Source organism: Macrobrachium rosenbergii, chromosome 51 (genome assembly GCF_040412425.1).
Source record: "Macrobrachium rosenbergii isolate ZJJX-2024 chromosome 51, ASM4041242v1, whole genome shotgun sequence".
Taxonomy (NCBI): Eukaryota; Metazoa; Arthropoda; class Malacostraca; order Decapoda; family Palaemonidae; genus Macrobrachium; species Macrobrachium rosenbergii.
This window is the reverse complement of record NC_089791.1, coordinates 73,084,587-73,149,586: the sequence shown is the minus strand read 5'-3', so window position 1 is coordinate 73,149,586 and position 65,000 is coordinate 73,084,587. Positions and strand designations below refer to the sequence as shown.

Genomic DNA, 65,000 nt, shown 5'->3' with positions numbered 1-65,000 from the left:
GGTGGAATCTTAAATAGAAAAATATTTTGGCTGAAGGCCATATTTCAACAAGGAACTGTTGCAGATAAACACTTAGGTTTACTTTAAATGGAATATATTACAATTAAACACGTCAATCAGAAGAATGGGGAATGATAAGCAGGTAAAGTAATGTTCTGCCACGTGGTTACATATTTCAGCAATTGTTCAAATATTGAAGAATCTATGAGGAATCCTCTTGAAAGTGACACTGAATAATTAATTGTAATGGGAATACCACTGCAAGAAGCACAAGACAAGCAGTTGTTTCCACAGCTAGCAACACCATCTGCAATTAGAAAATGCAAGCAGTTACACACAGAAATTATAACAACATCGGGCTGAATCAAGGTTGCACCTATGATGCCAAGATAACTTGATCCTGGTGCTAGATGCTTACGATAAAACTTCACACTGAACAAACTAAGTCAGGACTTTGTGAGAAATTGTACTTCAGGAAAGAAAATGAAAATCAGTCAAAGATTAAAGTTACATGACTGTTGAAATGCAGTAACCTCAAATCAGGGACGTTACCTTAAAGCGTAGCGATGGAGAGCATCGTTGAAAATGCACCAGGAATGGAGGGATGAGTTTACTGGTAATGCAGGGCAATGTGTGTTGGATCTGCTGCTGATAGGGTTCTGAGACAGAGGCCAGCTGAGCCTGGTTTTTATGCCCTTGCAGGATTATTTTCTTGCTCTTCTCAGAGGGTGCTGGGATCACCAGCATCTGGCCTTATGGGTCAAGATGGTGACTCAGTCTCGTGTCACGATGATCCATTTTCTGTGTCAGGACCTTCCAAATCCTGGTGACCTCTGGCAACCCCATGTTCATTTGTTTCTATGGGGAACTCAACTTTTCTGGCAGGTTTCAGCAGGCTTCCGTTTCTATTCGCCTTTAGCTGAAAAGAGGTATTTCAAGCAGTCACCAGCTCTTAGGAAAGATAAAAAGATGTACCAAAAGGGGGAGCAAGGAGAGAAATTTATGTAGGGGCCGAGTTTCTCACGCCCTTCCTTGGTTAGTTATTAGTATGAAAAATACTACATTTACTTTATAAGACAGTTTTGAAGTAGGGTTTGCTTATAAAGTGGTTTCCCCACATTACAGCTCCCCACAAAGTTGACAATTGCACCTTGAATTGGGTGGAAATGTCAACAACTAAGTGAACTCAGCTGAGCAATCTGAAAACTCTCTATGCTTCCCTTTTGTGGTAATATTACGTTTCAGAAAAATCATTAATTCTGAAAGGAAATCAAACACAAAATACATCTCACTGATTTTTAAATTTGACAATACATGGTTACATTACGCTGCAAGTTAAATTCATATACCTCTTGTTATTGCATTGAATTAAGAATTCTATAAACTAATATTTCATAAGTCTAGGTAACAACATGGAGAATAATGATAGCATTAATATGGCGTTAATCCTAAGGTTAGTCATGTAAGACTACTTTGACAGTTGGGTTGGGTTGCCTTGAGGAGGCATTACAACTAATATTCATGGGCTTATGCTAGGTGATGCCACAATACTTGTAGGTGGCAGCACAGTGCCAGACATGGCACTAATAATATGGGGGTCTTGTGGCACGAAGCTAAGCACAGTGAAAGACAGTCAAGTATGTAAAGTACATGGGCATTGCAAGTCACGGACTCGGGATTTAAATTACAAGGAAAATAAATGACAGATGCAAGAGTAAGTAAAATTTATTATTAATATAGCAGAATTATATTTCTTAGCCTATGAAAGATGGTTAGATTCATTCCTTAATCCCCAAAGGACATTAAAAGGCAGTCAGAGGGCACAACCCCTCTGGCAGGAGCATCTGCCAATGGCAATGGTAATGGCACTGTGCCAGGAGTGGCACTCATGCTGTTGAGGCCTGATGGCTCTGTTATTCAATTTAAAATGTACCATGCCTATGTAGGCATGAAAAAGGAAGTCAATGGACTTACGGCATTCAAAGAATCTGGCAATTCCACTCTCCATTGGCAGAGTGGGAAAAAGTAAAATGGGGAGCCGTTTAAAGGGCCTTTACAAAAGGATTTATGAATGGGCAAGACTGCCAAGAAAATATTAACTTAGAAGATTGGAAAGAAAAAGAGAAATGATCAAAGTGGTGGAAGGACATTACAAGAAGGAGTTAAATCACAAAGTTATAAAAAGAATAAACAGGGGAAGGAATCCGGCATCCTCCTCTGGACAGAGGTGCCAAGGTTCTTCGTAAGATAAAGGTTAGGCACTATGCCAGAGAGCACTAGTGCGAGGAGAGCTCAATGGCTCTCTTTTGGGGTACCTGGAGTCTCTGTTCCCATGACCTTTCTTCTGTGGTCTTCCTTGGTAGGGGAATCAGTGGAACCGAGTCCAAGGAAGACACAGAAGTGCCACCTGTTCCGGCTTCTTTGACATCCGAAGTAGGGCATTCATTACAAGCTCAACTACTAGTCTTCGCAGTTCCTTGAGTTCATTGGCCATTTGAGACATGGCAGAATCCTTACCCATGGTCGTGTCTGCAGGGACTGGGAAAAAGAGGCTTGCAAGTCACCATGACCAGCTCAGGCACGGGTTGCAAGGCTACACCTTTGGGTGAGCTTCCGCTGTGGTTAGAAGAGTCCGGAGGGGACCTAAGTAAACTGTGGACTGGCAATTGCGCCAGCACTGGTAGCGGTGCCAAGCCGGAGGGCGAGAGAAGACCTGGACTGGGATCCCCCAGAGGAAGATCTATGGCATGCTCTGGCACTGGCACTAAGGTAGGCCCAGGCACAGGAATTAAATTGTGAATTTCTTCGACGTCTGCAATGGGCGGATCATGCATGACACTGTCAAGGACACTCAGGTAGCACTGGCAGAGATTTTGCGTCAAGTTTGGGATCTCCAGATTAATTGATTGATTGTCTTTTAAAACTGATGTGACAACATCTAGGCCACTGATGCCGTAATAAATTTAAATAGAAAACTAGAAATAAATAGGTTTAAAAAGAATTTTATATAAGAATATCTAAAAAAATATGCATATAATCATATTATCAATACTTACATATACTTCATATGTATAATTTAAATTTTGTTGAGGAGGCCCCCCTCCCACGTAAAGATATATAACTGCCCTATATCACAATCCTCACCGAGGATTATTATTATTATTATTATTATTATTATTATTATTATTATTATTATTATTATTATTATTATTATTATTATTATTGTTATTATCATTATTATTATTATTATTATTATTATTATTATTATTATTATTATTATTATTAAAACATTTTAACCAGACCACTGAGTTGACTATCAGCTCTCATGGGGTTGGCCTAAAGGATTTGGATGAAATGACAGGTTTAGGCTAGAAGCCTAGCACTGGGACCAAATAGATCATTCAGTATGGTGATGAATGAATGAAAATGAAATAAAAAAACTACACAAAGGCACACGCTCTCATACTGGAACACAATCATACAAGAAATACATTTATACTCATGTTTCCATATATACTCACTAAAAAGGAATATGAAAATTTAAAATACATAAAGTGAAAATTTAAAAATAGTTGATTTAAAATTCATTAGACGACTAAGGGTTTTCGTATTTCTGTTATTTACTTTTATATTTTATCAATTAAATCACAGCTTCTCATGAACATTAAAATGGGTAATGCTGAAAATGTTGAAGATTCCGACAAAATTTCTTTTATTGATCTATTTCCAAAATTTGATAATCGCTGCACGTTATGTTTTGGACATTCACACAGTACATGCTAAACTGTTATCAACACATTGCAATCTGGGCATTTGGGAGGAGGGCCACATGGACTGTTCATTAAGTGTCCATGTGTCAAACGAGTATGAACTACTCAAAGACACGTCAGAATTACTTGTGTGCATCTCTCTCTCTGATATGATGAACTCCATTTTCCAACACTGGATTTTATCTGTTTTAATTTATTATTTTCAGGTTCTTCATTCCATACATTTTGCCATTTACTTACAGTGACTGTTTTTATATATCTTATATAGTTACTAATAGGGATGTTTACAATTGCTCTTGTCATGTGGACTGCTTCTTTAGCTGCTTTATCAGCCTCTTCATTTCCTTTAATCCCAACATGGGCAGGGATCCAACATATTTCATTATTTTTTCCATTATTATACAATTTATGGGGTGAAGATTTAATTTGTTGTACAATATTATTTTTTTTATATTATAGCTTTGAATGGCATCTATAGCATTTCTGGAGTCGCTATGAATAACAAAATTATTAAATGAGGCTTCTTTAATTATTTTTATGACTGATGCTATTGCACATAACTCAGCTGTAAATACCGAGGCATTATCTGGTAGAGAGAACTGACACGTTTTGTTTGGGGATACTTCAGCATATCTCACTCCGAATTGTGACTTAGATCCATCGGTGTATATAGCGTAATGTGGATCTTTTCTGATTATATGTTCTACAGTATGTTGTCTATGGTGTTCTAGGGTATATTAATAACTTTTTTATATATATTTCAAGGGTGTACAAATTCTTATTTTATTCACTGTCCAAGGTAAATGGATATTTATATTTAGCGACTCAATCTTCTAGCTCAATCCAAATAATTTTTTGGTTTAGAGAATCATTTGTCTGAATTCTCAGAGCACTCTTCATTGTTACCAGCTCTCTATGGAGAGAGAGAGAGAGAGAGAGAGAGAGAGAGAGAGTTCAGAACTTGTAAAGATGAGAGAGAGATGATTAAAAAACATATGTTAAAGATGGCTTTGGAAATGAACTGGGTCTAACGTTTTCAGTGTTGTGTCTGATGCCGAGCCATATATTTCACTTCCATAATCAATGATAGACAGCACTGTTGCTTTATACAGTAAGGGTATGTCTATCAGCTCCCAAGTAGTGTTCAATAGTTTTTTAATTAGGTTTAATGCTCTTTTACATTTTGATTTCTTATGTTATGTGGGCTTTCCAGTTCAAGTATTAAATACTAATCCCAAAAATTTTGCTCTTTGGCCAATTGGTATGGAATGATTTCTGATTTTTAAACCTATTTCTTCACATTTTTTCCACTTTTCATTTTTATAGAACATTACTGCTTGAGTCTTTTGCCTAGAAAATTTAAAGCCTACAGATGAGGCCCATTCAACTATTTTTATTATAGTTTTATTAATGATTCGTTCTGCATGTTTTACGCGAGATGCTGAATAATATATGGCAAAATTATCCATATAAAACTTACTTTTAATTCCGACAGTTAGATTATTATTGCTAAAGTAAACAGTGTGCCACTAAGGGCACTTCCTTGTGGAATACCATTTTCAAGTGGAAATGTGCTTGACAGTACATCATCAGTTCTCACTTGAAAAGTACGATTTGCCAGACAGTTTTGGATAAACCTGGGTAAATGTCCACAGATGCTGTGTTTGTGTAACGTTTTTAATACTGCGTATGTCCATGTAGTATCATATAGCTTTTCAATGTCAAAAAAGACGGCTATAGTAATTTGTTTTCGTTCAAATCCTCTTCATATGTGGTCTTCCAAGTTAGACAAAGAATCCAGTGTAGATCTGTTACATTGTAACCCGAAATGAGTGGGAGTGTAAATTTTATTTTCTCGAATGTGCCATGTTAGTTGAGCATTTACCATTTTCTCTAGTAATTACAGAAATTGGTCTGTAATTGTTTACATTACTGGGATCTTTTCCAGGTTTGAGGATAGGAATAATTATAGCTTTACGCCATTCAACAGGAAATAAATTTCGAAGCCATAAGTGGTTATAAAACTCTAATAAGTATGGCTTTGCCAAAGGTGCTAAATGGCAGATCATTTCAAAACAAATATTTTCACCTCCAGGAGCAGAGTTATTGCTGTTCAACAGAGCAAATTCCAACTCTTCCATATTAAATTTTCTGTTACAATATATATCTTCTATTGTTTCAAAATTTATTTTTATTAATTCTATACTGTTGTTCTTTGTGCGGAAATGCTCATCAAAATTTTTCTCACTACTTACTTTTGCTAAATTTTCTCCTATTACATTACTTATTTCTTTTGGATCAAGTATCCTGTTCCCATCTTTTAATATGACATATCTAGGTGGTTTAACATGAGTACCATTTATTTTCCTGAATTTTTCCCAAATTTTTTGTATGGGAGTACTATTTGAGAGATCTGATACATATTTCTTACATGAAAAATGATTCTTCCTTGAATTCCTTCTCTTTTAAGTTTTGCAGATATTTTGTTATACAGAGGTTTCAATGTATCAATTTCTACTAATAATATTGTCAGTTTGCGTAAATTTTCTTCTAATATCAGTAATGTTTTATTTATTTTACTGAATTTTCTATTCATATTATCTAATCGTCTTCCAATTTGGTGTTTTATTTTTATTAATTCTGTTAGTTTTTCAGACCACCATGGGACTTTGTGTCTTGTTGGATAAGATTTTGATTTTGGTATTGCTTTATCAGCAGCATTTTTAAAGAAATCAAAAGAAATTTATTAGTTTCATTATGGTTTCTTAAATATTCAAATGGTGGGATATTCCCAGTGTGGAATTCAAATTGCTCTCAATCTGCTTCCTAAATGTTATATTGAGGGACATGCTTGGAGGGATTATTTTGTAATAATGAAACTAATATTGGGAAATTATCACTTGCATGCAAGTTGTCAACTGTATTCCAATTCAATCTGTCTATGATGTTTGTTGTACAGAGAGTTAAGTCGATTGAGGAAAATGTTCCATGTGTTTTAGAAAAATATGTACTGATTTCATTATCATTTATACAGCACATGCCGTTTGAACCTCTGAATTCTTCTACTTTACTTCCTGCTCCATTTGAATCTGTACAATTACAGTCCCACATCGGGTTGTGAGCATTAAAATCACCTACTATTAATGTAGGTTCCTTGGCATTATTAAGTAGTTCTTTAAGTTTGTCAATGTTGTAATTTTTATTAGGTTGGCCATATAAATTATAAATTACACAATTATAATTTTTATTTAAATTTTAATACCTGATACTTGCAAGGCAGTAATGTTTACAGGTACTTTTTTGTAAAATGCTTTGCTATGTACATATATGGCTGTACCTAGATTTCGTTCTTCCTTTCATGATGTTGATGCTAAGGTATATTTACCTATTGTTGACAGTTTTGTTGACATGTTGTAAACAATATCATTCATTCATATTCTTGTAATAACCGTTGTACTTCTTGGTATAATCTAGTCTGCAGACCATTTACGTTCCATTGTATTATAGCTATTTTGTTATAGCTATTATCAATTTGGATTTTTTTGTAATAATTTACTCACGACATTCATTTGTTTTTCTTTATAATATACGAAGTGCACAATGCACATGCAACCTTTTTCATGGTTACTCAAATCCTTGGTTTTTTTTTTTTTTCTATATTTCGTAAAATTTGTTATAATGTTTGTTAAACCATCTTTTGTTATGTTTTTGTTGTTATTGCATAATTCAATAAAACAATTATTACATCCACATGTATTACCATGTATATTTCTTTTTGAATTTGTTCTTGTACCAATTACTGGAGATGGGGTAATCTCCTCTTCCTTGACACAGTCATTGTTATCTATGGTATGGCTCTCTTTCACTTCTTCAGAGTTTTCGACATCTGCCTTCATAGGTTTTACTATATTTTAGGACATAAAGGTATATTCTTATCTTGTTTTTGTTTTTGTTCCTTCTTGATCTTCTTTATCTTTGGTTTAACCGATGTTTCTCTCCAAAGGCCTTTTTTCATCTTTAATTTCCAGTCCATCATGACCCTCATCTGTAACTTCTGTAGTAGCATCCTCCTGTGTTCTTATTTGCATTAATATTTCAGATGAATTGGATAAAATATTATCCACCTCATTCGTACCTGTTTCTTTATTCTTTACCAAATTATTTTTTATTTCTAAATTATTAATTTCTTCTTGAGATTTACTCCTCTGTGCTCTGTCACTTCTATCTGTTTGCGTTATTGCTTCATTATTTGCTCTTGTTATTGAAGAATATGTATGTTTCTTAGACGGATCTTGAATTCCTTTTACTTTTAATTCCAACTTAGCCTTTTTTATATAGACATCCCTCTTCTTTCTGGTAGTATCTTCAATTCCGTATTGTATATATAATACATGCATTCCTTGGATCTTGTAAGATGAGTCTGCTCACAGTTTACACACTTAGGTTCAATGCACTTCCACTGTGTGGTATGTTCAGTAGATCCACAATAAGCGCATACTGGTTCATTACGACAATTTTTCTTTGTGTGCCCATACTTACTGCAATTTTGACACTGCAGTGGCTTTGGGACATAGGTCTTAACTCTCTATTTTGACCTAAAATTCATATTTTTTGAGGTAGATCTTCACCCTCAAGTTTTATTTTTGCTATTTTTAATATTTGTATATTGCTAATTTTACTTGGTACAACATATACCTCACAATCTTGGACCTAGGGGTATCTTTTTTTGAGAGAGTCTGATAGCATTTTCTTATCAACTGGCTCGTTGTTATTTTCAGGAAGTACAATGGTACCCTGAATGCTGTTCATAGTATCACGTTTTTTTTTTCACTTTTATGTTAATATTGTCTATACTTTTCAAAGACAACTAGTCTTTGGACTGACTTTTTGTTGTGGCTTCTATAAACCAAGTTTTCTCCTTTATTTGTCTGAACGACATACCTGTCATTGGATATCTATTTTAATAAATAACTCTCTAGTTTTAGAGCTGGAATATTTTGGTCTGCTTCCATGGTTAGAAACCTTGACCAACTTTCACTCCCAAAGAGGGAGTCGAAGTGAGTCAAGGTTGGGTCATGTCGGTATTTACTCTTTCTTGCCCTCCCCCCACTGAAACCCTCCATCCCTTGGAGGAGGGGATAGAGGGAGGAGGGAGGACTCTCGTAACCAACCTAATTGCCGCCTCAGTCGCAGGGAGTTTTATAAGTTATTAAAGATTTAATACCACCCTGATTTTAATTATTTGGATTATCCAGAGAATTGTCCATTTCCATGCTAGAAGATTTGCTCTGTACTGGAACAGTAGCTGTCAACTGTGCCAGAACAATACCATCAAAGTGCCCAGGGTTACTTGAATCCTTAGACTGACTAATCATCAAGATTGGAGAGAAAAAATGCTGAAAACCTGAAAAAGACATCATCAGCCTTTCAGGGAATTTATTCTTCTACCAATGGCACAAGTGAGAACCAACTCCCAAATGTCCGCCCCCTACATTACCCCACAATGTAAGCCAAACCCGCATGCTAGGACCAAAAGTATTACAAGGATACAATCGTCTGCACTCTAATCATGGTATGGGCAAACCGGATAGAATGCCGAGAGTCCTGTCCCCAGAACCAGACCCCCTCGAATCCATGGTCCAGCCATAAAAAACAGTACCGCATTTGAGATATCAATCTGATATCTCTCAGGTCCGAACAATATCGGGTAGTTGATGGTCCTACCACAGTTCCCACTATTTAGCTTTGGATATAAACACAGTCGCAGATATGATATCTTTACCTTTTATCAGGTCCAATAAATTTTACAAAAAGTGGAAAATTCCACAAAATTAATCCAAATAATATATAACAATGTATGAGACTCTTGGACTCATACCCGGGAACAAATTCTTGGGGTTCAAGAGCCCCCTCACCACGTCAAGGTGGTCCCACATCGAGGGGGTCCCCGAGGATTGACCTTCTTTGTCACACCCCCAGGACAGGAACCTATGTTATAAATTCCCAAAGCTGGGGCATTCAACTAGCAAATGTCTTCCAGTCAAGGGCACAATACAGTCATAAGGGAGATTCAGGGAGCGTCTTGCCACTGGCACTGGGGCAGGGTCTAGCACTGGAATGAGAGTTCTGTTAAAGGCTCGTAACTTGAGATGGCAGGAGCTTGGCAATGCTCAGGGTGTGCAAGTGGCACTGGCAGTGGTTTTAAGGCAAAGTCAGGATCTCTGGGGCAGGGCCTGGCACTGGTATGAGATCTGTTAAGAGTCCATCACTCGAGTGGATGGAGCTTGGCACTGCTCAAAGGCACGCAAGTAGCACTGGCAGCAGGTTTAAGGCAGGTCCTTAGGGCTCTTGTTGTTTGATTTAGTTTTGGAGGGGTTAGTTAATTAATTAATAAGATAGTTTAACCAGACCACTGAGCTGACTATCAGCTCTCATAGGGCTGGCCCAAAGGATTAGGAAGAAATATCAGGTCTAGGCCATAAGCCTAGAACTGTGACCAAATAGGTCATTCGCATGATGATGAATAAATGAAAATGAGGTTTAATTTTTCAAAAATTTTATTTTATTCTTTTCAATCTTTAATTTTTTTTGGTATGTATGTTTCCATACATACCAAAAAAATTAAAGATTAAAAAGAACAAAATAAAATTTCAGAAAAATAAAAAATTAAAATTCAGAATAAATTGCATATATTTTTTTTTATTTCATTAAACGCCCTACGGGCTTCTGTATTTCCATTATTTACTTGGTTTTATATTTTGTCTATTAAGTTACACTTCATGAATGTTAAAATTGGGATGACTGAAAATGTATAAGATTCCGACAAAATTTCCCCATTGATTTATTTCCAAAGGTTGATACTCGCTGTTGATTATATTTTGGACAGTCACACAACACATGTTTGACTGTTATCAACACTTTTGCATTCTGGGCATTCGGGAGGAGGGCCATGCGGACTATTCATCAAGTGTCCATGTGTCAAACGAGTGTGGCCTATTTGCAGACGCGTCAGAATTACTTGTGTGTGTGTCTCTCTCTTTGACATGATGAGCTCCATTTTCCAACACTGGATTTTATGTTTTAATTTATTATTTATAGGTTCCTCGTTCCATATATTTTGCCATTTATTTACAATGATTGTTTTTATATCTCTTATGTAATCACTAATTGGGATTTTTACATTTGCTTTTGCCATGTGGACTGCTTCTTTAGCTGCTTTATCAGCTTCTTCATTTCCTTTAATCCCTACATGGGCAGGGATCCAATATATTTCAATATTTTTTCCATTATTATACAATTTGTGGAGTTCATATATAATTTCCTGTACAATATTATTTTTTGGGTAGTAACCTTGAACGGCTTCTATAGCGCTTCTTGAGTCGATAAAAATAACAAAATTATTGAATGATATTTGCTTTATAATTTTGATGGCTACTGCGATTGCACACAACTCTGCTGTGAAGACTGAGGCATTATTAGGCAAAGATAACTGATATGACTTGTTTTGGGATATGGCTGCATATCCTACTCCATGTTGTGATTTAGACCCATCTGTATAAATCGCATAATGTGAACTTTTTTGTCTTATATGATCTATGGTTTTTTGTCTATGGTGTTCTGGGGTATATGAAGAACTTTTTGATAAATATTTCAACTGTGTGCAAGTCCTTACTTTATTCATGGTCCAATGGGGTGGTAACTTCACTGTTGAAGGTACTTGTATATCTATGTTCAGTGACTCAAACAATCTATTAGCTCTAATTGGGAAAGGAGGTGGATGATTGTTTATAAATATATCCTTTAGATCAAATAGATTTTTGGTTGGTGAATCACTTGTCTTGATTCTTAATGCACTTTTCATTGTTATGAACTCTCTATGGAGGAACAGTGGCAGTTCGCTACATTCGACTTGTACTGAGGAGACTGGTGAGGATCTAAATGCTCCTGTGCATATTCTTAGTCCTTCATTGTGAATTGGATCTAATATTTTCAGTGCTGCTTCTGACGCTGAACCATATAATTCACTTCCGTAGTCAATGATTGATAACGCTGTTGCCTTATACAGTATGGTAAGAGTATGTCAGCTCCCCAATTTGTGTTTGATAGTTTTTTTAATTAGACTTAGTGCCCTTTAGCATTTTGATTTTATGTAAGTTATATGGGCTTTTCAATTCAGGTGTGCATCAAATATTAATCCTAAAAATTTGGCAGTTTGGCTAATTGGTATATTATGGTTTCTGATTTTCAATTCTATTTCTTCACCTTTTTCCAATTTTTATTTTTATAAAATATGAGAGCTTGAATTTTTTCTACGGAAAACGTAAAACCTACAGATGACGTCCATTCATCTATTTTTATTATGGTTTTATTGATCATTTGTTCTGCATGCTTTATGCATGACGCTGTATAATATATGGCAAAATCATCCATATACAGGTTACTTTTAATTCCGACCGGCAGCATGTTACTGATATCAATAATTGCTAATGTAAACAGAGTACCACTAAGGACACTCCGCTGTGGAACTTCATTTTCAAGTGGAAATGTCTTGGAATAAACATTATCTATTCTCACCTGGAAAGTACGATCAGTCATAAAGTTTTTAATAAACTTAAGAAGATGGCCATGTATGTTATTATTATGTAATGATTTTAAATACTGCATTCCTCCATGTAGGGCCGTATGCCTTTTGGATGTAATTTGCTTTCTATCAAATTCTCTACGTATGTGGTCTTCCAAATTAGATAGAGAATCGCATGTTGATCGATTACATTGTGAGCTAAACTGGGAAGGAGTTAAAATTTTATTTTCACTTATGTGCCATGTAAGTCGAGCATTTACCATTTTCTCCAACAACTTGCATAGACAACTTGTTAAAGAGATTGGTCTATAATTGTTCACATTACTAGGATCTCTTCCAGGTTTCGGTATAGGAATTATTATGGTATTTCGCCATTCATCTGGAAACAAGTTTCTGAGCCATAAATGATTGTAAAGTTTTAATAAGTATGATTTTGCCAAAGGTGCTAGGTGGCAAATCATTTCAAAGCAAATGTCATCACCTCCAGAAGCAGATTTATTGCTGTTCAAGAGAGCATATTCCAGTTTTTCCATATTGAATTTCTTATTATAATATATATCTTCCTTTGTTTCAAAATTAAGTATTATAGATTCTGCTTTTTTCTTTATTTTTTTTAAATGTTTGTCCAAATTTTGGTCACTACTTATTTTGGCAAAACTTTCCCCAAGTATGTTACTAATTTCGAAGGGATCTAAAATTTTTTGCCATTATCTAATATAGCTTGTCTGGGTGGTCTAATGTTTGTTCCATTTATTTTTCGGAATTTTTCCCATACTTTTTGAATGGATGTTTCGCTTGTTATTTCTGATACATAGGACCTCCAAGATATTATTTTACCTTTTATGACTTCCTTTCTGAATTTAGTTGATATTTTATTATATAAAGGTTTTAATGCATCTGTTTCTAATAGTTGTGTACAATTGTCATTTTTATATATTTTCTTCCAAGAATGGTTTTGATTTATCTATTTTATTGAATCTTCTGTTTAGAGTATCTAACCTTCTTGCTAGAGGGCGTTTTTCTCGTACTAATTCAGATAGATCATCTGACCACCAGGGAACTTTATGTTTTTTTATTATGGGGTTTTCAATGAGGAATAGCTTTGTCTGCTGCCTTTTAATTAAAGATACAAAGAATTCGTTTGTCTCTTTGTGATTTCTCAAATAATCATATGGCGGTATATTTCTGGTATACAAGTTAAATATGTCCCAATCTGCTTTTTGCATGTTGTAATGTGGAGAGTATGGTTTCGGTTTATTATTTAATAAGGATATTATTATGGGAGAATGATCACTTGAGTAGGAGTCATCACGAGTATTACAATCTAGTTTGTCAACTATATTTGTTGAAGAAAGGGTGACATCTATTGAGGAAAATGTTCCATGGGTTTTCAAGCAATATGTATTTGCTTCATTGTCATTCAGACAACAGAGATTATTAGTGTTCCTCAAGTTTTCTATTTTTTCTCCATCTTTATCCTGTGTAATAATTGTTATAGTCCCATATTGGATTAAGTTAACTATACCTTAATTTAACCAGACCACTGAGCTGATTAACAGTTCTCCTAGGGCTGGCCCCAAGGATTAGATTTATTTTACATGGCTAAGAACCAACTGGTTACCTAGCAACACGACCTACAGCTTATTGTGGAATCCGAACCACATTATAACGAGAAATGAATTTCTATCACCAGAAATAAATTTCTCTAATTCTTCATTGACCGGTTGGAGAACCGAACTCGGGCCCAGCAGAGTGCTATCCGAGAACGATACCAACCCGTCCAATGAGGAACTTCCCGCACTGGATTATGTACACTGAAATCTCCTACAATTAATATGGGATTTTTAAAATCTTTTATTATTTCTGTGGTTTGTTTAAATCATACTTTTTATTAGGCTGGTTGTATAAGTTAATAATATCAAATAAATTATTTTCTATTTTTACCCTTATTGCTGAAACTAATTCAGTGTAATCTATATCTACTTTGTCGTTTATCATTTTATTATGGACATATATTGCTGTTCCTAAATTATTTTCATTTTCCTTTGATGTTGTGGCTAGTAGATATTTACCTATATTTGGAACAAATTTTCCAACGTGTTGTATACATATAATCATTGGTTCGTATTCACTTATAAGTCGTTGGACTTCTCCTAAGTGCATTCTCGTTAATAATCCATTTATATTCCATTGAATTATATAACGATTGAATGGTGTAATATGAGAGTGGTCAAATTACTCTAAATTATTTAAGTTGATTTTTTTATTTGTTATAAGTTAATTTGTATTTTTGTAGGTCTTGATTCATTTTTTGTTGTTTTAATTTGATTTTCGTTGACTGTTACATTTTTACTGTCTTGGTTTCATTTTTTCATTTTGATTTTGTTTAGAATATTATCTACAACACTGATATGTTTTTCTTTGTAATATTCTAAATGTTCAATACACATGCAACCTTCTCTGAGATTTGATGTTTGTTTTTTCCTTATTCCTATACCTCATGAAATTTCTTATTGTGTTGGTTAGGCTTTCTTTAGTTATAGTTTTATTTTTGTGGCACATTGCTACAAAGCGTTTACTACAATCATATGTATCTTCATGTTCACTAATTTGTTGTTTCTTCTTGGTTTTTCTTGTGGTGCCTATAATTGGTGATGGGTGAATTTCTTTGCTTTCATCGTAGTTATCTAAGTGTTGGTTTTCCATTTCATCTAAATTTTGTGATTCTGTTCCTAGCGGTATTATTGTTACTATGGGAGACAGTGGAATGTTTGATTTAGTGTTCTATTTTTGAACTTTAGCTTTTGGTGAGATTGGTGGGTTATTTATCTTTTTGCAGCTTTGTTTGGTGGAATTAGGTGGGGTCTTATCTAGTTGCCTCTTCTGAGTTGTATTATCCGTTTTGTCACATTCTTGTGATTTTAATTTTTCTTCGTCTTTCTCTATGCCAATATTCATATTGTCACGTATTTACATTCCTCCCTCTTAGCCAGGCAAAAATAATTTGAATTTCTAATTAAAAGAGCTTCTCATTTGAATGTTAGGCCAAAACAACATGGCGGACAAGGTAGGACGACGCTTGTTTTGAACCAAGAAAGCATTCCTCTCCACACCTGACTGGAAATCAGGACAATGGACCCCCCTCTTCACACACCCCTGCTAAAGAACACTCTAGGTTTCCCCCCATTTTGGGGTAGCGAGAGCAGCGTAGGTTTTAGGGAAGGTTATAATCATTAGAGGCATAGGCCTCTTGAAGGGAAGGCTGCAAACTTAATATTTAGGTCCTTAGACTATAAGTCTTCTTTTCTCTTGACCTTGTTACTGACTTAAGGACTTGCTTTCAGATTTGCCCAGCTCGCGTACATACGCGCACACACCAAGCGCCCCACGAAAACAACACGAGAGAGCAGAGAGACGCTCTGGCTTTCGTGAGGAGAGGTAGAACATTTTTCCTCTCATTCCGGACTGGCGGCAGATGATGCTCATTCTGCAATTTCGGCGTCTTGTACAGGAGCCTCTAGGCTATAAGCCTGAGAAGGTATGTCTGAGTAGCAGTCTTTCGCCAGTACCCCTCTGTTCATTCTAGTGAAATTCCTTTCTTTATTTCTCCAAGATTTTTGCCATTTCATTTCGACTTCTGGCCTTTCCCTTTGTTCACAAAGACCAGCCCACAAAACTATCCCTTAAATTGCCATGTTTAAGTAAAGCATCAAGATCCTTAACAAACTACTCCCTCCATAGTGTTAATTCGGGCCAATTAAGCTTATTAATCAAATCCTCCATGGTGCATTGTTTAGTAACGAGGGAGAACTGATTTTGTGTATAAGTACATGCTAATTTTGGAATTCTCTTCCAGGAGGCTGAATATCCCGGTCCAGTTTTGCTAGCCTGTGCCTCAAATCATCTTAAAAGTACCACCATTACAATAGACGTAAACTTCCCTGGGACGCAGTCTGGGGAGCAATAACCTGTTCCCCCTTCCGTTACTCCCGAGAAAGCCTAATCATTCAAGACAAAATCAAATCTTCAGTGGCTGAAAATTATTGCACTGTTCATTTTTGCATTTTTTTTCTTATTTGAGTTTACTTGCTGTATCATCAGCCTTTCAGATTACCTCTTGGGTTGTTTTCTGTAAATAAATTCAATCTAACGTAAATTGCTAATCATTTCCCATGGCGACCTTCAAATCACTACTCAAATAATGGTACTGCCAAGGTAAGTTACCCATTTTTCCCTTTCATTTTGTAACAGGTTGGTATTCTCAGTTGGCCTTGAGGCAGTAACTTAATATAAACCCCCCTTTTATCCCTCCAACGAGACCCAATCTGTGAAAGTATCTATTTCTGGTAAGGAGGTAAATCTATTGTCAACTGTGATAATGTCACCATTGTATGAAATCTCCATAGAAGAGTTCTTTTGATCATGTATTTTTTTTAGTGATATTTCTTTATTTTTATTGTCATTCACTTCAGTTTGGGTATTGTTTGATTCTGAAGTATCTGCATATCTAAATTTCTTAGCTGGGTCATTCAATCCTCTCACTTTTAGTTCTAACTTTGCTTCCATGATCGACATTCCAATTTGTTCTTGTAGTAATTTAAGTTCGGTATTGTAAATATAGAATGCACATGTTTTAGATTGGGCATGATGTTCTAGGCCACAATTTATGCATTTTAGTTGGCCACAGCCCCAGCGTGTTTTATGTTCTTGCGAACTGCAATAGCCACATCTGGAAAAATTTCTGCATTTAATAGCTGTATGGCCATATTTGCAACATTTCTTGCATTGCATGGGTTTGGAAACATAAGGTCTTAGTTCCCTGTTTAATCCCAGTATTTTAATTTTCAAGGGCAAGGTTTGGCCACTGAACTTTATTTTTGCTATTTTGATAGATATGTTTTTGTCTTTCCTGCTTGGGACCTCATATAGTTTGCAGTCTTCAAAACTGCTGTATCTTTTCTGTAATGAATCTAGAAACATTGATTTGTTTTGTATTTCTTCTTCTAGATTTGGTAATATCAGTATGTCTTGTACACTGTTCATGGTATCATGCCTTGTAACCCTTATATTTATGTTCTCTATGTTTTTAATATTTTGATAATTTTCTGACTGGATTCTAGTTGTTGTTTCAACCAACCATTCCCTTTTTTAATTTGTCTTATGCTCATCTCTTGTGATGGGCATCGGTTCAACAAGTAATTTTCCAATTTTAATAAGGATATTTCTTGGTCGGCTTGTAAATTCAAAAACCTTGACCAGTTTGATTCTCCAAAAAGGGAATCAAAGTGAACCAAGGTTGAGTCAGATCTATAGTTTCTTTTGTTTATTCTTTTAGGTTCCAAAGGGCTATGGTTGAAAAGTTTGAACTAGTTTTTGTTCCTTTTTTGATAGGGACACAGGCACAGAAACATCTGGCTCAAAGGAGAATGGTTCCATTATAACAATGCCAGGTCCTTTTTTTACAGGGATATCCTTTTTCTCGCATGGGTCATCAACATTTGGAGAATTTTCAATCTCCAAGGTGGGTGCCGAGGTCATCTGTGCCAAAACATTATCATCAGAGGGCCCAGGGGTACTCAATTCTTTATTCTTACTATTCATAAAGATCAAATATTAGGAGAAAAAAAAATAATAAACCTGAAAACTTTAAAAAGATATCATTAGCCTTTCGTGAGGTTTATTTTTCCACTGATGGCCCAAGTGAGAGCCGACTCCCAAATGTCCACCCCCTACCCTACCCCATAGGGAATGGCACAATACGATTAGAGTGGCCCAAGTTTAAGCCAAACCTTCTTGCTAGGGCTTTGAGTATTACAAGAATACAAACATCCCCACCATAATCGCATTATGGGCAAACCGGATAGAATGCCAAGAGTCCTAACCCCAGAGCCAGACGCCCCCTGGAATCCATGGCCTAGCCCCGCAGAACAGTTCCGCCCTTGAGATATCAATCTATCTCTCAGGTCCGAACATCATCAGGTAGTTGATGATCCTACCACAGTTCTCACTATTTAGCTTCAAATATAAACCCAATCCCAGCTATGATTCTTTTCCTATTTAACAGGCCCATTAAATTTCAGCAAAAATGGAAAATTCCACAAAATTAGTCCAAAGTAATGTGTAATAATATATGAGACCCTTGGAATCAAACCTAGGAACAAATTCCTGGGATTCAAGAGTCCTCTCGCCACGCCAAGGTGGTCCCATATCGGGGGGTGGAGGGGTTAGTACCCCTGGATTTTTGTAAATTAGGAGGGGACCAGAAGTCCTGTCCCAGGAGGAGGTCTTAGCCTCCAGGAAGCTACTGCAAGAGTGCAGATTTTAGATCATTGAGGTCTTGTGACCCTTAACTTGACAGTAGGGAGAATCATCTTCATTCGATTGATACCCTCCGTTGTGATAAGTTTACGTCTGTCAATGGCAGCCCCACGGGGACCTCACCTTCCCTTGTGAGGGAGATTTGCGTGCCATTGTCATCAAATGCTGTGACCTGGCAGGTGGGGTAGCTACCTCGGGGAGGTGCCACAGATATGGGACCTTCAGCTGGAGGGCCTAAGGTCTTAGGATTTGTAACTGCCAAAGCAATGGCAGGCAATTTTGTTTTACTAGGGCATGTTGCCCATAGGGTGGAGTGCCCTTGAACCTTACAAGCTCTGCAATAATTCTTACTATAATCTTTGCTTGGCACTGTCCCAGAGGAGAGAGCAGGCCCTTTCCTGTTCATCCCAGAGCCAGATGTGGCTCAGTTTGGCATGATCCCATTGGGGGACTTAGCGGGAGTGTCTGGCTGATTCTCAGCCTTTCAATGGCACTGTTCCATGGAGTGCCCTGACCTTTTACAATAGCCACACACGGGCTTCTTGTGAGGATGCTCATTCTTGGGTGGAGGCTGACTGGAGGTAGGAGAAGAGTGCCAAATCTTATGGCCCCAGGATCTTACTGCAGGATGGTGAGTGTCCCAGTGGTCTGCCAAATGGCAGCACTCATCTAATGTCAGAGGGTTCTTAACGCAGAGGTAGGTAATAGGGCCCAGGAGGACGGGTTTAGTGTTGGAAGTCCTCAAGCTGGAAAGTTTCTATTATTTCCTCTGCAGAGGTAGTGTTGCAAGATTCTAGCCACTGAGTGAGAGCTCGGGACTTATGGCATGCCAAGTCAGCCCATGTTTGACCCACCTCGATCGGCTGTCCTCTTCAGCGTTGTCTCTATCTTTCAGGGGTAAGCTCGTGGGCCTTAATTATGGCCTTCCAGACATCTGCAAGGTTTCCACGGTCTGTTAATGGGACGGAGCAGAACGCAGCTTGGCCCTTTCCTTCAAGGTGTTTTGACAGGAGCATAGAGATTCCTGCTGGCCGGGGCTTGAAGTTCCTGAGAACCTCTGACACTTGGTTGAGCCAAGCCTTGGGCTCTGGGTCATTCCATTTTGGCATCATGGAGCTGGTGACAGTGACAGAGGATGGGGGAGATGCAATTACTGGATCAAGGGCCCCTTGGGAGGACATGGCGAGTTCATGGACCCGATCCTTCTCCTCTCTAGCTATTCTTTCCTGCCTATCTCGCTCTTCTTTAGCTAGTTTTTCTTGCCTTTCTCGCTCTTCCTTAGTTAGTTTTTCTTGCATGTCTTGCTCTTCCTTGGCTTCTCTTTCTTGCCTGTCTCGCTCTTCCTTGGTTTCTCTTTCCTTCTCCTTTTTATCAACCCAATCTAGCAGGTCTTGGTCCTTCAGTCCCAAGGCCTTCCCTGTAGCCACAAGGATTTTGAGCTCTTCTGCATTGGAGGCCATGGTGCCAAGGTGTAGTTCTTATTACAGAGAGCATGCTATATTATCCTGAATGAGTGTAATTAGCAGGTTTAAAGGCCTTTAAGTTGTTCTGAGAACGTGCTCTTAGATGAACGTACCTAATAGCTAGGAGAACATTAGGGGTTCTCAGGAGAACGTAATGTATAGCATGTTTGAAGAACACGCTCTTAAATGAACTTAACTAGTAGCTCAAAGAGCATGATGGATTCTCACGTGAATGTAATTAATAGATTGTTTGACAGATGGCTCTTCAATGAAAGTAACTAGTAGCTTGAAGAGCGTGATGGGTTCTTAGGTGAACATAATTACTAGGTTGTTCGAAAAACATGCTCTTAGATGAATGTAACTAGTATCTTGAAGAGTGTGAGGGGTTCTTAGGTGAACGAATCTAGGCTATGAGTAGATCGTAAGGCTCTCAAGTGAACGAATTTAAGGGGTTCTTAGAACGTAAGGTTCATAGGTGAACAACTCTGGGGTGTTCTTGAACGTAAGGTTCTTAAGTGAGCGGATTTAAGGGGTTCTTAGAACATACAGGTTCTTGAGTGAACGACTCTAGTATGTTCTTGGCTGTAAGGTTCTTAAGGAAACGGATTTTAAGGGGTTCTTAGAACATAAAGGTTCGTAAAGTGAACGATTCTGGGGTGTTCTTGGACGTAGGGTCCTTAAGTGAAGGAATTTAAGGGGTTCTTAAAACACAAGGTTCATGAGTGAACGACTCTGGGTTGTTCCTGAATGTAAGGTCATTAAGGGAACGGACTTTAAAGGGTTCTTAGAATGGAAGGTTCTTGAGTGAACGATTCTGGGGTGTTATAGAACATAGGGTTCTTAAGAGAACTAATTTAGGGGGTTCTTAGAACGTAAAGGTTCGTAAAGTGAACGATTCTGGGGCGTTCTTGAACGTACGGTTCCTAAGAGAACAATTTAGGGGGTTTTTAGAACGTAAAGGTTCGTGAGTGAACAATTCTGGAGGTTTTCTAGAAAATAGGGTTCTTAAGAGAACTAATTTAGGGGGTTCTTAGAACGTAAAGGTTCGTAAAGTGAACGATTCTGGGGCGTCCTTGAACGTACGGTTCTTAAGAGAACTAATTTTGGGGGTTCTTAGAATGTAAAGGTTCATGAGTGAACAATTCTGGGGGTTTTCTATAACAAAGGGTTCTTAAGAGAACTAATTTAGTTGGTTCTTAGAACGTAAAGGTTCCGTAAAGTGACCGATTCTAGGGTGTTCTTGAATGTAAGGCTCTTAATTGAACGAATTTAAGGGGTTCTTAGAACTTAAAGGTTCGAAAGTGAACGATTCTAGGGTGTTCTTGAATGTAAGGTTCTTAACTGAATGAGTTTAAGGGGTTCTTAGAACGTAAAGGTTTGTGAGTGAATGATTCTGGGGGTTCTTGGACATAAGGTTCTCAAAGGAATGAATATAGTGTCTCAATAGAACGATGGGGTTCTCTGTGGAGAACATCCTGTTTTCTGCAGTGCCTTTCCACAACCTAAGGTCGAGTGGAATATATAATTATCATCACAATCATAAACTATGTATATATTTTCTTTCAAAGCAATCATTTATTATGTACAAGTAACAAGATATTTACTTCATATGTCCGACATTGTTTATCACTATGTTCTTTGTATAAACCTGTCCTGTTTTTAAGGAACTAGTTTGACCTCAGGTCACCTGTAAATCTTTGTACCAGTGGCCTCTGCGCACTACACGCATGTCCACATCCCGCTTTATAAGTGCAAGGAAATCAGTCTGTCAAGGGAGATCTTCCTGTGGCAGCTACTGCCAGAGGTCTGAGGGCAAATCACGGATGCATACACCCAGCCGGTTGAGGACATAACCAAGTTGGCGCAGCAGCTATCAGACTCCACTAAGGTGGCCAAGCAGGTGACCACGCCCGCACACTCCGCCAACTGCCTCCTGCCAGAGGGCCCCACCACAGAGCCCGTCAACTCCATTGAACATAAAAGGTAGCCCCCAGAAGAAGGAAGGGCCAGGGCTATGCTACTTCCACCAGAGGTTTGGGAGAGCCACCCGGAAGTGCGAAGCCCCCTGCCCTTTCTTCTTCCCTTCAAAAAAACGGAGGAGGGGCAGCCAACCCCAAAGGCCGCCATGGCAGCAACAGCAGAAGTACCCAGGGGCCCCTTAAGTAGGGTTCTACGTCCGCGACGCGATCTCCGGCAGGATGATTTTGGTCGACACTGGAACCATGCGTTTGGTGTTTCCACCTTCAGGAGAGGACTTCAGACGACCGCTGGACCCGACTACCTGCCTGACAGCCACAAACAGGTCCCTCATCCTCTCCTACGGCACCAAGCTCCTGTCAATCTCCATCCTTGGCCGGAGGTACAACTGGGAGTTCATCATTGCAGACGTCAGGACTCCACCCCTAGGGGCGGACTTCCTCGCCCACTTCAGTCTGGCAGTTGACGTCGGCAGCAAACACCTGCTAGACATCCAGACTTGCCAATCCCTGCCCTTGTCGCCAGGCCCCAGGGAGCCCACCATTTGTTCCATCGCGCCCCACCAGTATGGTTCCCTCCTAAAGGAGTTCCCGGAGGTCTTCAAACCCGAGCTCCGCCAGATGCCCGGGACTCCTGTCAAACACAGGATATACCACCATATTAAGATGAAGGGCCACCCGACGCACGCGAAGTTCCGATGACTGCCCCCGCAGTGCCTTCAGGAGGCCAAAAAGGCCTTCGCAGAAATGGAAAGGATGGGCATATGCAAAAAGGCTCCCAGCCTGTGGGCTTCCCCTCTTCACATGGTGGAGAAAGCAGATGGCACCTGGAGGCCCTGCGGCGACTACAGGCAGCTGAACCTGGCAACAGAACCGGACCACTACCCCCTTCTGAACATGCAGGACCTGGCTGCCTCTTTCCACGCAGCCAGGATATTCTCCAAAACGGGCCTACTAAAATCTTATTTTCAGGTCCCAGTAGCTCCGCAGGACATCCCCAAGACCACCATCATCACGCCCTTTGGGTCCTACAGTACATCTTTGCCTTCTCCACCTTTGGCCTGAGGAACCCGGGCGCGACCTTCCAGAGGTTGGTGGACAGCATCCTTGGGGACCTGGACTTCTGCGTCTGCTACATCAATGACATCCTGATCTTTTCCAGGTCATGGGAGGAACACCTGCGACACATCCGGAAGGTCCTGCAGTGCCTACAGGAGAATGGCCTCATCATCAGGTTTGACAAATGTACCTTCGGCGTCGAGAAGGTGGAGTTCCTGGGCCACGAGATGTCTCCAGAGAGCGTCCGCCTGATGTTGTCGAAGCCATCGAGAAGTTCCCCACCCCTACCTCCATCAGGGCTGTACAAGAATTCCTCGGGATGGTCAACTACTACAGAAGATTCATCCCGGGGATCGCTCACATCATGGCCCCCCTGGCAGAGGCCCTGGAGGGATGACCAAAGATCTTAGTGTGGGGACCCATCCAGCAGGAGGCCTTCCTCCTGACAAAGGCCTCCCTCGCCAAAGCAACAACTTTGGCCCACTAGGATCCCAGCGCTCCCCTCCAACTGACAACGGACGCCAGCAACGTCGCCTGAGGGACAGTGCTGGAACAGATCATCAGAGGACCCCTCAGCCCATCCCTTCTTCAGTATGAGGCTAAACCCTGCCGAGTCCTGCTACAGCACCTTCAACCGAGAACTCCTCACGGCATACCAGGCAGTGCGGTACTTCAAGTTCCACCTGGAGGGGACGCCGTTTACAATATGGACCGACCACCAGACACTGGTCCACACCTTCACGAAGCCGGGCAGCATGGTCAGCAGCAGCAGCACCTCGCAGCTATTGCAGAGTTCACCTGCACCATCAGGTACCTCCCCAGCAGGAAGAGCCCAGTAGCCGACGCCCTCTCGAGGATCGAGATCGATTCCGTACAGCTCGAGATCGATTACGAGGACCTCGCCTGTGAACAGGCTGCTGACCCTGAGACCCCAGCCTACCGTACAGCTGTCATGTCACTGAAGTAGAAGGACGTGCCCTTCGGCTCAAAAGGATTAACATTACTAAGCAACATCAGTACCAGACGCCCCCGCCCCCTGGTACCCGCCGCCAGACGTCGGTTGGTTTTCGACATCATCCACGGCCTATCCCCCCGCTCTGGAAGGACAACAGCCAGACTGCTGATGGAGAAGTTCGTCTGGCACAGCATACAAAAGGACACGACGGCCTGGGCAAGACAATGTATGCAGTGTCAGACAAGTGAAGTAGGGCGGCACACCAAATCTGGAGTGGGCGAATTCCCTCAGCCAAAGAGACGTTTTGGGCACATTCACGTCGACGTAGTAGGACCACTTCCCCCATCAGGAGGAGCCAGATACCTACTGACAATCGTCGACCTCTCCACCAGATGGCCCGAAGCCACGCTCATGGAAAAAGCCACCTCCAGTGCATGTGCGGAAGCCCTCCTCTCCAGCTGGATCAGCCGGTTCGGTGTCCCGGATGACATAACTATAGACAGGGGACCCGCTTTCCTGTCTGAGCTGTGGACCCCCCTGGCACGTCTAATGGGGACCACTCACCACAGCACCAACACCTACAACCTGCAGCCAGTGGAATGGTGGAAAGATTCCACAGATCTCTGAAGGCATCCCTCATGAATCGTTGTTCTGCTGAAAACTGGAAGTACCAGCTACCCTGGGTCCTCCTTGGGTTGAGAACCACCCCCAGGGCCAACGGCGACCCCTCCTCAGCTGAAAAAGCCTATGGGGAGACTCTGGTAGTCCCAGGGGAACTCATCACAGAGAACAGGGACGACATAGGAATACAAAGGCTCCAAGACAGGATTGGAAAATTCACTCCCAGCCAGAGGACATTCACCGACAGGACGTCCACCTTCATGCCCCCCGAGATGTCCTCCTCCACCCACGTCTTCATCAGGGACCACGCCATACGCCCACCCTTGACTAGACCCTACAGGGGACCTTTCCTAGTCCTGGAAAGGAACAATAAAGCATTCTGAATATCCATCCATGGGCGGGAAGACTGGGTGTCAATAGATCGTCTCAAACCCGCATTCCTGGAGGGGGGCAACGAAGGAGGACCCAAGATCTCTGCAGGATACAGCAGCCCCTAAAACAACCCCGGTCTCAGAAAGGAGGCGAGGGCGTCCCCAGAAAACCCAGAAACCTAAAGAAAATACACCACAACAAACCACTAAAGAGGACATCGGGGAAGGCGACCACCCTCTCCTGTTGACATCGAGAAAGAGAGGCCCCCTTCATCACCCCAGAAGATACCTGGTTTAATCAGATGTTACCTCCATCTTGGGAGGGGAGTATTGTAAAGTCCCCGCTCAACGAGTTCTCTGTGGAGAACATCCAGTTTTCTGCAGTGCCTTTCCGCGACCTAAGATCGAGCGGAATATATATTTATTATCACAATTATAAACTATGCATATATTGTCTTTCCAAGCAATCATTTATTATGTACAAACAACAAGATATTTATTTCATATGTCAGACATTGTTTATCACTATGTTCTCTGTATAAACCTGTCCTGTTTTTAAGAAACTAGTTTGACCTCAGGTCACCTGTAAATCTTTGTACCAGCGGTCTCTGCGCACAACGCAGACGTCCACATCCCGCTTTATAAGCAGCTATTTTTTATCAATAAATCAGCAGTACTTGATTCCCTGCTCATTATTTCACACCTCTCTCACAAGTGAACGATTTTATGTTGTTCTTAGAACGAATCGTCCTTAAGTGAACAAATTTATTATGCTGAGAAACACCTATGGTTGGCGCAGACGAGCATACGCTTCAAACAAGAGTTTTAGGGAACACACGTCCTTAACTTGGCACAAATAACTGTGCTTCCCACAGTATGAGGTAACCAAACGCAAATAATATAACACTGTTATGAACCTCAGCACCAAGATGAAGTAATTAAATTCTCCCTAACACGACGAGTACAAATACTTAAAATTATCATGCACGGGTCGAATATTTTTCCTATGGTCACATGTGCAATGTGTTTACTCTACTTATGAATTTTGCCTGATGGGCACGTAACTAAATACTACGGTCACTGAAGCTACTACCCAATGGTCGAACGCTCATTGTTTTGAAGAGGAAGGCGGACAGCTGGGTGAGCACATGATGTTTATTGTGAGCGAAATCTCACGCAAAAAGTTCTGAAAAAAGACAAACACTATTGGAACGGGTTTCCCGGCTTGGAGATGTGAGATGTATGAATGGGGAATGAATGAATGATTTTAAGTTATCAGGCATCGTGACTTCTATGGTCATTGACACCATTGTTAATTAAAGGACTACATAGTGTAGTATATTTATAAAACAATTAAAACTTATGGGAAATAAAATTATATCTTATATAAAACTCCAGCTTCTAAAATATATTTAAAAATGCCATTAGCATCATACATAACATCCTCTCAAGGATCTTGGCAAGGATTTATCCGTCATCCCCACCCCGAGCTTCAGAGAGGTATCGAACGCTCAAATCGCCAAGACGGGGGCATTCGACCAACAAATGCTTTACAGTCAAGGGGACTAAGCAGTTCTCACAGTATGGGCAAGGCCTGGCCGTCATTAAAAACTGATGTGATAAATGAGTATAGTCAATGTGAAGGTGACAGAGGGCAGTTTCCCATCTTCGGGGCATAAAGTTATACTTCCAAGGAGATATGACACTTTTGATCTCTCTCATCTTATTCTGGTCTACAGAGTCCCAACGCTGTTGCCAAATATCACAAAGAGACGGCCTGATATTCGGCCAGAAATCACTGTGTAATACTGCATATCTCCTTGGAAGTAGTTCTGCTGCAGCTGTTTTTGCCAACACAGCCTCTTCATTTCCAGGCACACCATGTGCTGGAACCCTGCAAAATTCCACACTGATACCTCTGCACTCAATGATGACAAGCCACTCTAGAATCTTTAAAACTAAAGGGTTGGTTGGGTTAAAATGTACCAAAGCCTGTAAAATGCTTTTTGCATCATTAAGAGTTGTAAAATTGTCATCTTCCATTGTAGCTGTTTTTTCAACAGCAGTTAAAATCCCATACAGCTCTGCTGTAAAATTTGATGCCTCTGGAGGAAGTGTACCCCTACAATTAAAATCATTAGAATGTACTCCAAATCCAACATCAGCATTGGATTTGGATCCATCTGTAAATATAAAATTATTATATTTCGATGACACTCTGAATGTTCAAAGAAAATGGATCGAATTTCTTCTTCTGCCATATTTCTCTTAACGCATGTAAAATAAAGACAGAGAGAGTCTACTGGCAACTTCCAGGGAGGGGTTGTTGGATTCCTAAAAGGAATCACTCCACTCCTGGTCAGATTCAGGCTATTCAACAGTTGTTTTTACCATATATCCATAAGGTTGCATTGATTTAGGATGAGTCTCATAGTAGCCAAAGAAATTCTCTCTATGCACTGTTTGAGATGCAAGAGAGCCTGGAAGTCTTTGCAACCTATACCAGTATCTGATAACAGAAGACTGACAATACAGTTCCAGAGGCAGTTCTCCAGCTTCAGTGAGCAGACTTGGAAAGGGTGAAGTTTTAAAAGCACCTGTGGATAGTCTAATGCCAAAATGGAGCACAGAGTATAAAATTCTTAAATGATTAGGGATGGCCGAAGAATATATTTCACAGCCATATAACAACTTAGATAGTGTAAGGGCTTTGTACAATCTAAGAAGTGTTATGCAATCAGCTCCCCAGGATGTGTGTGCTAGGACTTTAGATATTTAAAATTCCTAGGCATTTAGCTTTCAGCATCCTAAGATGTGAAGCCCATGTCAGGTTTGGGGAAAAATTGATAGACAACCCGATGTATAAAAGGAATAAAGATATTTTTTTTCTATGCAACCCACGTCTCAGCAGAGTAGCCTAGATGGAAATTTCTGTGGACGGTAACTGAACTCGAGTCATCCGAATAACAAAAACACCTTAACCAGCCTGATGGCCTTTATATCAGTAATAGATGTGGTTACACACCGAAAAACTAAGTACTTAGATATGATAAGAGAGAGAGAGACTGAACTGAGGTTGGGTTTATTTTCTGTCATTTCGTTGATATTAATACACCATACTATATAGACCTTTTATAATACATTGATAATGACAACAGGGTCTCGATTAAAGTTGTATAACTTAGAGAGAGAGAGAGAGAGAGAGAGAGAGAGAGAGAGAGAGAGAGAGAGAGAGGCAGGGCCAGTAAGTGATGTCGTGACAACTGTTAGTCCAATATGTCTTTCTCTTAAGTAGCAGTTTTGTGACTGAAGTTGACAATGGATTATAATCAGCAAAGAATCAGCAATAGGAGCAGAATTGTAGGCATGAGAGACTCTGGCATGTCTTACAAACGTATTGCAAGAGAAATGGGAATTTCATTGCCAACAGTTCGACTTTGATGTCGATGGAAGGAGTCTGGAAATCTCAATGACAGGCCAAAAGTTGGTGGGCCAAGAAAAACAACCCCAGAAGAAGGTAGGGGGATTACGGAAGTAGCAACGCAAAGCCCATTTACAAATGTAGTTGCCATAAGGGACACTCTGAACTTGTGTGTTTCGACTGGAACTATAAGAAATAGCCTACACGCAGACAGTATCCACCACAGGACTAAGGCTGTGAAACAAAAGCTAGAGGATCGGCATAAAGCGGCTCGGTTGGAGTTTGCTCAACGTTATTTGGAGGAGGGTTACACTTCTGGGGCAGAGTAATTTTCAGTGACAGAAAGACCATCACTTCTAACACGCATGGTCGCCTGCGTTGCTGGAAGCATGATAGCACCAGCTACGACAACCAGAATATTTATCAAGGGCCAGAAGCGGCCATATCACCTGTATCGTTTGGGAACGGATACACCTGCATGGCATTGGTGAATTGGCTGAGATTTTGGAGGAGATGATGGTTCCTTCCATTCGCGCTTATGCTCTTCCCTATCCTGAGCAGGTAATTTTCATGCAGGTGTGTGCATTTTTTTTTTTCATAAATGAACACCCTTTCTTGGCAATTGATATGGTATCAACTCATTTCTGATATGGGTCATAAATTAGTTTCAAATTACTTAATACGACTTTCATCTTGGATTCATTGGTTTTCTAACTGCTAAAGGATCTTACATCAACAACATTGATCTACATTCCCTGATGCATCTGAAACGGCCAAATAAAGCCAGTGAACTTGTTATACAGTCTCTCTTGCCTCTTCTTGAAAAGTAGACCAAATATTCTTTGAACACAACTCCCAAGTCTCCTCCTCCTTTACTACTCAAGCTCCTTTATTAATTATTATCGTGACTCCTTTTGCTGGACTAAACCGCATTATTTTGTTGTCATTTATATTAAAAATATAAATTTTTCTCCTTCCACCTTGTTCTAACAATATGATCAATTGTATTATTTCTTTTAGGATAACTGTTCCATCCATACTGCGAGGATTGTCCGAGCATGGTTTGACGAACAGCGTGACACTGTTCTCCTTCCCTGGCCGAGCAAGGCATGCGACTTGAACCCGATTGAAAATGTCTGGGGAAACATTGTCAACAGCTGGGAGCAGGCTCAAGAGCGTAACCATCAGCGCCTTTTCCAGCATGTTCTCAACGATTGGGAACTGTTCTGCCGCAACCGACAAGTTGTTTATAACCACGGCTCGTTAATGCAAAGCAGATTGAAAGATGTTACTGCACATAATGGTGGATGGAGAAAATATTAGTGTTTCAAATACGATCTTGCTTTACGTTGGGAGTGTTGGTACAGCTGTGGACTAGCACTCGCTAGGCCCGAGTTCGAGTCTCCGACCGACTGATGAAGAGTTAGAGGAATTTATTTCTGGTGATAGAAATTCATTTCTCGCTATAATGTGGTTCGGATTCCACAATAAGCTGTAGGTCCCGTTGCTAAGTAACCAGTTGGTTCTTAGCCACGTAAAATAAGTCTAATCCTTCGGGCCAGCCCTAGGAGAGCTATTAATCAGCTCAGTGGTCTGGTAAAACTAAGGTATACTTTTACTTTTCTTTTTTACATTTCAACTTTGTATAAATAGAAATATAAATTTATTTCCATAATGATTTCACTAAACCATGACAGCCAATGTAAGGAATGTTATGAGAATGGAAATTGAAAAAAAAATATTGCTTCAATCAGTCTGTATGGCTTGAGTAAAAACAAAAGGTTAATAAGAAGTTATGATTGTGATTAAACACTGAATATCACTAAAAGTGTAATACATAGTTTTCAGATTCATCGATGAATCCAGCTGATTCTAATAAAAGAAAATTCATAATTATATAATTATAAAAGGCTTGGGTATTTTATTTTTCAACAATGGTTATGACCAAGGACCAGCTCAAATGAGGGGGAAATTTAGTAATCTAAGTTAAATGTAAAAAAAAAAATAAATAAATAATAAATAAACCTGACGACTACTGAAAGCAATTCAGTCCATCTCTTTATCTGTATGTATCCAACCATCTATGGTGCTTTTAGTTGCAAGATCAAATTGCTAATTATTTTATGTATACAAATATTCAGTATCAAGTGGGTCTTTGACAACCGATAAATTCTCGAACTACCACTGTCATGAACTCATACCTCACTATTCTGAGAATGATCATCATGAAATTTATTACTTTAATAAAAATGGAAATGCAATTGATGATATCTAATTGATGTTTTGTTAAGTCACGTAGAGGGTAATTTTAAATATTGAACGAGACCCATGAAACAGTTGGTTTGACTTCAATAACTTGTTTCACACCCTCACTCTATTGTTGTTGTAAGTGTTGACAAAGACACAACCACAACGATATCGGACTTATCTTATTATACAATCACATGGTTATACAACATTAATAAAGTGAGTCCCTGTTGTCATTATCAAGGTGTTATAAAAGGTGTATATAGTATTGTTTAATAATAACAACGAAATTGACAGAAAATAATCCCAGCCATAGTTCAGTCCCTCTCTTTCATCATCATATCTAAGTATTGAATTTTTTGGTGTGCAACCACATCTATTACTGAAATAAAGACCATCAAGCTGGTTAAGGTGTTTTGTTACTCGGATGACGAAAAAGTTAAGTATACCTTAGTTTTACCAGACCACTGAGCTGATTAACAGCTCTCCTAGGGCTGGCCCGAAGGATTAGACTTATTTTACGTGGCTAAGAACCTATTGATTACTTAGCAACGGGACCTACAGCTTACTGTGGAATCCGAACCACATTATAGCGAGAAATGAATTTCTATCACCAGAAATAAATTCCTCTAACTCTTCATCAGCCGGCTGGGGAATTGAACTCCGGCCCATCGAGTGACAGTCCGCAGCTCTACCGACTCACCCAACAAAGAGCTGCCTCCAGTTCAATTACCACCCAGAGAAATTTCCATCTAGGCTACTCTGCTGAGGCATGGGTCGAATAGGAAAAAAATATGAGTGATGGCGCAGGTTCAAATCCGCAGCCAACCAGTTAGAGAGGCAGACACTTTGCTATCCGTGTAGACACCCCAGGATTATGTATGTAATCAACGGATAGGTTTGCTTAAAAGCAAATGGGTGTTACAGACTGATACACACACAAACAAAGCCACTCCAACATCTTCTAAAAACATAACAGACACCTCACACGTCTCGACTGCTGCTGGGAGAAAGGGCACTGGTGACTGGTACAATACATGTACATATGCTACCGGGGTCAAAGCAATGACAGGCAGGGCAGCCGATCGAGACTACAAAATCTACCCCAAAGCCAAATCAAAGTCCTTCAAAAAGAAGACATCGTGCTTACTCCATACAAATGGGAAAAAAGCACGTTAAAAGAAGATACACTGGATATATTTATTCCTTCGTGCATCGGGTTGTCTATTAATTTTTTCCCAAACGTTCTGTATCATAACCTGTCAATGGCTATCAAAATTACCTTAATGATATTATATTGTCTTGAAATTTGCGGCTTATAATCGCATTACTTAATAAATTGATGGATTATGTAAACTGAAAGCTTATTTCCATTCGAATAATTATGTTCTGAAATTGACCTTAAATATCTACTATGAACTAAAGCTGGACTTCAGCAAACGCCTGCCACACCTGAATGTAACGAACGTTGATGATGCATGATTAATCAGGACTGAATATGATTTTTACCATTGCTAGTTTTATGACTCTGTTACTATGCTATTTTTATATTTATTTAACAACAACTCATTTCACTTGTAATGTGAACTATTATTCGCATTTCATTAACATATTTTCTACAGTAGTGTTTAGAAAATAAGAGCTTTGGCATCCAATAACTCGACCGAATATTCACGTCCGTTGTTACAAGACAAATAGGCTTTCATTGCGGTGTTACCATATCATTTTCATAACGTAAGGGTAGGGGGTAAAGGAATACTTTGAGGCAACTGTACAAACCCACCCCAGAAACTGAGGAAAATTCCTGTTTGATGGATAGCGGGACGAACAAGAAAGGATTATTAAATTTGGTATAATAATGGAACACTTGCAGTAGCACCACAGTTATTTTATCAAATATTTGGGAGAGAGTTAGTCAGCGCATATAGCAACTTCCAAGACTTGGTATGCTGACAGAACATTTGCAGTAGCACCACAGCTATTTTATCTAGTGTACATCATCATGGTTAGGAAAAATAACGGAGTTCACCCTGTACTGTACGCGTTTTTACAAAACAAACAGTATGCAACCTATTTGAGGATGTTTGAGATGGTAAAGGAGATGGTTACAAGTGCACGACCTGCGGTTATCAATTGTGAGTTTGAACGTGCAGCTTTTACCGCCATGAAAGACTCCTTCCCCAGTGCCGAAGTCAGAAGCTGCTTTTTTCATGTCTCAAAATCTACTAAAGCAGCTAAATGGTGTTGATCTCACGCATTTATATATCAGCAATGCCGACACTGCATTACATGCGAAAATGATAACTGCTCTTTGTTTTGTGCCAGTTGACGACCTTGACAGTCGCAAGGATTCTTTGGCAGGTAGTTTTAGTCTGGGAGCCATTGGGCCATATGGAACTTTTTGTTCCTGTACTTTTGCCCACTTTGACAACCATGTTAAATGTTTCCATTAGACCAGAAAACACAATTTTAACAGAGTTGTCACCTCCTCTCCGGGTGCTGAACTTAGTCAAACGACAAAGTTGGAAATCACTCACACAGCATTTTCTACAATTGCTTTATTCAGTATATTCTTTAATATTTACAAAAGTAAGCATGGTATATAGTCACGCAATATCTCAAACTTTATGTAAGACAATCCTCTAACAAAATTTGAAAAAAGAAAATCCACATTATTTTTCAAATTTTTTCATGTTTTCAGTTCCAATAATATTGTCTTCAAGATAAGCTCCACAACTGTTTAACCAATGTTAGAAAATCATCAATTCTTTCCTTATTTATCAAAAATCTGGCCTCAGAATATTCTAAAAATATCTACCATGTTAATTGAACACTGAAGTGAAAAGTTTTTATTGTGATGTGTCCCGTTTCTGAGAAATTTTGCCTGTGTAATACGGCACGAATGATTTTCAAAGGGCAAAATCACAACTCACCGAAAACGACATTAAGCGTATTACTTAACAAAACTAAAGACTAACATTGTGTTAAACTATTTAATTACAGTTTAGCAAAAGAAATGCGCACAGCATGACAACACCTGTATGTACAGAAACTGTTTTTTCATGAATTTGCATTCAGCTAGTCAAAAATTTTCTGTTAATCGCCATTATCATCATCACTGCTTTCATCAAATAGAGAGGAATTGTAAGGGTTTTGACAGACACATCCAAGTGAGCATGTCCTTTTGTTGCTGTTGCATGTGCATCTGTTCGTACTGCACTTCCAGGTTTTGCAACCACATGTTTGAATTTCAAAACACATTTGAGGAATGGTTGGCAATGTGATAAGAGAAGGAACCAAGGTACTGCTGTCAGTCAGATACCAACTACTTTTATCAGGTGGCTTAATGTCAGGTTTTGCTGTTGAAGCTTGCTGCCAAATTGTCATCTGATGTTGACTCCTCTGTAGATGTAACAGAAGGACATCTTGAGTAGGTGGAAGTTTCTCTGGATTAGATATCCTGTGAAACACCTCCATTCTGAGCTCACTGACTGACGACAGAGAAAATGTTGGGCTGTAGATCCTGATGACAAATCTCTCAGCATCTACGAATGCACCTTATGCATTATCAGCAAATGTATCCAAGATTGGGGGATCAGATTTGTATCTCTGCCAAGTAGACAACTTTCCATACCCACTAAACTGGCTTGTGGAATCAGATCCTGTGATCGCATGGTATGCCAAGATGTGCAGTGAGTTCATGTTTTAGGTGATGCAATCTCACGAAATTATCCACATCTGACTTGCTCAGTCCAGATGCATATGCTGAGGTGACATCAACCATGCCATATACATTTCCATTATTGAATCCCATCTGCATCATATTGGTCAGTATCTCAAACGGAGATTTCTGTAGATCAACTGCATTGTTTCCTGCAGATGTATCATGCTCAAGATGTACTTGCTCTTGTGGCATCTCATTTGCAAGTACTGTGATATGTGATAGTGGGCTTCATAGGCAATCAGATTATTTTCACCAATTCTGCATTTCATTTCATAATCATGTAAAGCATGTTTATGAATTGCATCACTTGTTCTGACTTTGGAATTGGTGAGGTACCTAATTCTTCTTTCTTGTCTGGCAGCATATGTACTCCTTCCAAGCTACGAACCAATCTACAAGTCAATGTAGAAGTTTCTGGTTTTGGATCTGCCTTCGTTAAACCTGATTCATTTCCTCTGGCTTTTTCCACTCTATCTACTACTCTCTGAATGTTTATCTTACTCGTGGGTGAGGAGTAACAAGTCTTGTGTCATCTAAGTTTGTGTCCAAATAGACAGAGAGAAAGAATTGCCCAAGAGGAGGAGAAGGAGAAAGAACGGCAGGAGAAGGAGAAAGAACAGCAGGAGAAGGAGAAAGAAAGAATTGCCCAAGAGAGACGAGAAGACTTAGAATGTCAAGAATGGGAGAAGGAACGGCAGGAGAGAGAGAGAGAGCGGGAAGATCGAGAGAGAGAACGGGAAGATCAAGAGCGACAGCGCGCCCATGAGCTCCAGATGTTAGAACAACAGCACGCCAAACCCCCTCCTGCGGCGGAATGAGTGCCCTCAGCCAAGCTCACTCGCTCATGCCAAAATGGACAGAGTCTGAACCCGAAGTTTGGCTTGAAAGGGCCGAACGAGCCCTGAAGTGCTGCGACCTCTCCCCCGCGGAACTCTCCCTTGTTCTCACTAAATTCCTGGGCGGAAAGGCCCTCGTTGCCTACCACGCCCTTTCAGCAAAAGATAGGGGAAACTGGGAAGCCGTACGCCAAACGGTTACGAAGGCATACGAGATTACCCCCGAGCGGTGGAGGAGACATTGGAGAGAGCAGCCAAGAGAAGCAGGCCAGACTTGGTCCAACTGGGCGTACCATTCGGAGCGGGTATTAGCAAAATGGCTCGATTCCGAAGGAGCCACGAGCGCCGTCAAGGTACTCAAAAATTTAAGTTTGAGAATTTCCTGCGCTACACCCCTCCTGCCCTCGCCACTCATGTAGTGGAAAAAGCTCCAGCAACCCTCACCGAGTGTTGCCGGATAGCAGACATGTTGGAAACTCACCACCCTCAAGAAGGATCCATGGGGCGGAAGATAAATCCCTGTCCCTCCTCGGAGGATCAAGTTCCCACAAGAATGGGAATTCAGGCAAGCCCTAACTTTTCATTATTGCAAGAAAACAGGGCATTTCTCCAAACAGTGCCGGAGCAAGAAACCGGCACCTCTCTCTCCTGGAAAACCGCCCAATAACTCGCCTGCGCCCTCCACAGGGGCAGTGCGGAAAGACTTCAGCCAGACCTTTTGCACGGTGTGCAAGGTTTACGGCCATTCTCCCACATGGGTGAAATGCCTGAACAATAATAAATCTAACACTCCCACGGTCGCCTTGGCCGTCACAAATCCCAAGTCATTAGGCCCTCCCGCCGAAGGGCCCGTATATGTGGCCCCTCCATGAAGCAGCCACCCCGCGCGCCGAGTCACAGCATTCGGGGACTCAGGCGCACAAATCTCCCTCATCCGAAGGGACAGAGTTCCCTATGGAACTATCGTCAATAGACGAAAACTCGTCATGATCGAGGGAATAAATCAATTTAAAATGATACTCCCTACAGTCCAATTGAGAGTCACAAGACCTCACCAATCAAAAATTTGCAATCTTGCAGTAGCAAGCCATCTCCCCGGAGGCTATGATGTCATCCTGGGACAGGGCTTTCAATCCCCACGGAAATCATGACGATCTAGGGGTCCACATTCCCCGAATCATTCCTCGGGCGTGAGTAATCCTCCCCCGCTTCTCCCTCAGTCAAGACTGGCGCCCTCTGGGTACCAGGAGGACGTGCAGTCCCTACCAGTGCCACCTGAGTACGATGTACAGTGGCCCCCTCAATTGGTTCCCGATCCAATTCCAGTGCCTGGCCCTGCCTCAGTGCCAGTGCCAGGGCCCCAATCAGATCTCCCTCCCGGAGATGCCAAATTCCTGCTGGTGCCACTTGCATGCACCAAGCAGTGCCAAGCTTCGTCCGTCCTGACCGATGAGCACAAGAAACCTCTGATAGTGCCTGACTCTGCCCTAGTGCCAGCGCCAGAGCACTACCCCGATCTCCATTCAAGGGATCCAATTCAGGACCCCCTCTCTTCCCCAAGCCTGGCACTGCTACCAGCATCGGTAAGAGAGACAGTTCCTCTTGACCGCAGCGGAAGTTCGCCTAAAGGTGCAGCCTCGCAACCCGTGCCTGAGCTGGTCATTGATACCTGTGAGCTGCTCACGCCGCCCTTGACCGCCCCCTGTCTGCCTCAGCCCTGTCGCCGACGCAATTGCAAGTCAGGATTCTGCTATATCTCACTTGGCCAATGAACTACAAGAGCTGCGACGGATCATGGTAGAACCAGCTCGGAAAACTCCTGCGTCAGCTGTCGCAGCAGCAGGTCCAGGTGGCACTCCGTGCCGCCCTTCGGTCTCGGGCCCTCCGCTTCCCCAGCCGAGGACAACTATCCCATTAAGAAAGGTTCGAGGTGAAATTACAAAGAGCTCTAGAGCTCCCCTGGCACCTGTGCCACCATTTCATTTTTCGAAGGTCTTGGCACCTCTAATCCAGAAGAGGATGTCAGCTCCTCCAGTATCTTCTTCCGTTCCTCAGGAACTTCTATCTCTTATCATCCGCTACTAATCTTTTCCTAAATTATCCCCACAAGAGGCAATTAAGTACAGGATACCATTCCCCGCAAAGGGATAAATCATTAAGAATAACAGAGGGGGAAGTGGCACGCCCTTGCGCCCCTACCTTGGCACCAGGCGTGCGTGTCAGCTCTTCCTGAAGGAGTCGTGCCTTCGGGTGCACTTTTCTCGCCCTGGGGCTGAAGTGATAGTCTGGGCCATAATTTATAGGCGAGGGACGATAAATTCCTGCATAACACAATAAAACCCTCACTCTTTTTCCCTCAGCTCTTCTGCCGATATCATTTACTCTCCTTTTGTTATTTATTTGTCTTTCCTTTTAATGAATCATGAGTCATAGACTCTTACCCTTGTGATTTTAAATGCCCCTTTCGTAAGCTCCGAGAGATCTGTCCACCCTTCATATGCGGTCACGTTTTCCTTCGTAACATCCCGTTAATTTTTCCTTTTGTTTAATATTATTTTTTTTTCTCTCTCTTTTTCCTCTTCCCTTCCTTCTAAGAACTCTGTTTGTCCTAGACCCCATGTCTTTTGTCTGCTCACCCCGTCATAACATTGAGTACCCGAGTGTGGGCAGTGGACGCATAAAATTAGTGTAGTTTAAGGTTAGCAAATTAAAACTCGTGAATACTCTCGCTCACATACAACTGTCAAAATACCTCAGTGTGAGGGTCGGCCATCAACTATCGAAGTTGGTGATGCATTGAACTATTAGCTAAGCAATTACCAATGCGAATATGTATAGTCATTACAATATCACGTAAAGGGGATGCCATTTACAAAAATAAATGCTGTTTTACCATTTATACAGCCTCTTCAAGGCAGACTGTATTAACCGCATGCATTTAGGGGATATCTGAAATTAAGTAACCATGTATCTTAATTCTTGAACAATAACCTTTCTTTTCATTTGTTTGCCATAGCCTCATATACTTGATCTTATAATCCTAATTAATTCACATTGTTCGAGTCACTTTATAAAGTTATCAATGTGTAACTAAATCCAAAGTAATTACTCTTTTGCAAGTGTTGAAATTACCTTGTGTCCTGTTAAAGAAATTTGTTCCAGTATGTTATTAAAAGTAATGTCGCAGTTTCATAAACCCTTAGGAGTAAAGTTCATTGCAAGGCAGAATGTAGAGTAATGTAAATCATTTGCCGCTTATTCTTGTATATCGATGTTCACACCCGAATGAAGGCATGTGCATCATCTTGTGTGGGGAGCTATTATAATTAGCAAGAACTCACTAGCAAATTGCTTCCTCCTTTCTTTTGTTTTCATTTACTGTCTGCCGATCGATATTTCGCACGGTCAGAATACAAGGGATTAAAACCGATTGTAGGCCACTCCCTTTAAGTAGGTAATCCCTTTCCGAGGCAAAAGTGAATCTGTCTGGCTGTTTCTTTTCAGACCACCTGAACATGACTCAACTCCCTATGTGTTGGACGTGTCCCCTGCCCCATAGGAGGAGATAAAAGCGAAACCCAGACCAAGGTTCGCTCTCACACGTGTGCTGGACGAGATGGTGTAGAGTCGACACCACAATCACCGCCATGCCCTGGCCCAACGATGCCCTTAGCTCCTAACCACGTGGCCTTTCAAAGTATACTTTTCCCTTTGTGCACTCCGGCCACCAATCACATGTTCCCTTGGATGCTGGCCTGACCGATGACCCACTCCATTTGCTTGGCATAGCGTGAAGTTCCCATCGCCTTGCCCTTTACTGAAGCCCTTTACTGGTCTTCCATGTTAAACAGAGGATCCAGTGTAGATCTGTTACATTGTGACCCAAATTGAGTGGAAGTCAAAATTTTATTTTCTCAAATGTGCCACGTTAGTCGAGCATTTACCATTTTTTCTAGTAATTTGCATAAACAACTTGTTAAAGAAATTGGTCTGTAATTGTTTACATTACTGGGATCTTTTCCAGGTTTAGGGATACGAATAATTATAGCTTTATGCCATTCATCAGGAAATAAATTTCGAAGCCATACGTGGTTATAAAACTCTAATGAGTATGTCTTTGCCAAAGGTGTTAAATGGCAGATCATTTCAAAACAAATATTGTCACTTTCAGGAGCAGAGTTATTGCTGTTCAACAGAGCAAATTCCAACTCTTCCATATTAAATTTTCTATAATATATATCTTCTATTGTTTCAAAATTTATTGTTATTAATTCTATATTATTTTTCTTTGTGCAGAAATGCTCATCTAAATTTTTGTCACTACTTACTTTTGCTAAATTTTCTCATATTACATTACCCTTATTTCTTTAGGATCAAGTATTCTTTTTCCATCTTTTATTATGGCATGTCTGGGTGGTTTAACATGGGTACCATTTACTTTCCTGAATTTTTCCGATATTTTTGCATGGGAGTATTATTAGAGAGCTCTTATACATATTTCCTCCTTGAAATGATTCTTCCTTGAATTACTCCTCTTTTAAATTTTGCAGATATTTTCTTATGTACAGGTTTTAATGTATAAATTTCTAATAATAATATGGTCAGTTTCTGTAAATTTTTTTCTAATATTGGTAATGTTTTATTTATTGTACTGAAATTTCTATTCAAATTATCAAATCATCTTCCAGTTTGGTGTTTTATTTTTATTGATTCTGTTAGTTTTTCAAACCACCATGGGACTTTGTGTTTTGTTGGATGAGATTTTGATTTTGGTATTGCTTTATCAGCAGCATTTTTAATGAAATCAACAAGAAATTTATTATTTTCATTATGGTCTTTTAAATATTCAAATGTGGGATATTTCTAGTGTGGAATTCATATTGCTCCCAACCTGCTTTATAAATGTTATATTGAGGGATTATTTTGTAATAATGAAACTAATATTGGGAAATGATAACTTGTGTGCAAGTCATCAACTGTATTCCAATCCAATCTGTCTACTATGTTTGCTGTACATAGAGTTCAGTCGATTGAGGAAAATGTTCCATGTTTTTTAGAAAAATATGTGCTGACTTTGTTATCATTTATACATCACATGTCGTATGAATCTATGAATTCTTCCATTTTACTTCCTGCTCTATTCGAGTCTGTACAATTACAGTCCCACATCGGGTTGTGGGCATTAAAATCACCTACTATTAATGTAGGTTCCTTGGCATCATTAAGTAATTCTTCAAGTTTGTCATTGTCGTAATTTTTATTAGGTTGGTTGTATAAATTATAAATTACATAATTATAGTTTTTATTCGTATTCTAATACTCGATGTTTGCAGATCAGTAAAGTTTACAGGTATTGTGTCATAACATACTTTGTTATGTACATACATATATAGTAGTACCTAAACTTCCTTCTTCCTCTCTAGATGTAGACGCTAAGGTATATTTACCTATTGTTGATATTGTTTTGTTGACATGTTGTAAACATAATATCATTGGGTGGTACTCTTTCAGTAATTGTTGTATTTCTCCTAGGTGTAATCTGGTCTGCAGACCATTTACATTCCATTGTATAATATAGTAATTGAAGATATTTTATTGTAGCGGTCGACTTTTACTCTCTTTTTTTTATATTATCACCTTGGATTTTTTCCAATAATTTACTCACGACATTCAATTGTTTTTCTTTGTAATATACTAAGTGCTCAATGCACATACAACCTTTTTCATGGGTATTCAAGTCTGCGGTTTCTTTTTTTCTATATTTCATAAAATTTCTTATAATGTTTGTTAAACCATCATTTATTGTGTTTTTGTTGTTATTGCACAATTCTACAAAACAATCATTGCATCCACATGTGTTTTCATGTACATTCCTTGTTTCATTTGCTCTTGTACCAATTATTGGTGATGGAGTAATCTCTTCTCCCTTGACATAGTCATTGTTATCTTTAACTTCAGTGTTTTGGAACTGTATCTAGTTTTACTGTTATTTTAGGAGATAAAGGTATATTCTTAGTTTGTTTTTGTTCTATTTTCATGTCCTTTGTCTTTGGTTTAACCGATGTTGCTCTAATTATAGTTGGTTTTTTCGTTGTGGGAGGTGTTCTCTCCAAAGGCCTTTTTTTATCTTTAATGTCCACTCCATCACGACCCCTTCTGTCTGTTCTGTAGTAGCATCCTCCTGTGTTATTATCTGCATTAATATTTCAAATGAATTGGATAAAATATTAACCATCCGATTTGTACCTGTTTCTTTATTCTTTCCCGTTTTAGTTTTTATTTCTAAAGCATTAATTTCTTCTGGAGACTTACTTTTCTGTGCTCCGTTATTTCTATTTGTATGCTTTTTTTTCATTATTGCTCTTGTTATTGAAGAACATGTACGTTCCTTAGACGGATCTTGAATTCCTCTTACTTTGAATTCTAATGTAGCTTCTTTTACAGACATTCCAGTTTTTTCTCGTAATATTTTGAACTTTGGATCTTTCATGATGGTCTTGCCCTCAGTTTATACACTTTGGTCCGCTACACTTCCATTGTGTGGCATGTTCTTCAGATCCACAATACGCCCACACAGGTTCATTTCGACAATATTTTTTCGCATGTCCATATTTACTACAATTTTTACACTGTAGCGGCTTTGGGACGTATTGTCTTACTTCTCTGGTTTGGCCTAAGATTTTTATTTTCTTAGGTAGATCTTGACCTTCAAATTTTATTTTTGCAATTTTTTAAAGATTTGTTTATTCATCTGTTTACTTGGCAGATCATATAGTTCACAATCCTGTACTTTGGGGCATCTCTTTTTAAGTGAGTCTAATAGTATTTTCTTTTCAACTGGCTTCTTATTATTCTCAGGAAGTACAATGGTACCCTGAAAACTGTTCAAAGTATCATGTTTTTTTTTTTTTTATATTTATGTTATCTATATTTTTTTATTGTTAAATAATTTTCAGACTGACTTTTTGTTGTGACTTCTATATGCAATGGTTTTTTCTTTTATTTTTCTAAACGACATTTCAGTCGTAGAGTCTCTGCTTAATAAGTTGGTGCTGATATTTTTTGGTCAGTTTCTAAGGATAGAAACCTTGACCAACTGCCACTCCCAAAGAGTCCAATAAATTTCAGTAAAAGTGGAAAATTCCACAAATTTAATCCAGTATGATATATAATGGTATATGGGACTCTTGGACTCAAACCCGGGAACAGATTCCTGGGGTTCAAGAGCCCCTCACCACGTCAAGGTGGTCCTACATCGAGGGGGGGGATCGTCGGCGATGTAATGGTGCCTTAGGCTACCCATTCTTAGTTTAATAACAGATCCCTCTACCCTTCATACAAATGGATGGATAAAGTAGAGAACTAGAGTCGCGTTTTGAGAGTGAGGAACTGACAAATCTTCAAAAATCATATTTTGTTTTCGCTCTACAGTAAAACTCCATCTGTTTTTTCTTCACTGATGTGACTTTCTAATAAACAAACACTGTAACGATATCACTGCAATAACGTCTGACGCCCAGATATCAAATCTTATCGCGTTTAATTTGGTTTAAAACCTCAAGATTCTTTTATAGAAAGGGCGATAGCAGACAGACAGGTGGATATATTCAAACAAGATACTTGGAAAACTCCAATGAGTTACTGAGGAACCCTTAGTGGAAGCTCAAAGAAATAGCAAAAGCAAATAGCTCAGCAGATATAAAACACCTTAAGGAGTACTGATGAAGTTTTATACTAGAACGTTTTCTTTCATATTAATCAGTGAATACATGGAGATACCTTACGGCAAGAAAATGGGAAAAACACATTTTCAACACAAGAAAGAACGGAAATGAGTATAAACTAAGAAAAGTCATACCGCTTCAAGTGCAGAGTTCTGTATTCGTAAATATAAGAAACTATTTAACAATAATATTATTCCTATGTCCCCTGTTATTTGTCATAGCCACACAAGCACCACAACTCTTAACCACTTGAAAATGGCAAGGAAAGACGCCACTAAGCAGAATGAAGGGAAGTCAAAGAAAGAAATACAAAAGACTAAGCGACCGACCAAGGAGACAGCAGACGTCGGTATAAATCCTCCTCCAGACCTGGACATCGTCAAGCTCATCGGATGCTAAATGTGTCTGACGCTGATGTCTTGAGCGGGAGACGAAGAAGGGCAAAAAGGAATAGGTCCCCTGCCCACTTTTCCAATGGGACAGTCGACACTCAGTCACAGATTGACGCCCGCACGCCCACGCCCGACGTCAGTGGTTGAGTGACCTGCCTTAATTGTGACTATCACCGCTTTTCAAGTGGGAGGGAGAAAAACAATTTTTCCTAGCGCCCAACCCACGCACGAGTAAAAACAGAGCCACCTCATTTCCGCAATGACCATAATGAAGTCAGTCATGTACGTTTTTTTCTTCTTATTTTGGATACAAGAGGAGTTGTATCACAATAATAATGGCTGGATAATGAAAAAAGTAGATATTAACATGTGTGTATATGTATGCATGTATGTGTGTATATATATACAGTATATATATATATATATATATATATATATATATATATATATATATATATATATATATATATATATATATATATATATATATATATATATATATATATATATATATATATATATATATATATATATATATATATATACATACATATATATATATATATTTATATATTGCCTTTTCATTGACATATATATATATATATATATATATATATATATATATATATATATATATATATATATATATATATATATATATATATATATATATATAAAATGGACAATGAAAAGGGCTGACACACGCACGCACACAAATATATAAGTATATATGTGTTTTTTTAACCTCCTGTCAACTCTGTTACTGCGATGAGAATGTGTTGCGTCTTTTCTTTTCTTTATGATTGTGAAAGACCTTCTTGATAAGTGCTGAGGCACGAGGCTGGCGATGAGTGGGTTGGGGAAAATAAAGGCCAGGAAGAACATCAGTCGTGGAATTTCAGAGGCTCTTTGTGTCGCAAGGGGTTGGCGGCGACGATAATGATTACGATATATAAGTCACTTACTTCTTATTACGGCATCAGGTACAGCCAAGCACTGGGGAATCCTCCACATTTTGCATCATCAGTGATTATGTTATCTACAGATGATAAAAATACGGAATATATGGCAGTAAGAGGAATGAAATTATGCAGTAAATAACAGAATTGAAATGATAAGTGCTATCCATCTTTACACAAGAGTAAAAAAACTATAAATTGGATCGTCAAAAGTTTGGCAAAAATCCTAGTCTAAATTATTTTTAGATTTGATGGACTCCAAATATCAGTCTGCTCACGAGGAGACAATGTAAAGGACACATTTCCTCCTCCCTTCATATTCTGGTCTCTCTTTCAGAGGAAAGCTTGCCACTGGCATTCTTAGGAAGAAAACGTCGACTGGTCTGTAGTCTTTTTTTCCAGGCTGTTTACGTTTGAAATTACCTTCAGTAAAACCCTTATTCAGAATGTCTTTGCATTATGCCCCATTTATAAGTCATTTACTTTAACTGAGTTGTTATTTTTGTTACTTCTACATTTGGTTTATATTAGCCTTTGTGTTTATAACACATCTTAATTCTTTTGCATTTCATTCACTTTAACTATTTCAGACTACATCGTTACTAATATTATACATTTTCTTACTTAATCTTACGTCAATTTTTAGTTGTTTGAAGTTCCTTCGGATTTTATTTTACATACCAAAGAATTGTTTTCTATTCCCCCGTCTTACTTTTGTTGATTTATTAGACCTCCGTCCTGATGACACTTTGAGAAATAAAAATAGTTGACTTTTATCATGCCCGTATGTATTAGGTGTGTGTGTGTGTATATACAGTATATATAGTACATACACATATATTAATGCATGAATACCTAATACATACGAACATGATAAAAATCAGTCATTTTTATTTCTTAAAGCATTTTAGAGGGTGACTTTAGAGTTAAAAATTATTGTGTTGAAAGGGTTTTTTAAATATTGAAAGCACGTGAGAGAAAAAACAGAGGTTCTTGAGATAAATAATTGTAATATGTGTGATGCTAGATATTTTCAAAGTAGCGAGAAAAGTAAGAGATCCGGCTAGGATACTGTAAAAATTTGATCGAAGGCGGAAAGATGAGTCAGAGTGCTTTGAGGAGATTTGGACTCGGATGAGAATGAAGAATAATATCATGGCAAAAGGTTCGGTGTGAATTCAGGGAGTGTGGCTGAGAAAAGGTACTGGAAAGAAGGGCCCCAATAACTAGGTCGATTTGAAATGGCTGGCACTCTGGAAGACTTTTGTAGACGGGATTTATCCTTGATCTTGTTTTCTTGGAGTCATTCACTTATTCGAAAACTTTATAATCTTAGTCGTTCAGTTCACCAGATCTGTAGGAATTCCATGGCCATGCAGTAAATGCCTCACGACTCAATCTCCAAATATTTTAGTCAAGATTTTCTCTGAATTATATATATATATATATATATATATATATATATATATATATATATATATATATATATATATATATATATATATATGTATGTGTGTGTGTGTGTGTGTGTATATATATATATATATATATATATATATATATATATATATATATATATATATATATATATATATATATATATATATATATATATATATACATATATATATATATATATATATATATATATATATATATATATATATATATATATATATATATATATATATATATATATATATATGTAAGTATATGATAGTTTCGTCATTAATTCATACGTTTCTTTTTATCCCTTTTTTTAGTTTACACAAACATTAAGCATCTCAAAAATATCTTTTAATACAGAATTCACTTTACCTTGGGGATAACTTAACCCAAAATTATATATTAGTGCATCTTCCCGGACATTATTCGAACCTACGTCTTTCGGGTTCGAGCAGAAGTGACAGTGGACTTATCCACTGATCTGTCATGAAAAGATAAGTGGATTTCGAATCTGTTGTCCCATTCAGGTTCTGCATATCAAACTGAAATCGACATCTAAGAGCAAACTCTAAAGAGTAAGCCCTAAATATAAGAGGTTCCAGCACGCACAACAGCATATAAAATATTTAAGACTGAAAAGGCAAGCGGAGTTGGCATTTAGCAAAGAAAGGCAAGACAATTGAGTCATCATCTAAGACGAAAACTTACAAACAAATATGAAATAGGAGAACAATCAAGTATTCGGACTACCTGGATAAGAGAATACAGAGACCTCGTATAGTTCTAATTATAAATAAAAGAAACAGGGGAAGGCAAAGAAAAACAAAGAACATGAGTTAACAAAATACCTAGCAATTTTAATGGCGACAGTTGAAAAAAAAAGCCTCAGAAGTACTGAAACCCTAGGTTTCCGTCATCTTTTGTGGATCATAAAGCCTAGAAAAGTCACTTTCATTTTCTTTCGATATTTTGCTCACCAGTGATTATGCAAACATCATATACACCTTGCGAACGGTGCAATTTCGTAAAGGTTACATATAATCAATAACTCCCCTCATACCTGTATAGCCAATTAACATTACTCATCGTAAATGTCTTAAGACCTCTTTTCATCATTATACTCTGTAAGAAAATGTTTTATTGTCTGCATTCACTGTTTGAAATATAAGTTTATTAAAAAACATCTGAACTCTTTTATTTGAATTATTATAGTGGCTACATCAGTGATTACGAACACTGGGTCTACATCCATAACAACAATTGCTGAGGACAACTGTAGAACCCAAATAACAAGTAAGAATAAGGAAGCATCAAATTCAAAAAACAAACCACAAAAATGTTAGCAGTAAAAACCATACTTGGGTAGATCAAAGATTTTTTTATTATAACATGTAGCATTGGTGGAGGTGCACTTTCACGAAAAGATACATCATTAGTGACAGTGCTATAAAAATTACTTTAAGAGGCCTATTATTCCTAACGATAATTCAAATTCAAATCACCGGACACGGACACAGAGAAAAATTAGCATGTCGAGTATAAGTAAATGCAACAAGAGGAACATAAAAAAAAAAAAACATTATCTAATCTGGTAGAACTGGAAGCCTATAAAACCGCGCGCATTCAAAATATCATACATGGCACTTTTTAAACAATTTTGGGTTGTTACGTTAAAATATTAGTCGTAAGTGACATTTAGCAATGCCCTTTTAATAAATCAACATTCTACTTAAAACTTTCATGAAATACAACTTCAAAATATACTGTTAAATTTACAAAAAACAACTTAATTTATAATTTTACGCAAATATAACTTGAAAGTGCATCATCTGGCGACAGTGTAATATCATTCATGTCGTTTTCTAAAAACAACTGCAACATCTGGAAGCCTGTCAAATTAATTCTTTTTCATGCACGGATTCCAACCATGCACGCCTTACAGCTATGATGAGAAATGAATGCTTATCAGTAAATGTAGATAACGGTGATGGCCACAAAATACTTTAAAAGCTTTGCTCTGGCTTCAAGACACAAAAAAATGAAAACGCGCCAGAGTTCGGTGCCAGAAGTTGACGGGAAGTCTCTTAATTAATGTTCACGTGAGAGATCGTCGTGAGACTCGGTGAGCCCCACGAAGGCCAATCGAACTGAGGAAATCCAATTCATGAAACAAAGAAAAGCGGTGACAGAGTTCACATCTTTTGCATCGTTTATCCCCATAATTAGAACGGCAATTATTCATATCGTCTAAAGGACTCCGAAGACTACATTTTCATTCATAAATTGTAAACATTATTTTGAATAAAAGTTTTCATAAACACCTATCGCAATCGCATGGTGCATGCTGAACTGCGACGGCGCTAAGACAACAGATCATGTACGTAATTCAACAATTGAGGAACAAATTTGCATTTGCACAGTACCCGACATACGTTCTGCTTATTTTCAATAATACTTACTGATTTGAAAAAAAAAAAAAAAACTATAATGACGATGGCAAAGGTAACCACAAAATAACTTCTTTCTGTTCATCTCATCCATTATTATAGGCAATTAAAATAAAACTTTTTTTCTTAGGTGGGGGGAGTTTAACCAATTTTGTTTGGACTTCGTCCACATACAAACACTACGCAGTAAACGATAAATTATGTAATGGAATGTAATTTCTTTACTATCAATTAAGATTGATTGATTTATGGCTACTAAACTGGCGTCACACAATCTAGGTTATTGACTCCGTAATAAAATTAAACTCGAAATTAAAAAGACAGATGAGGAAATATCTAAATATATATATATATATATATATATATATATATATATATATATATATATATATATATATATATATATATATATATATATATATAAAACAAATGCTATGATGGAAAAATGAAACAAAGGAGTGGTTGCTAAGCCTTTCGACACACGGCCCTTTGCTAGCAGACAGATGAAACAGATAAAAGCAAGGTTACAAGAAAGCTTGTAGAATTGACAGATGACATGTAGATATCCCTGAGGATGGAGATTATAAGGAACAGATGCACCTAGAATCCAACGAAGTTGAAGAATTTGTAGACTTACCAAAACAGAGGTTTTTACAAAGGATTATGCCCATCTGGCTCAAAAGCAGGGCAGAGTCAATTAAAGGATTATACAGGGGAAGAAACTGACCACCAAAAGTGACCTTGGAATGAATAATCTGATTACATATTTATAAAAGTACAACACTTAATAATTCTCCTTTTGGTAAACAATAACAATTTTTGCAAAATGAACAATTTCAAAAAACTATTAAACATACAAATACATAGAAAACATATGTAAGGTAACTAATTAGTAATTAACCCTTAAACGCTGACTAGACGTATCGTAAGTCGACTAAAATTGTCTGTCGGGTGACGAATGGACGTACCGTACGTCAAATACAAAAAATTTCAACCTTCGGTCAACTTTGACTCGACCAAAATGGTCGAAAAATGCAATTGTAAACTAAAACTCTTACATTCTAGTAATATTCAATCATTTACCTTCATTTTGCAACAAATTGGAAGTCTCTAGCACAATATTTCGATTTATGGTGAATTTTTGAAAAAAAACTTTTTCCTTATGTCCGCGCGGCCGAACATCTCAGAAATTCTTTCACTTTGTCGTAATGTTTGCACCGTTTTATATTAGTCGTTACATAAAGTTTTGTATATGAAAATGTGCGCAATTTCATTTAGAATACAACAAAAAATAACTCATGGTTGTTGCTTTCATCAATTTTGAAATATTTCCATATAAATCATGATAAATAGAAAAAATTCTATCTTTGGTCAACTTTAACTCGACCGAAATGATCGAAAACTGCAATTGTAAGCTAAAACGTTAAAATTCTAGTAATATTCAATCAATTACCTTCATTTTGCAACAAACAGGAAGTCTCTAGCACAATATTTCGATTTATGGTGAATTTTTGAAAATAGCTTTTTTTTTACGTCCGCTCATTACGAATTCATGCATCATTTTGTGATAATATTTTCTCTGTGTTGTTTTGATCGTTTTACAATTTGTTATATACCAAAATCATCGCAATTTAGCGTACAATACAAAGAAAAAACTCATTAGCTTTAACCGTTTTGCTCACAGCACGATTTGTATACAATTATATATGAAATTTTTTTTGCTCTGTCATATATTTCAATATTTATATATGATAATGATATTTTTTTCATTTCTGATGGTTGCATACAAAACTTCAGTTAATGACAAAAAAAAGGAGACAAAAATGAAAATTAATATTAAAAACTAAGCGTGCTGTGATTTTTTGAAAAAAACTTTTTTTCCGCTTCGGCGCTAACTCCCGAACGCCGCCAGCATACGGCAGACACTTTTGTAAATAGAGGCTCGGCGTTTAAGAGTTAAGTCAGTGATTTTATCTTTAAGGTCATTCTTGTACATTTTACTAATACAGGGGTCCAAATAATACATGCCAGGGTTAAGGTTGAAATTAAAACTGGAAGTAAGCTGTATAATTGCAGATTCTAAAAGATTTTGTGAAGAGAAATCTTTCGATCTGGCAATCATTGAACTGTCAATCCAATTGATCCTGTGGGAGTTTTCACTTAAATGAATGAATATTGCATTGGATGTTTGCCCAGTTTTTACAGAACAGTCATGCTGCTTAATTCTCACTTCTAAATCCTTACTAGATTGACCTATATAAAAAGAAGAGCAGTCCAAGCAAGGAATTTTATATATTATGTTGTTGCTTTCCTTAGAGCTATTTTTCATTAACATTCCGTTTAGTGTGTTATTATAGGAAAAAAACCAGGTTGACATTAAAAGATTTTAACAATGATTTTATGGTCTCAAAACCACTAAAATACAGCAGGCTACGACTGTTTTTGGGGTTTCTTTCTCCATGTTACTTTCACTACAACACATTTTATGGGCTTGATTATAGCAAATATCTAGTATACGTGAAAGGTAATATAAACCTGTCCCTATTTTTCTTATGTATTTGATTTCTTGATCCAAATACTGGGGACTGACGATGTGCAATGCTCGTAAAAACACAGAATAAAAAACTGATATTTTGATATTAAGGTGGTGGCCTGAATAGAAATGGATATAAGCTAAGGTGTTGGTTGGTTTCCTATAAATACTGAATTTGCAATCAAATGGTTCTTTATGTATTAAAACATCTAAGAAAGGGAGATAATTGTCTTTCCCTAATTCTATTGTCTTTTTCTAATTTTGAAGTCAGTTTCATGGATGGTACCTGGTTATTCAAATTAAAGTAAATCATTTACATCAATAACTACAGGCAAAACAGCTAAAATATCATCAATATATCTAAACCACTTTAAAGGAGTATAAATGATACTGGGTAAATATCGTTTTTCAAAAAACTCCATGCACAATTTTGAGAGGAATGGGGATAAAGGGTTACCCATTGCCATACCAAATATTTGCTAGGAGAATTCACCATTGAATATTAACTTACAATCACAAATGCACAACCTAGTGAGTGAAATAATATGACTTACAGGTAGAGGCAATTCATGGTGGATTCGCTTGTTACTAAGATACTCTAAAATACCATCTATAGGGACTTAGTAAAATGAGAACAAACATCAAAACTAACAAATCTATCAGTGGGGCAAAAAGTGATTTTGTTTATCAACTAAATCTAGTGAATTATATATGTGAGAATCGAAGATAGCTCAAAGTAAGCTTGGTAATATATTTTGAAAGTTTTTATGATATTGAGTCAACAGTGCTGATAATACGCCGCTCAGGATTATTTTCTTTGTGCGTTTTTTAATAATCCATAGAAGTAACGTAACGAGGGAAATTTTACTGACAAATGACCTATTAGTTTTTTTTATCTTTAAGGATTTTTTCAGTGTGCTATTGAACTTTTTTATCACTTGATCAAGGAAATTTCTTGTTAGATTTTGTACGTCATACCATCCAGTAAGGCTTTTGCATACATGATATGTAGTCAGCTTTATCTAAAATTACAATACTATTCGATGTATCAGTTTTTGTGCTGTGGATTGCATTGTCTTTTTAAGATTGATCAAACTTTTACTATAAACAATACCTCTAATTATGTCAAAATGATTTTGAGGAAGATCACAACATTTTTCGTGAATCAGTTATACATATACATTATATATATATATATATATATATATATATATATATATATATATATATATATATATATATATATATATATATATATATATATATATATATATATAAATGTATATACATATAAAATCATATCTATAAATATATATATATATATATATATAAATTATACATATCTATAAATACATATAATATTATACATACATACGCATAATGTATATGTATATGATATAAATTTTGCTGAGGAGTCCTGCCTTCTTAACAAAGATGTATAGCTGCTCTAAATTACAATCCTCACTGAGAATCGTTGCAAAGTTAAAAAAAAATTTCCATCTCTGTCACATCCCCAAGAGAGGAACCCATGTCTTCGATTTCCAAAATTGGGTCTTCAACCAGCAAATGTCTCACAGTTCAGAGCATAATACAGTCATTGCAGAATGGAGGATTTTCATCTAACATCAAGAGCCCATGAGTGAGTCTTGTATGTCTAATCCTTAGCCTGCACATCGTTTCTTGTCTCCTTGGCATATAAGGATATGACCAAGGAGATACTGATGATGTAATACTGCGCATCTTTTGGTTTGTTTCAATTCCTTCCCAAAGGGACTGCCAAAGATTTTTCATTCCTGACCTACAAGAGATACATATCCCTGGTAGTATGTACCTTCTGGGCTCTGGGAAGGTGAAGGCCAACTTATCAAATTGATCAGCTTGCTCATTCCCAACCACCCCAACATGAGAAGGCACCCAGCCATTCCAATATCTTTAAAATCAGTGGGTTTCAAGAGTTAAAATATCCTAAAGCTTTAAGAACAATTCTTGAGTCACAATATATTATAATGATATGTCTTATGATATGTATGTTTTCTGTAAAATTAATGCTTCCTGTGCTTTTGATATATTCTCTCTTGCATTTGTCATGTGTTGTGTGTTGAAATATCAGGTCTCAGATCTTGGAAGGGTTAGTTGACTGTGTGATTTTTAAAGATAAGATACATTTTCCTGTTAGACTCTTGTGTTTGCACAGTTGAATGTTTGTTCAGGTGTCGAGTGTGTGACCACGGTATCTGTCCCTTTATGCAAAGAGGCCCCAAACCACTTAATTTGTCAACTAAAAGGGAGATGAGATGACAGGTTTAGATAAGCTGCCTGATCCAGAGGCCTTTTCTGTTTGGACAAGTGTGAAGACAGGAAATCCTCTCTCCATTTACAAGGATGTATACTGACAGGCCCAGATAGCTCTTTTCAAGCCAGAGAATAATTCCCTGATTATTTTCCTCCTCCAGGGGAAGAAAGTCTGTTTATTCCTTTTTTTCCCAAGGAAGATTCCCAGAGTGACCCATTTCAAAAAATGCCTAACTGACAACACAGATTTATTCCCATAGTAGATTTTTGGGAAACTGATCAGTCCAGACACAGACTCATAGAGTTTGGTTAGGTTTTGTCTCTCTCTTTTATCCCTCTCTCCTTTCAGAAAAGAGTAAAACTTATAACATAAGTTTGGTGGTCACTGATAATAATATTTAATGTTCCCTTGGTAAGATCTGACATGGGAAAGGTGTGTTAGCAGTGTAACAGGCACCTTAGATGAAAGTGTGTTTCTGCTGCAGCAAGAGTTTTGTAAAAGTGTTCAGAAACTTGTATAAGGTAAAGTGGTTTTTACTTATTTTTACCATGGTAAAAAGATAGAAACTTTAAAGAGATTTTGCCTTAGTGAAGTTATTATTGATAAACCTTTTGTGCATTTTTTGTATGTTCTTGCTTTTACATTTTTTATGTGATCCTGTATTTACAATTTCATTGTTTTACCCGAACTTTTGTGTTGGTGATTTATTTACTTAGCATTTTATATATGTTGATACTTTAACATTGCATACTTGATTTGATTTTCATTTGTTAAGATTTATTTTTCAAATCTTGAGTAAATCTTAACAGTTTGAATTCTGCTTAGTTAACGTAATTTCTTGATAAATTAAAGTTTTGTGAATTAAGTTTGTTTAAGAATAAATTAAATCTTGTGCTGTTTTCCAGTAATGGTAGATTTTTCAAATTGTGAATTCTAATTATAACTTTTGAAGTTAGAAATAAATTTTTGTATTTAAAGTTTTTGTTTAAAAAAAAAATTTTCATTTTTTGACCACCAGTGAATAGTTATTTGTGTGTGCATAAGGAAAAGTGATAGACATGTTTTGTTCTCTTTCAAATAGTTGAAGTGAATGAAAACCAGGGAAACAATTATAGTTGGTTGATGGAGTGATGTCCTTTTTTATCTAGTATATTCTAGCCCTTTTTATCTAGTATCTTCTAATACCTCACACATAACTTGATAAACTTTTGAATTTTCAAGTGGTAAGTAAGTTTTAAAGGGATCACTGTTACCTTTAGAGTGTTCAGTCGTAATTTTATTGTTATGAGGGTTCAGGTATCTGGCTGAAGTGAGGTAAAATTTCGGATTTTGTGATTAGTTGTGTGATAACCAGGTACTTGGTACGTTTCGTGACAATATAGTAAAACTATTTCCATTCTGAGTGAAAATTTCCTTTAAGGACTATAAATTGCATGTAGTTCTGCTGTAAAAATAGATGCAACAGATGATAAGCTCTTACTTATTTCTACGTCAGAGAGGGCCACTCCAAAGCCAACACCTGCATCTGATTTTTAACCATCCGTAAAAACTGCTACAGAGTTATTATGTTGGGTGGAATGATCTAAAAATATTGACTTCATTGCCTCATTGGGTATTTCTGCCTTTGTTGAATTAAAATATCTACACTATTTTACCACTGGAAGGTTCGAGGGGAGCTAACCAAATACCTAGCTGGTAAAATCTCCATCCTTGGCATGTTTAATTGCCTGATTATACATTTTACTCTAAAAGCAAATGGTTGAGGTTGCTTTGGGTGATTTTCATAAAATTGCCAATATCTTTCATTTTTTATACTAAGGACTTCGGGAGCCTCTGAAATCTGTACCAGCTCTGAACCAGCAGACGTTGGTGATGAAGATCCAGGGGCATCTCACCACCATCTACAAGCATGCTCTGTGGGAAATGATTTAAATGCTCTTCTAGACAATTTTACTCCTCCATGATGAATTGTATTAAGCATTTTAAGGATAGCAGGCTTTGTTGAGGTGTACACCTCACACTCATAAGTCAATTTTGAAAACACTAAGGTTTTATAAAGTCACAACATTTGAGTTCAGTCAGGACCCCACAAAGTGTGGAACACAATTTTCAGTACATTCATAGCTGTCAAGCATTTTGTCTTAATATATTTCAGATGTGGAACCCAAGTCAGCTTGCTATCAAAAATCAATCTAAGAAACCTTATTTCACCAACACATGGAATTCTCTGCCCATGTATAAACAGATCTGGATCAGGATGGAATCCTCTTATACGGCAAAAGTGCATGGTTACCGCTTTACTAGCTGAAAACCTAAAACCATTCATCTCAGCCCACTTTACTATATTTTCAATGCACAGCTGAAGGAGCCATTCAGCCACTGCCATCCTTGTTCCTGCAAAAGATATCGAAAGATTATCAACAAAAAGGGTTTATGTTACATGTGGAGGGAATTGCTTTGAATACCCCATTGATTGCTAAGGCGAACAATGTTATGGTTAGAGCACTTCCTTGTGGCACCACTTCTTAGTTGAATACATCTGACATTGTTGCTCCAACCTGAACCTGAAATAACCCTTTAAAAAAAAAAAAAAAAAAAGCTTGATAAAAAGAGGCAAATTGCCTCTCAGGTTACAGTCATAAAAACCCTCAGAATGCCATATCTCCATGTTGTATCATAAGCCTTCTCAAGATCAAAGAATCAGTGATGTGACGCTGCTTGTTAGCAAAAGCTTCACATACTGATGATTCCATTCGAAACAACACATCAGTTGTGGAGTGCATACTTTGAAAACCACACTGAGCAGGCAACAAATAATTACCAAGTTCTTAGTACCAAACGTGGATTCACCATTTTTTCGATGATCTTACACAGATATGATGTCAGTGCAATGGGATGATAATTTTCTTTATTCACCATTTTTTTGACGATCTTACACAGATACGAAGTCAGTGCAATGGGACAATAATTTTCCGTCTAAAAGGGTCTTCCCCTGGTTTCACAAATGGCAGTAATTTTAACATCACCCATAGCTTAGGGAAGATGTGTTTGCAAAAACCTCTGTTAATAAGGCTTTATATGAAAAGTCTCGTACTTTTGGGGGTATTTTTAATCATTGGATATGTTATATCATCCAGTCCAAAAGCTGATTCACTACACTTACTTAAGGCTGATTCAGATTCCCTCTTAGTACAAGATAAACTGTATTGTTCATTCCTTGACGTATTAAAATCAATTTCCACCTGTTCCATTAGCCTTCTTTGAGTTGAATAGGGTTGTCATCACTTTTCTTTTTGCAGCATTAGCAAAATGGTTATCAAACTAATTTGCCACTAACTGGGGGTCTGCTACTTTACAATCTTGATAACTGGAGGTTGACAAGGAGCAAATTGATCTGCTATTTTTCTGACTGTCTTCCAACTAAATTCAGAGATGTTTTTGAATTTATTGAAGATGTGAAAATTGTCCAAGATTCCTTTTGTGCCTTTTTAATCTCCATGTGGAAATGAGTTCTTCTTCAACACGGTAATACTAACATTTACTTCTGTGGTATCTGGTGAAAGCTGACCTCAAAGTTCTATGAGTCTTCTGGCATTTACAAGTTCACCAGGGAACTGGTCAGTGGATAAATATGCCTGAAGTCCTAGTTATTGATAGAAGACCAGCCGAGAATATAATAATATTCAAAAAGTCAAGAGCGTCATCTACAGAGGGAAAGTCATCAGCTGAGTCATCTATTGAGCTGTGTTCCTTTGGAGGATTTGCAGCTACATTCATTACTACTGAAAAATTCTCTCTCATAAATCTATCAGTTATCATTCTCCAACTGAAAACAATAAGGCAGTCATCACTGCATATAGATAAATCAATTGCTGATGTGCCTGTTTGAATATGAAAATGTGTAAACTCCCCCATGTATAGGATTCCCACATTTTCACTTTCTATGATGGAACGCAGAAAAATTCCTCCTTGATTAGTAATGATGTCATCCAAATGAGGGTTTCTACTATTCATATCTCCCAGAACAACAAAGTGACGTAGTAGCTGTTGCATAAGGGATTTAAATTCATCAGTGGGAGAGACTTCACAAGGTGGTAGATAGAGAGAGCATACTGATTATTTTCTTTGCAAATAGATCTGCACATCTATCACTTGCTGTAGATTGGATACTAATAGGATTTTGTGTGGTGTCATTACGAATATATGAACTACAACCCCATGGCTTCCTACATTTATGTTATAAGTGAAATGATTGGCTGTATACTCTTGTGGGCTCGAACACATATTAATACCAATCATTGCCTCCTGCAAAGCTATACAAACAGGAGACACTTCTGATATGTGCAGCCTTAGTTCTTCCCAGTTAGCTATTAATCCCTGACAGTTCCACTGGAGAAAATTAATGAATTTTTCTTTGGTTTTGAGGCTGTTAATCTGTAGATCCTTTCAAGCGCTTTAATATTGCCTTGCTCCTGCTTTTTTCTGGAAGGAGACTGATTATCTATGGCTGCCTTCCGTTTTAAAGTCGACAGTGGTGTCGCTTCCATGAAGGAGGTACCTGCCACAGATGGCACCCTTGATAGCATCTTTGTTATGGAAATTTCAAGTTTAGGAGCACCAGACAAGGTGGCACTACCTGATGAGAGGTGGAATTTTCAGACACAATTGACGCCTCTTCTGAAGTGTAAGGAGCACCAGTCACAGCTGGTGCAGGCTCCAGTGAGACACAAGCACCAGACACAGATAATGTGACCTTCAAAGAGGCTGGAGGCACAGCTTCCAAAGAGGCTGACACATCAGGTATAGCTGGTGCAGCCTCCAGAACTGTGGGAGAGCCATGTATATCTGGCATTGCCTCTGAAAAGGCAGGAGCGCCAGAAATCACTGGTGCTGCCTCCCAAGAGGCAGGACTGCCAGAATCTACCGGCCCAGCCTCAAAAGAGGTCACCACTGATCTCCCCTTTACATTGCCAGGGGAAGCATCCCTGGTAGCATATATGTTTCTTCTTCGGTCATCAGCAATACTGGAAAAGCATATTTCTGGTCAAACATACTGGTTTAGGGCTTTCTCTTTTGACTCTCTAAATGTGATAAGTTCAGTTACCCTCAATGTCTGGATTTCTCTTTCCACGATGCACACATCACAATTCTGTGCAGAAGATGGATGATTGTCTCCACAATGCATACATCTTGCTTCTTTATAACATACACCATGCTCTGGTTCACTACATTTAACGTAAGTAGCAGGCTTGCCTTGTAACTGCTACCTACAAGACCCTAACATATCCATATTCTTGACAATAGAAACATCTCCTCGGTCTTGGGATACATTAAAATGTAACAATGCTGCTTTCATTACAATAGGTAAATAAGTCGAACTGAATATATAATAATTAAATTTGGGAAGTGGAACCAGGACTCCACTGATGATCTTCATTTTATCAACTTTAATCACACTTTCATCTTTCAATTCTTCTATAAGTTTCTCTTCTGAGTGCGTCATCAGTTGGGGTGCAAAAATCATTCCCTTGGTGCAATTCCAAAAACCATGTGCTGAGCAGTCAGTCTACTTTAATTTTTCACTTTCCTTTGCTGAGGCCGATCTTACTGTCAGTTTTCCTCGACCTTCAGATAATATCGTAGGCTCTCGGCCTCAACACTCCACAAGGTCTCTGTTCACATTCAAAATATCACAATTATAATCTTCCAGATAAAATGTCAAATACTTATCATAATAAGTTTTAAATATACATTTTACTGGTCAATTTCCCTTGCTTCAAAGGGTTCAAGTGTAATTACACTGAAGGTTTCCTGGCCTTTTCCAAACACAGGTCAGAGAGGGGGTCCAGTGGTAAAGGGTCCAGTGGTACTCGATTCTTTATTGCTACTACTCATAAAGATTGAAAAACTATAAAAAACAAGTTAAGTAAACCTGAAAACCTTAAGAAGATATCATCAGCCTTTCATGGAGTTTATTCTTCCACCAATGGCACCAGTAGGAGCCGGTTCCCAAATATCCGTTCCCTATCTTACCCCACAGGGGATGGCACAACACAATTAGGGTGGTCCAAATGTTAGCCAAACCCTCTTGTTGGTACTGTGAGAGTATCACAAGAATACAATCATTCCCACCCTAATCATATTATGGGCAAACCAGCCAGAATGCCGAGAGTCCTATCCCAAAAGCCAGACCACCCCTGGAATCCCTGGTCCAGCCCTGCAGAATAGTTCTGCCCTTGAGCTATCAATGTGATATCTCCCAGGTCCAAACATTACCAGGTAGCTAATGATTCTACCACAGTTCCCACTATTAACTTCATTTATGAACCCGTTCCCTGCAATGAGACCTTTTCCTATTTATCAGGTCCAATAAATTTTATTAAAAGTGGAAAATTCCACAAAAATTAATACAAATTAATATGTAATGATATATGGGACTCTTGGACTCCAACCCGGGAACAAATTCCAGGGGTTCAAGAGGCCCCCCCCCCCCTCATCACGACAAGGTGGGTCCACGTCGAAGGGGCATCAAATTAAGAAAATTACGAGATAAACAAAACGCTGTTAGGAAAAAATAATCACCGATTTTCAACCGATGCTGGGCAAATTAATTAACAATTTACAAATTTACATGTAAATTAGAAAATAATAGTTACCAATTTGTATCCGACATAAAAAAACTAATAACTAATTACATTAAATATTATTTACTAATTTGATGTCGACATTTTACATGAAAAGGAAAATAACCATTGGGAAAAACTTACCAATAATGTGAATCCTTCAATTTTTTTAATCGGTAAATAACCATTTTCCTTTCCGATTAAATTTTAAACTTCGATAAGTTTAATAGCAAGTAATATTTGAATGAAAGAACGAATCATGAAATTTAAATTATAAAGCCGAGCACTAGGACATTTTCAGCCATTCAGCACTTCAGACAATGAAAGGAGAGTTGGAGTGGTTAGACAGCAAGGTAAAAGGATCTACTGTAGAAAATAAATGAGTTGGATTACAGGGATCTGAAGGTGAATCTGGGATAAGATGGAAGGAAGGAAGCGGGAATGGAGATACAGTAAAAGGCTACAAAGTGGATGCAGCTAGAGGGCGAAGGAACACTGCGCGACATACATAGGAAGGGGCTACTGCAATGAAGGAGCAGACCCCATGTATTCTTTACAAATTTTCCAAACGACTCTCCTGGGAAAAACGCATACTGTACCTAACAACGTCATAACACATGCATGACCTTAAATGAATGATCAGGGTCGCTGTCTTTAAACCACAACATACGATGGTGAACAATATTTTACCAATGAAAGAGCCTTTCCCCACGTCAAACATTTCTATTCAAATCATTTCCAAATAGTAATTCTGCGAAAGGCCGGTAAATCATTTGCCTGCGATCACTTCACGGTCAAGATTCATTTCGGGCTAAAGACGAGAAAGGGCAGTTCCCCTAATAACTATGTTAAAACTCATTTTATAAAAGGAAGAACTGAGAGCCAACTTTTTCCAGATATCATTCACCCTTACTTTGAGAACCCATTGCTGTAATGCATTTGAAGATGAAATTCTCGAAAGTTTGAATTTGGTAGATTCATTCAATCATTATATCACTCACTCATTCGTTACGGAATATTAGTCTGGGTCACACGTGCGGCAACGCTGCTGTTGTTGTTGTTCAAGGGTCACGCTGAAAATATCAGCAATTTACGCAAACAGTTTATATTGTTCTTGCCACTTTATATACAGCTGACGAATTGGCAGCGCCAGAGGCGAAAAAAGAACTGAAAAGAGACAAAATTTCAAGACCTTTTCATAAACAACACCTTATGTGCGTGTCGACTATACAATATAATTTACTTCCAACTCTACCATCATTAAATTTACTTTCCAAAATGACTGAATAATCAACAGAAACAAGCTTAAGTGGCCACTTGTAAAGTAAGCTTTCAGAAACCAATGTCCATATGTTAAATAAGAGGAAAGGGAAGTAAGTAACAATAAATAAGCAAATATATAATGAAAAATATATTTACACATGATTGCAGCAATGCAAGTCAGGAAGATTTTTTCTTTCTTTCTTTTTTCAGCAGAAGATTGCACGGAAAGTTCTGGGAATCAAGGTAAGTTTCATTAAAATGCTTTCACACAACGAATAAGGACACTCCATACAAATGAGAAAACGTGGCTGTTCAGTCAAGTGCAAAGCAGCATTCCTGTGGTAATATGAAATTCTTTATAAATTAAGAATACTTGAACGTTTCTAAAAAAAAAAAAAAAAAAATAGAGTGGGCAAAGTGCAAGTTAATAACGTAGACAATATTAAAGAGGTAAGTTTAGATTTTAAAAGACCGTACTCGTATTCGAAGAATTGTAAAAGCTATTTTGGCTGATAATCTTCCCAGTTACACCGTTAAAAACAGTTTATCCAGAAAACGTCGCATCCTAACAAATCCCGTGGCTGCACAACGAACAAATCGTCGCGGTCTTTGCGTTCGTCGAACACGCGTCACCATAAGACCGACTAACAAGACAGCTCGGGAGAGCAAATTAGCATAAGCCTTCAGTAAGGACCTCCGTGAACGTAGGACTAGACACGTACTTTCCCCCACTTCAACCTACCTAATGATCAGAACGTTAGTTATCCGGTGAGAAAGGAAAAAATACGCGAAACGCGCGCTTTACAAATGAAAGCGTGCGAGCAAAACATATAGACCATACGTAAGTTAACAAAATTATTAATGCTGAGGCTACAACTGTTTGTACGGATATCGCCGATCATTATTCATGCAGGTGGGTTGATGCGCACGCCACCTGAGATTGTTTCTGATGGTTACATTAATTTAATCTATCCTGAGGAGGGAGACATCATGAACTAACCTAATCTCACTAGGACGCAGGTCCCACCTGTCCAAAGTGGACCCCTCACTTCAGAAATGGGACTGAAGAGATTATTCAAATCAAGTTCTATGGCGTATACATATCCCGTGGATATGATGACTGAGACGTCTCTAATTACAAAAACAGTGTCATCAGTTAGTTATAAGTTTACTTATAAGCATCGGTATAAAAGATCAATCCTAACTGTATCACAGACTGTAATATAACTTACCAAAGATTTATAGGCCTTGCAAAGAACAAATCAACGTAATTTAGTCACCTATATTTAAAAATACAGGGAATGGCCAAAAGTTTAACCTAACAAAGAATATAAACATATAAAAAATTATTCTTTAAGAAAACTAATGAACGAACCTCGGATGAAAATGAGACGAAAAATTAGGAAGTGATAAAAAAAAACCCCTTACTCTCCATTTTAATTAATATCAGGTCGATTCTGCATATAAAAATCAGGAGAGGAAATTAAGGCAAACGAAGTTCCTTCAGTTATTATGTCTCAATTAATCGCGCAGAAAAAACTTAGTGTTTAGTCGAATTGCACTGAAACTCATTATGAATGAGTGCCATATATTTTAACCATATCATTATTTCCAAAGGACACTGAAGTTGAAATAAGAACGGGGTTTGAGCCGTTTTTGTGACAGTGACGCTTCATTTGAAGATAAAGCGGGATGAAAGAAAGCCATCTATAGGCTATTCGGCAAACGCTTTCTGCAACCAAAGTTTAGTGTGAAAGTGTACCTACGATCATCATGAATTACAATTTAATGTGGCTGCTGCCACCTTTGCAATAAAATGCAATGAAATAAATATATGGGAAAAATGAGAGAAGCTATTTACCTCGAATACCTTCAGGTGGTTTCACCCCATTAACTTGAAGAATACTTGTCCAAGTCCCCCTTGTATATTGTACGCCTTTCGATAGAGCAATAATCATACGTCTAGCGCCTAGACTCTCTCTCGTCCTAACGTAGCTGCAACCCACAACAGCTGACTTGCTTCAACAGAATCTTACTGGATTTAAGGGAACTTGAGAATTCGTCCTTCCAAGTCGGGTTCGAGAACCAAACACCGGTTCCTTAAGTTGAGCGGGCTTAACGTAAAAGAGAGAGAGAGAGAGAGAGAGAGAGAGAGAGAGAGAGAGAGAGAGAGAGAGTCTTCGGCAAAACTAAAAAATAAAAATAAAACGTCAAAGCTGTCAGTCTATACCTCCGTTTTTGAGGACTGAGTCGATTGAACACATCTGGAACAGAGGTCGACCTGCTCTTCCTAGATTATAAGCCAATATCGAGAGCGCTGCCACCGGAGAAAAAGAAGGCAAACACTTCTCATCAACACTTCTGGGAAGTGTGATTGCAATACGTGAGAAAGGGTAAACTAAATAAAAAAAAATAAACATTATATAACTACACAAACATATGCATATACAAACATGAGTTCTCACGGTAGAAGAACATGAATAAATAATAAAACAGTTACACTAACTATTTATTAATGTTCATCCATGCTTTAGAAAATTGTCTCAAGGTGCTTTCAACCTCAGTAGCCACAAACCTTGAGATCAATAAGAAAAGATTTAATTTCCCGCATTCTTTGTACCTCACAACGACCAACAATGTATTTAACTCATTGACATAAACCCATTTCACCGACATATATATATATATATATATATATATATATATATATATATATATATATATATATATATATATATATATATATATATATATATATATATATATATATATATATATATATATATATATATATATATATATATATATGTATATATATATATATATATATATATATATATATATATATATATATATATATATATATATATATATATATATATATATATATATATTCGTCATCATTGCTTTTAACGCCATGTGACAAAAATATGCCTCTGTGTTTAAGCTGCCACAAATCTCCTGTTCCCCCCAGGCTTCCCTCTAACAGTTCTCTTCCAAGAAGTCCGGGTCTTCACATTTTTCTGGTGCCCAAAGGAGCCTAGCTGACATTATGATTCACTATTTCCACTTGGGTTGCATGAAAAACATTTTTAAGCCATCTCATTTTTATCATTGTCTCATCCACAAATGGAACTTCGGCAATTTTCCTTAGGGTTTCAATTCTAACTCTATCCTGCCATCTGACTCCTCGTATCCTTATTAAAGCTTTACTCTCAACCCGACAATTTTTTTTACATATAAACTCATTGCCATACCATGGTTCATACCCGTATAGCAATACAGATCGTACTGGTCTTATGTATAATCTTACTTTGCATGCAGTTTGATTTGCCGTTTTTATAGTCTTTCACTAAATTTCACCTCAAGGGAGCCTGTACCGGATATGAGTTCTTAAATTTTTGAAAGATTCAACCTTATTTATTAATCTCTTCTCAGTCAAATGCTGTTTCATGGCTTTGTGCATACTCTGTCATTAATTATGTTTTCTCAGCTTCATTTTGATTCCCACCTCTCTACTCATGTGATGCATTTCATTAAGTAATGCTTTGTAAATTTTGTGTTTTTTGGCTAAAACAGCATCATTTGAATTTTCTAAGTCTGTCAAGCTCCTTGTTACTCAAACCTAAACCTTTTCCATCTCTGACCACTTTTTCTCTCTAAAATGTATGGGAATTGACTGCAAATTTACCTGACAACGCCCCGTCAACATTAAATTTTGATCTACTTTGTTCACGGATAATTTTTATTAGGTTTACCATTTTGCAACAAGACCTTCCATATATTGGTCTGTGGATGCTATCAAATGCCTTGTAATCGAGGAAAGCCATCAGAAGGGATTCTTAAATTCCACATCGCAGTATTTCTTAACACAAATACTTGATTTATGAAACTCCAGCCTTTTTTAAAACCAGCTTGCTCATTTGTAAGCATTTTACCCACTTCTTCTTCCAGCATATTGAGAACAAGCTTACTAAA

At 38.0% G+C, this 65,000-nt stretch overlaps 2 protein-coding genes across 2 annotated transcripts; both read left to right on the top strand.

The window, feature by feature from the left end:
- The first annotated feature begins 22,330 nt into the window (after positions 1 to 22,330).
- LOC136833109 (uncharacterized) lies at positions 22,331 to 22,810 on the top strand. Its single transcript, XM_067094755.1, has one exon. The coding sequence runs from the start codon at positions 22,331 to 22,333 to the stop codon at positions 22,808 to 22,810; it is 480 nt and encodes a 159-aa protein (XP_066950856.1).
- Positions 22,811 to 24,290: 1,480 nt separating this feature from the next.
- On the top strand, positions 24,291 to 24,749 carry LOC136833108 (protein NYNRIN-like). The gene has a single exon (XM_067094754.1). The coding sequence runs from the start codon at positions 24,291 to 24,293 to the stop codon at positions 24,747 to 24,749; it is 459 nt and encodes a 152-aa protein (XP_066950855.1).
- Positions 24,750 to 65,000: the final 40,251 nt, after the last annotated feature.

Bases quoted from the DNA above. Each gene is read 5' to 3' on its own strand.
- LOC136833109 (XM_067094755.1), top strand. From the start codon at position 22,331: ATGATTTTGGTCGACACTGGAACCATGCGTTTGGTGTTTCCACCTTCA.
- LOC136833108 (XM_067094754.1), top strand. From the start codon at position 24,291: ATGGAGAAGTTCGTCTGGCACAGCATACAAAAGGACACGACGGCCTGG.